Source organism: Manis pentadactyla, chromosome 3 (assembly GCF_030020395.1).
Source record: "Manis pentadactyla isolate mManPen7 chromosome 3, mManPen7.hap1, whole genome shotgun sequence".
Taxonomy (NCBI): Eukaryota; Metazoa; Chordata; class Mammalia; order Pholidota; family Manidae; genus Manis; species Manis pentadactyla.
In genome coordinates, this window is record NC_080021.1 from 178,079,411 (window position 1) to 178,151,499 (window position 72,089).

Sequence of the window (72,089 nt, forward strand, 5' to 3'; positions counted from 1 at the left end):
GGGAGTTCCCTTTGCAACGAGTGTTTATGTAGAAATCTGTCTTTGTAGCAAGACCATGTGGTGGCCAAGTTTTGTTTCTTTAATAGACCTATGTACCACTGTGTGCCTCTCTCCTCTGTAATACAGCTCACGCACAGTAGTGGAATTACTTAAAACACCCCCTTTTGGCACACTCATCTCTCCTCCACACCTTACATGTGGATAGCAAGTGGTGATTTAACAAAGTCTTAGAGGATCTGACATGATCTTTATAAAATAGTTTTGTAGAAGATAGTTTTACAGATGAAGAACTAAGTGCAGAGAGCTTGGGTTACTTGCCCAGATACTCTGCTAATAAGGAGTAATCATTAGATGAAAACCTCAGTTTTCTAACTTGTGATTCAGTGTTCTATCAATAGCTCTAACAATACCATAATTTTGCCTTCATAGTGAGCTTTAAGACATTTTTCTTACCCATGTATGTTTAGACACTTCCACACTGCCTCTCAGTAATGATGTATGTGCATACTGTGTATCATGATTTCAAATTCATTCTAATGAAAACCATTTTTGGATGATGGTGGCATGGAAGACACTGACTAGGACAAGCCAGCACAAGACATTCAACCCATTAAAACCCTCTGAGGAGAATGTATTTCACTCAGTAGAGCTGTCAGCTAACCTAGAGACCTTGCTATGCCTGATCTTATCTCTTGGCACCACCCCTCTGTCCCAGATCTTGGCTCCTTTTCTCAGTTCTGACTCTGGTACGCCCCTCATTGAGATCACTCATGTGGCCTTTGGTAGCAGTTACCTCACTGTCCTGTAATACTGTGATTTGTGGATTTGTATTAATCTCCCCTATTTCCGTTCACTCATGCAGTCCTCTGCCTATATTCTGCTATACACCCATAAACACAAAGACACTCGAGACTATAATTGCAAGACTATGTCTTGCCTTGCTATATCACCCCCTTTGCCTGAACGTGCCTAAAATTTTTGCTACATTTAATTGATCAATGTATTTTTAAATTAGTTATTTGAGTGTCTACTATAAAGTACAACTATGCAATTATAGTTGTATATTTTATGACCCACCATTCTCCTACCTCCGTCTACTCTTATTTTTCTTGTAACACAAATCCTTTCATCAAATCCTGTCAGCCAATAACATTATCTTTTATTTTATAGGACAGTCACCATGAAGTCTCTAAGTTGTTTCGACCTAAGACTTCCAGATATGAATTAGTCTGGGAAAAGAGTGGGAAATCACTATATTTTTATTCCATGGTTCAATTAAACTTTTCTAGGCAGAATATTCTCTATTCTTTAAAAAACTTATTTATTTCTAATTGAGGATAAGAATTTCATTTTCCTAGATCAAACTAGCCCAAGTGAATATTCTTTGTTGTTATGCTCAATTATAAAATGAAAAACCTGGAAGAAAACCAGTTCATTATATAATATAGCCACATGAATGAGGTTATGAAATATCAATTACTGTGTCCTTTGAATCGTGTTTTCAAGATATTTTTTAAGTGGCTTGACAACATTTAATTTTGCCAGAGAACATATTACCTGGGTTATTTCTTTTTTGAAATGTAGATGGATCTGGTAGCTAAGGTGTCTTAGAAGGTGAGTATCACATTGCTATAGGACTAGGGAAACAATCTCTTTGCTCTAAGGCCAAAAATTTTAGATATTGCCAAACAGGGTTGGTTGAGGACAACTTCAAGAGAGAGAGCTAGCACGCATGGCCCCCAGCACTCACATACACTCACATATCAGGTAGAGTGAGATTCTTTTATAAAACATGGATAAGGCACTTAAGGCAAACTTTAAAATGTTTAGCTTATAATTTTCATTAATTACTGTCTCTAATACAGAGTGCTGCTGGGAAATTAAAACATAAGAGCAATGCTTTTTTTGCCTTGTATTTATTGAACAAGAAAAAGAAATGGGAACAGTAAGATACACTAAGGAAGAGTTCCCTGTTCATAATATATTAAAGGCATTATTTTAAATGTGCTTCTTTGCTCATCATGGGCCAGCCCTTTCCCTGAACAGAGAATAAGCACCGCCTACGCTCCTAGAAACATTCTCTGGTTCCCAGTGACAGCCCTCCATGTATCTAGGCCTGCTTTGCCACAGCCTTTCTTTTAAAATAGCTAAATTCATCAGGGATTTTTGGAGGAAAGCACATCATATTGAGACAATTAAGTTTATGATTTCAAAAATAAAATGAAGTAAGGATAAATGTGTTGGCAATAGAAAATGGGTTATTTGGAGTATGAGATTTCTGAGGTTTTTGCCTGAAAGCTACAAACTCTAATTATATTCTGATTTCCACCTAGGAAAATCCATCTTTTCCCTTGTGTTTCACTTACACTCGAAAACAGAAGTATTGTATAGATGGAATAAATACTGAGTTACATGAATTAAAGGCATTATATAATTAACAGCACTTGGGAAATTACAAATATATCTTAACCTTCTCCAAAACTGTTCCTGTGTTCCCCCAAATCACTGACACCAGGCCCTTCTAGGCCAAGTTCTCTTGTACATCTTTACAGTTGTAGCCCGCATCTTCTAAACATCTCGGTCTAGTTTTCCTCCTAGATAAATGACCTAAAATCCTATGACTGATGGTTTTGTCTCTAAGGAAAATAACCATGTTACATATTACTGCAAACTTTTATACCACTTTAGAGTCATAAATTTTTTATCAGAACCTCCAAGTTTTTCTTCTTTACCCAACTGCAATTCTCCCTAGCTTCATAATCTTTTCTGATGCTGCAGAGGAACCTGCCTCCTCCCTCAGCATCCACTTGCCAAGTATTGTTTTCATTTGTTGGTGATATTGCCTTTTGCTTCATCTTCCATGAAAGCTCCTTACAAAGAGAATATACACAGAACCAACAAGCTTCTTTTTTCACAGATCTTGAAGTAGTACAAGTGGGATGAAACCTGAAAGACCTAGATTCAAATCACAATTCTAACATCATACACACATTAAATAGCTTTTCTGAACCTCATTGTCCTCATCTGTAGAATGGGGGTCCCAATAAGTACTCTATAGTGCTGCAGTGACGATTCAATGAGACTGCACCTGTAAAAACATCAATACACTTCCTGGCAACTCATAAGTGACCTCTTAACCCTTCTTTTGCCCTCATTAAGTTTTGAATCAAATATAATTAAGTCTTCTGACTACAGACTTCAGGAGCTAAGTTATCCATGCTTCCTGTAACTCTTAGGAAATTCCTTGTAATATACTATAGTCTCCCCTAATGTCACCTCATTTATACATTTTGTGCAGCTTATCAATCTATTCTAACTGCTGGTTAAGACTCAAGATCCTTCTGGAAGCCGGGAAGTCCAGGGCCCCGGCGCTGACAGGTTTGGTTCCTGCTGAGATCCCTCTTCCAGGATTGCACACAGCCATCTTCTTGCTTCCTCATGTGGCAGAGAGAAAGGGCTCTTTCCTGTCACTTTAATACAAGCACTAATCCCATCATGAGGGCTCTACTCTCATGACCTAATTACCTTTCAAAAGCCCCATATGTCCAAATACCATGACACTGAGGGTTAGGGTTTAAAAAAAAAAAAGACTCAAGATCTTGCTCACTCCCTGCTGAAAAAACTGTAAGAAACATCAATCATGGTTTTTGGGTTTTAAATATCTCTTCTTTTTCTTCTTTTTCTTCTTTTTGAAATGTTTGGTCAATGCAAACATTTCAAACTTGAATTTAGCACTTTTCCCAAGCAAGGCAATCAGTGTCTACCAATACCAATTTGGCATACCCTTGCACAATGTGATAAGAAGCAAAGAATCAGAAATTGTAATAAAGTAGAGGAGGGGGAAAAATTATAATGGAATTCAGGACCAAAATTGAACTGTCCAAATCTATTGTTTCTACATGGGCTTAATTTCACCAGAATTGCTTGCTCAGCTTAACATAAATCCAGGGGGAAAAAGCCACTTTCACATGAAGAGATATGAACTAGAATTTGTAGATACAGCAAGAAAAAAAGTTCATCTCTCATCCATCTACATGAGCAAAATTATTTCACTAAATTTTTTCTGATTCATGGTTTCTACGTTGTGACAGTTTTAGATGGAGACCACAAAAACTAAAAATCTAGTCTTTTGTAGCAGAAGAGAACAAGCAATTTGCTCTTCATATTAACTGAGGTATGAAGATGAAATCATTGGTGCCTCCAAAGATGAAATACTCCTGTGTTTGCAAGTTTGCCCCTGAATACACTGGCCCCCTTAGCCTGGGGTGAAACCAATACATTCAGAAATTTCTCCAGAGAAAGCACGAAATATGCAGATTCTTTCTGATAAGTGCTGTGTGTCCCTCTACTTTAGATCTTAGAGTTCTGAGGTCTGGGAATACAAATGTGATCTAGTGAGCGGGACATTCAAAGGGGGTGCTGCACATTATCCTCACCACAGCCTGCCCTCCATTCTTCCACCCAACTTCTTTAATACTTCAGACTATTTTTTTTAATTTAATAGACTTTTAATTCTACAGTAAATCTTCCTTGAGCTGGAATACATATTCTTAGACTGTGAAAGCCTGCTTCAGACTACAGACAAATTCTCCCAGATGTCAACATCCAGTGGAATTCCCAGTGGAAAAGATGGGGAGATTATTTCCTCACAGAGCAGATATTTCTTTGGAATGTTCTGTAGAAATGCCCTTTGTTACCATGAGCCATGCCTCCTTGGGATTTGGGTTACCAGTTGGGAGTCACCTTATTGAGTTGTAGAAAAGAAGAAGTGTATTTCTTCCCCATCACAGCTCTTCAAAGTCTTGAAGTCTCCTCTTAAGTTTATTTTGTTATTTATTAAACACTTTCATTTCTTATGCCCAAACCATTAAAAAAAAAAGTTGTGTAATTCTGCACAACCACAAAAATATGGCATTGATATCTTTACTAGTACCAAGGAAATCTACTTGTAACCAATAGACAGCTCTAATCTATTCTCCTCTATAAACACTGGTTTCCAGTGCAGCTGAAATGTAGACTCATTTGTAGATGTCCAACAAAAAAATGAATACTAGAAATATTTTCCAAAAGAATCAGCTTTCAGTGGAGCCAAGATGGTGGCCTGAGTAGGACAGTGGGAATTTCCTCCCAAAAACATACATATTTTTGAAAATACAACAGATACAACTATCCCTAAAAGAGAGACGAGAAGACACAGGACAACAGCCAGATACATCCACACCTGCGAGAACCCAGCGCCTGGTGAAAGGGGTAAGATACAAGCAGCAGCCCGGCGGGACCCAAGGCCCCTCACCCCAGCTCCCGGCAGTAAGAGAGGAGTCGGAGCCGGGAGGGAGAGGGAGGCAAGGACTGCTAAACACCCAGCCCTAGCCATCCGCACTAGAGCGCAGACACACAGTGCATGTGTGGGGTGCTGGAAACTAGGGAAGCAGGACAGTAAGACCTGTGAGAGGGTCCTGCAGCCAGAGCCCCTGGGACAAAGAAAAGCGAGTACTTTTTGAAAGAAACTTAAAGGGACAGGGACCCCACAACTGGACAGAAGCATCCCGGGTCACAGTCCAGCAGCTGGAAATTCCACGGAACTCCGGGCACACTAACCCCCTGGGCAACAGCTCTGAGACCCCTCACGGAGGTAAACAGCCAAACAGTCCCCCATCCATTACCCATCCGGGGCCCCGCCATAGCAAGCAGCGGCCTGAGGCTGGCCATGCCCACAGCAAGGGAGCTTCCTCCATACCAGCCGGGCAAGATACAGAGACCCAGTCTAAACGCAATTGCCCAACACAAGCCACTAGGGGTCGCAGTTGTCCCAGTAAAGAAAGGCCAGGAGCTAGTGGAAAGAGTCTTGGCTCTCCCAGCTGACAGACAAGTCAATACCATACCACTGCACCTATCAACATGAAAAGGCAAAAACATTTGATCCAGACAAGACTAACCCAGACAGCTTCGACATCTCCAACATCTTCCCCTGAGAAGGAACCTGGGGAGATAGATTTAACCAATCTTCCTGAAAAAGAATTCAAAACAAAAGTCATAACCATGCTGATGGACTTGCAGAGAAATATGCAAGAACTAAGGAGGGAGAATACAGAAATAAAACCATCTCTGGAAGGACTTCAAAGCAGAATGGAAGAGATGCAAGAGACCATTAATGGACTAGAAAACAGAGAACAGGAACACAGAGAAGCTGATGCAGAGAGAGATAAAAGGATCTCCAGGAATGAAAGAATTTTAAGAGAACTGTGTGACCAATCGAAAAGGAACAATATCCGCATTAGAGGGGTACCAAAAGAAGAAGAGAGAGAGAAAAAGGGATAGAAAGTGTCTTTGAAGAAATAATTGCTGAAAACTTCCCCAAACTAGGGGAGGAAATGGCCTCTCAGACCACAGAGGTACACAGAACTCCCATGACAGGGGATCCAAGGAGGGCAACACCAAGACACATAATAATTAAAATGGCAAAGATCAAAGACAAGCACAGAGTATTAAAAGCAGCCAGAGAGGAAAAAAAAAAGGTCACCTACAAAGGAAAACCCATCAGGCTATCATCAGACTTCTCAACAGAAACCCTACAGGCCAAAAGAGAATGGCATGATATACTCAATGCAATGAAACAGAAGGGCCTTGAACCAAGAATACTGTAAGCCAGCATGATTATCATTTAAATATGAAGGAGGGATTAAACAATTTCCAGACAAGCAAAAGTTGAGGGAATTTGCCTCCCACAAACCACCTCAACAGAGCATCTTACAGGGACTGCTCTAGATGGGAGCACTCCTAAAAAGAGCACAGAACAAAACACCCAACATATGAAGAAGGGAGGAGGAGGAATAAGAAGGGAGAGAAATAAAGAATCATCAGACCGTGTTTATAATAGCTCAACAAGTGAGTTAAGTTAGACAGTAAGATAGTAAAGAAGCTAACCTTGAACCTTTGGTAACCACAAACTTAAAGCCTGCAATGGCAAAAAGTACATACCTTTCAAAAATCACCCTAAATGTAAATGGACTGAATGCACCAATCAAAAGACACAGAGTAATAGAATGGATAAAAAAGCAAGACCCATCCATATGCTGCTTACAAGAGACTCACCTCAAACCCAAAGACATGCACAGACTTAAAGTCAAGGGATGGAAAAAGATATTTCATGCAAACAACAGAGAGAAAAAAGCAGGTGTTGCAATACTAGTATCAGACAAAATAGACTTCAAAATAAAGAAGGACATTACATAATGATAAAGAGCTCAGCCAACAAGAGGATATAACCATTATAAATATATATGCACCCAATACAGGAGCACCAACATATGTGAAACAAATACTAACAGAATTAAAGGAGGAAATATACTGCAATGCATTCATTTTGGGAGACTTTAACACACCACTCACCCCAAAGGACAGATCCACCAGACAGAAAATAAGTAAGGACACAGAGGCACTGAACAACACTCTAGAACAGATGGACCTAATAGACATCTACAGAACTCTACATCCAAAAGCAACAGGATACACATTCTTCTCAAGTGCACATGGAACATTCTCCAGAGTAGACCACATACTAGGCCACAAAAAGAGCCTCAGTAAATTCCTAAAGATTGAAATCCTACCAACCAACTTTTAAGACCAAAAAGGCATAAAACTAGAAATGAATTGTACAAAGAAAGCAAAAAGGCTCACAAACACATGGAGGCTTAACAACATGCTCCTAAATAATCAATGGATCAATGACCAAATTAAAATGGAGATCCAGCAATTTATGGAAACAAATGACAACAACAACACAAAGCCCCAACTTCTGTGGGATACAGCAAAGTAGTCTTAAAAGGAAAGTATATAGCAATCCAGGCATATTTAAAGAAGGAAGAACAATACCAAATGAATGGTCTAATGTCACAATTATCAAAATTGGAAAAAGAAGAACAAATGAGGCCTAAGGTCAGAAGAAGGAGGGACAGAATAAAGATCAGAAAAGAAATAAATAAAATTGAGAAGCATAAAACAATAGCAAAAATCAATGAAACTAAGAGCTGGTTCTTTGAGAAAATAAACAAAATAGATAAGCCTCTAGCCAGACTTATTAAGAGGAAAAGAGAATCAACACACATCAACAGAATCAGAAACGAGAAAGGAAAAATCACGACGGACCCCACAGAAATACAAAGAATAATTAGAGAGTACTATGAAAACCTATATGCTAATCAGCTGGGAAACCTAGGAGAAATGGACAACTTCCTAGAAAAATACAACCTTCCAAGACTGACGCAGAAAGAAACAGAAAATCTAAACAGACCAATTACCAGCAATGAAATTGAAGTGGTAATCAAAAAACTACCAAAGAACAAAACCGCCAGGCCAGATGGATTTACCTCAGAATTTTATCAGACATACACAGAAGACATAATACCCATTCTCCTTAAAGTTTCCAAAAAATAGAAGACGAGGGAATACTCCCCAACTCATCCAATGAAGCCAACATCACCCTAATACCAAAACCAGTCAAAGACCCCAACAAAAAAGAAAACTACAGACCAATATCCCTGATGAACATAGATGCAAAAATACTCAACAAAATATTAGCAAACCAAATTCAAAAATACATCAAAAGGATCATACACCATGACCAAGTAGGATTCATCCCTGGGATGCAAGGATGGTACAACATTCAAAAATTCATCAACATCATCCACCACATCAACAAAAAGAAATACAAAAACCACGTGATCATCTCCATAGATGCTGAAAAAGCATTTGACAAAATTCAACATCCATTCATGATAAAAACTCTCAGCAAAATGGGTATAGAGGGCAAGTACCTCAACATAATAAAGGCCATATATGATAAACCCACAGCCAACATCATACTGAACAACGAGAAGCTGAAAGCTTTTCCTCTGCAATCGGGAACAAGACAGGGATGCCCCCTCTCCCCACTGTTATTCAACATAGTACTGGAGGTCCTAGCCACAGCAATCAGACAAAACAAAGAAATACAAGGAATCCAGATTGGTAAAGAAGAAGTTAAACTGCCACTATTTGCAGATGACATGATACAGTACGTAAAAAACCCTAAAGACTCCACCCCAAAACTACTAGAACTGATATTGGAATACAGCAAAGTTGCAGGATACAAAATTAGCACACAGAAGTCTGTGGCTTTCCTATACACTAACAATAAACTAATAGAAAGAGAAATCAGGAAGACAATTCCATTCACAATAGCATCAAAAAGAATAAAATACCTAGGAATAAACCTAACCAAGGAAGTGAAAGACCTATACCCTGAAAACTATAAGACACTCTTAAGAGAAATTAAAGAGGTCACTAACAAATGGAAACTCATCCCATGCTTCTGGCTAGGAAGAATTAATATCGTCAAAATGGCCATCCTGCCCAAAGCAATATACAGATTCGATGCAATCCCTATCAAATTATCAACAGCATTCTTCAATGAACTGGAACAAATAGTTCAAAAATTCATATGGAAACACCAAAGACCCCAAATAGCTAAAGCAATCCTGAGAAGGAAGAATAAAGTAGGGGGGATCTCGCTCCCCAACTTCAAGCTCTACTACAAAGCCACAGTAATCAAGACAATTTGGTACTGGCACAAGAACAGAGCCACAGACCAATGGAACAGAACAGAGACTTCAAACATTAACCCAAACATATATGGTCAGCTAATATTCAATAAAGGGGCCATGGACATACAATGGGGAAATGACAGTCTCTTCAACAGATGGTGCTGGCAAAACTGGACAGCTACATGTAAAAGAATGAAACTGGATCACTGTCTAACCCCATAGACAAAAGTAAATTCGAAATGGATCAAAGACTTGAATGTAAGTCATGAAACCATAAAACTCTTAGAAAAAAACATAGGCAAAAATCTCTTAGACATAAACATGAGTGACCTCTTCTTGAACATATCTCCTGGGCAAGGGAAACAAAAGCAAAAATGAACAAATGGGACTATATCAAGCTGAAAAGCTTCTGTACAGCAAAGGACACCATCAATAGAACAAAAAGGTACCCTACAGTATGGGAGAATATATTCATAAATGACAGATCCAATAAAGGGTTGACATCCAAAATATATAAAGAACTCACACTCCTCAACAAACAAAAAGCAAATAATCCAATTAAAAAATGGGCAGAGGAGCTGAATAGACAGTTCTCTAAAGAAGAAATTCAGATGGCCAACAGACACATGAAAAGGTGCTCCACATCGCTTGTCATCAGAGAAATGCAAATTAAAACCACAATGAGATATCACTTCACACCAATAAGGATCACCATCATTGAAAAGACAAACAACAACAAATGTTGGCGAGGTTGTGGAGAAAGGGGAACCCTCCTACACTGCTGGTGGGAATGTAAACTAGTTCAACCATTGTGGAAAGCAGTATGGAGGTTCCTCAAAATGCTCAAAATAGACATACCATTTGACCCAGGAATTCCACTTCTAGGAATTTACCCTAAGAATGCAGCACTCCAGTTTGAAAAAGACAGATGCACCCCTATGTCTATCGCTGCACTATTTACAATAGCCAAGATACGGAAGCAACCTAAATGTCCATCAGTAAATGAATGGATAAAGAAGATGTGTACATATACACAATGGAATATTACTCAGCTATAAGAAAAAAACAGATCCTACCATTTGCAACAACATGGATGGAGCTAGAGGGTATTATGCTCAGTGAAATAAGGCAGGTGGAGAAAGACAAGTACCAAATGATTTCACTCATATGTGGAGTATAAGAACAAAAGAAAACTGAAGGAACAAAACAGCAGCAGACTCACAGAACCCAAGAATGGACTAACAGTTACAAAAGGGAAAGGGACTGGGGAGGACGGGTGGGAAGGGAGGGATAAGGGCAGGAAAAAAGAAAGGGGGCATTATGATTAACATGTATAGTGGGGGGGGCATGAGGAGGGCTGTGCAACACACAGAAGACAAGTAGTGATTTTACAGCATCTTACTATGTTGATGGACAGTGACTGTGAACGGGTATGTGGGGGGGACTTGGTGAAGGGGGGAGCCTAGTAAACATAATGTCCTTCAAAAAAAAAAAAAAGTATCAACTTTCAAGGAGGTAAGCTTCATCCATACTGGCAAATGTCCAAAAGGTAAACTTCCTGCCCTTACTTGACATCCAATCTTCAGAATATAAAGCTGTTCTGCTATTCTCTAGGCCAGATAAGTCAATAGGTTAGTAATCATGAGGTGCATTTCTAAATGGGATATACAAAGGGATTCAGTGCTGTTAGAAACCAAGATCTGTCAAAGGTGAACTTAAACCACACAGCTAAGTTAATGGTGTCCCATCAAAAATGATAAATTTTATTGAGTGGCATCAAAGATTCTGAAGCCAGATGTGCTGTGTATTCATGTGATAAAAGAAGATGATGAATGTTTTCTGCATGTATGATACTGAATTTGGTTTTTTGTGAAATATGGAACAATTTTTTCCCTTTGCTTTTGAGTTTATCAAAGTCAAATACCTAATCCATTCTTTAGGTCAAGAAACAGATTTTGAGTTACATTCACTGAATTTTATTTATTTATTTATCTTTATAAATGCCCAGGCTTTTCTTTTCTTACTTCCTAAGTCAAGATAGTCTATAGTCTTACCTCAGTACAGAGGAGATAAAATGGAGATTTCAGATACTGACATGCAGCAAAAAAAAAACAAAGAGAGGGCTTGCTTCTTGAAAACAATTTGGTGCGTTAATTTTCCACAAAGTTCCCATCAGATGTCATCAAATTCAACACACTGTGCAGATGGGAAAGACTGACTATTGAAACAATTAACTATTGTGAGTCATTTCCTCAAACTGCTTTTGTTTTAGCCAATATGTCAAGTGGTGACAGACACTGTTAAATTTCACAAGCTCTCCTGTCTTGGAAACAGCACTGCATAATTGACATAGCTCAGCTTGATCAATCTGCCAAACTAATCATGGGGCCTCTTTCCTTCTACTTTTGAATGCCAAAATCTAAGATATTATGCAGAACCTACTCAACAAGTGGAGCACAAAGTCCATTTTATTCTCTCTGAATACACCCACTTGATCACCTGCTGGCTCTTAGTTTCTCAGTCCCTTTGAATTTATGCTAGAATGGATAACTTTAAATTTTTCAGTTATTCAGTCTCCACTGTCTCAGAAAAATGCCTTCCTGGAGACTGAGTTTTCCTGAAACTCGCCACTTGCTTCAGCTTGGTCTAAGAGTTTATTACTTTACCACCTCGTTTATCACTTACTATTTTAGAAAATTTTTAGATGATCAAAACCCACTTATCCTAATCTAATGAAAACATTTTCTAATTTTAGATGCATAACTTTGCTATTTGTGTACATCATGTCACTTGCATATCTAAGGAAGGGGGAAGAGGGCACATGGTGTTGTCCTATGATAGTCTTAATCTAATCAGGAAAAGAGCTTCCTATGCAGTACAAGCTTCTAACTAACTAACCATTCCTTTATCACTCTTTCATTTATATGGCACAGGAGGTCCCCACCTTCTAGAAGTCAGCTCTCACCATCTCTATAGGGAAGTACAGTGCGTCCCAGAAACTCAGGTAAGCCAGAAGCCAGGCCAACCCCTACTCCCTAAGGCCAGAGAGGAGTTAGGGGATCCAAGCCAGCTGAAACAGTCAGCTCCAAGAAGATGAGGCATTATCAAAAGGAATGACCACTTAAATAATATCTGACAAAGGAGCCAAGACTACACAATGGGGAAAGGAGAGTCTCTTCAATAAATGATGTTGGGAAAACTGGCTAATCACATGCAGAAAAATGAAACTGGATCCCTATCTTACACCACTCACACAAACTAACTCAAAATGTAGTAAACACTTAAACACAGACCTGAAACAGTAAAACCCATAGAAGAAAACACAAGGGAAAATTCCTTGACACTGGTCTTGGCAATGATTTTTTGAATATGACATCAAAAACACAAATAACAGAAGCAAAAACCAACTGAAAGTACATCAAATTCAAAAGCCGCTGCACAGCAAAAGAAATAATCAACAAAATGAAAAGGCAACCTACAAAATGAGATAAGATACTTGCAAACCACATAATGGATAAAGGATTAATACTTAAAACAAATATAGAATTCATACAATAACAATAAACAATCCCATTTTAACATGGGTGGAGGCACTGAACAGACATTTTTCCAAACAGACTCATGAAAAGATGCTCAATATCACTAATCATTACAGAAATTCAAACCAAAACCACAATGAGATATCGCCTCACACCTATTAGAAAGTCTGCCATCAAGATGAGAGATGAGTGCCAGCAGCGATGCAGAGGGAAGGGAGCACCTGTGCACTGTTGGTGGGAATGTAAATTGGTACGGCCACTACGGAAAACAGTATGGATGCTCCTCAAAATACTGAAAGTACAACTACCATACACTGCGGCAATCTCACTTCTGAGTATATATCCAAAAAAAATGAAAACAGGATATCAGAAAAATATCTGCACTCCCATGTTTGTGCATTACTCACTATAGTCAAGATGTGGAAACAACCCAAGTTCCTGTCAATGCATGAATGGATAAAGATGGGGTGTGTATACACACACAAACACACACATATACAGTGGAGTATTATGCAGCCATTAGTAAGAAGGAAATCCTGACATCTGATACAACATGGATATATCTTGAGGGCATTATGCTATGTGAAATAAGGCAGAGAAAGATAAGTACTATATCACTTACATGTGGAATCTAAAAAAGCTGGACTCATAGAAACAGTAGAATGGTGGTTACCAGGGACTGGGGGTTGGGAGAAATGGAGAGATGTTGATCAAAGGGTACAAACTACCAGTTAGGAGATGAGTAAGTTCTGAGGATCCAACACATATAACATTTTGAATATAGTTAATATTGTATTATGTTCTCAAAAGTTGAGAGTAGATCTCAAATGTTCTCACCACAACCAAAAAACACAGAATTATGAGATATGAAGGAGATGTTAGCTAATACTATAGTGGTAATCATACTGCAATATGTAAATGTATCAACACATGCGCACCTTAAACTTACATGATATCATATGTCAATTATATCTCAGTAAATCTGGATAAAATAAACAAAAGGAGTGACCATTCCAGGTAATACAGAGGCAACAACTTATCCAAAATTAGAATATAACAGCTGGTATGCAGAAAGAAAGCAACAATTGGGATTCTGCAAGTTATCAGAAAGACCATCTAAACCCCAGTCAGCAAAATGCACACAACCATAATGCCTGGTCTCACTTCTAATTTGAGACCACCAGCCTCAAATGTCCTCTTAGTATTCCTGGCATTCACACTGCATTTCTCTAGTATGTTTACTCACTACTTTCATAGATGACTTTTCACTCTCCACCTCTTTTGAAACCTCTCCAACATCTCCTTTCCCATCCATTCTGATGACCTTGAGTCTTCTTCATTTAAAAAAAAAAATGAAGTAACCAGAAGAGAAGCTCTGTGGATTTCTACCACTGCATCTCCCTACCTACCAACATCTGCACCCATATAGTGTAGTTGTCCACCTGTGGACAAACCCTTCACACACCTGTCTAAAGCAAATTCTGCCACCTGAGCACTAGATCTCTTGCTTCTCAAGGTTATGGATCCAGCAATTCATCTGCCCTCTTCTATACCATCAAACTCCTCCCTCTACTAGGGTTTTTCCCTTTTCATACAAATGAGATCTGAATTCTCTCATCTTAAGGAAAGGTTACGTACATACAATCTTTCAGAAACTAAAAAAAGTTTTACAGATCACCTAGGCTAGTGTTTCTCAAATGTAAGTCATCATTGGAATCCCCTGGGGAGTTTGAATAAGAATACCAATGTCAGGGCTCCTGCTCCAAGATTCTGATTTAGTTGCTCTGGCATATAACCTGGGCATCAGTATTTTGTGAATTTCATGTGATTCTAACATGCATCCAAGGTCAAGAAACATTGAGTTGACCTAGACTTACCACTAAATGAGGTAAAGAAAGTAACAGAAGTAAAGCAGCTCACCCAAGCCCAGACAGATCATTAGGGCCAAGACAAAAATCCAGCAAAGCCAATTCCCAGTCTTTCTCAAAATCTGGCAACATGTCATACACACAAATATAGTCTTTGGCAAAGAACTATGAAGCCACCGTAAGTAATGAACTTGCTAATTGTTCCTCTCCACAGAGGATATTGACCCTTGAGTCTCCAGTCACAATAAGAAAGGTTAAAACCAGGATGCTGAGAAGGTGAATGTAATAGGGGATGTGAAGATACCTCTGCCATGGTACCCACAGCAGATGTTTCAGAAGTTTTGGGATGGTGAGGGACCTGGGGGAGAGTGCCAAGGAGCAGCATGAGGTGCAGTGTGATAAATGGAGCTGTCTTTTTTCCATTATAGGGACATCGCAAGCTTCAAGAAACAAATCAGAAACCTAGAATGATTAATTGTGTGATCTACAATGAGTCCTGTTGTGTTTGTCTATGAATCCCTTTGCGTTGCAGATCAGACACACCAGGTGCAGAGAAACACCTGGCTATGACGAACCCTCTGAATGTCTTAGTAACCCAGTCCAAAAAAGGTGAACAGTAGTTTTGTTTACAGGTGAACAGTAGGAAGGGAATAGAAGCTGGTGAGGAAACTGATATGGTGGAATAAGAACAAAAGTGTCACTTCCACATCAAGCCAAGCTACTGTCATGTCTCTGGCTTTGCTTCCTCTTTTTCTAGATCTACTTGTCATCAGTGAGGAACAAAATTCTTTAAGAAAGTCATAACTTTATTCTATTTATTCCCACCAACTGATTCAGTTGACCTACCAGTCACCTTTGCATTCTCCCTAAGGAAGTTTCAGTCAGGCATTAGCAGTGAAGAAAACAGCAGTCAAACTCATGGGTAGCTGGTTTCTAATTCCACATTTTACTATCCATGTCTCTTGTACAAGTTGCATAAAGTTTCTATGCTTCTCCATCTACCCTATCTATAAAATAAGGATAATAATACTCACCTTGTAATTCTGTGATGACTAAATGAGACATCATATAAGGTGCCTGAAACAGTAAGTGGTAGCCATTGCTAAACAAGATGGCAAGGGAGATTTATTTTCTTGAAAATATTATAAGCCCTTGAATAATACTGTTTGCATACCAAATGAATATGTCAGTTACACACAGTTGTTGACTTTTCCTTAAAGCCGATGAGGTACACTAGTATTTAGTCACCTAATTTTGTTGAACTGTAGAGGCAGCATAACTTGGTAGAAAGATCTAGATTCAAATACCAGCTCTAGTGTTTACTAATTCCAAGCTGAGATCTACGGTCTAATACCAACTCTACTGTTAACTAATTGCAAGCCTTAACAGAGTTGTTTAATCTCTCTATGCTTCATCTGTTTTTTAAAAAGTATGAAGAAAAATATCTCATTTTCAGAGAATTGCAGGAGAATTCAATGAGATAATACAAATGTCTAATACATTAGAGTATAATAGAGGATAACTGACCTCATATATACTTTACAGTAATATAACTGTTTTCCATTTTTAATGCTGTCTAATTGTTTTCACAAATTCACAACAGAATTCTCCAAATTAGTTTGAATGTTTTGTTTTATCCTATTGCTTAATTCCAGTAAAGCTAGATGACAAGCGACCATCTCAGAATGGCTTAGGGGAAGGGTATCATCTAAAACAGATTATTTTAAAGATAATTTGTTAAAGATTTAAAAAGCAACTTTCAAAAAATATCCAGTGGAGAAAAAACTCTAAAACCTCTTTTAGTCACACCTCAAACACTTGGAAAGAGGAAGTTTTTATTTCATTTATCTTCTATAAGGGTAAACAATCGGGTTTAGATTAATTGGAATCAAGGAGGAGAAAAAAACAGCACAAACCTATGTAAAATAATGTATCTATGAAAAAATGTTTCCAAATATGTGGTAAGAAAATTGCTACATTAGATCTCTCTGCCTCGTCTGGTTTCTGAAAAGCCGAATAAGTTAAATTGGGTTGATTTATTTCCTAAACTGGTCATTTGGATTATGTAACCAGTAATGGGATATCAGTATCTTGAGGAAAAAAGACTCAAAATACACAACATTTTTATGGTCTGCCATGCCTATGCCTAAAATACTCTAAATCTGATATTACCTTAGGCTAGGTCCCTTGGAAGTAGACACTGAGAAACAGATTCTTATGCAAATAGTTTATTAAGGAAGTGCTCCCAGAAAAAGATCAGGTAAGGGAGAGGGAGAGTAAGACAGGAAAGGGAAGAAGGCGAGGCAAGCCTTCCGCATGGAGGGGAGCATGGGCCTGATCCTGCAGAACGCTGCACCGCCAGTTACACCTCAAAGTGGGCCCCCCCAACCTCAAGGGAGCTGGAGCTTTCCGACAGCTCACTCGCCAGTCATTGGCCAGAGAGCCATGCAGGGAGACGAGACATAACATCCCAGACGCTTCCTGATCTCCAGAGCAATCCTCCGAGAGGACTGGAGGTAGAAGCACAAGGACACTGGGAGAAAGGCCACCAACACAGGAAAAGGTGAATTCATGGAGCAGAGAGACGTCAAGTGAAGAATAAAATCAGAAACAGTTCCTCTCAATTATTCCAAAGCAATTTTTTCTTTCATTATATCCCAGTTTTTCTATTACGAACACAAAACATAAAAACAGTTGAGATATGTTATCCCCTAAAAATAGTGTTGCCTCAATCCCACCTAGATTAGGTAAATTAAGCAAGAAGCAGGCTAACGTGTTCACATCAAAATTTTTTTCTATTACAGACACAGTTAATTCAAAGTGTGCATACAGGTAGTTTAATAAGAGGGAATTGCTATATGTTAGTTAAAATTGTGAGACAACAAAAATGTACAAGCATAATAGAGACTACTTATATTTATTTTCTATACACAAACTTTTAAGAATTATATGGTTTTTGTAAATCTTTCTTCCAATGTTTTTGTTTTGATTATATTTATTAAAATGTAATATTATGCCTGTTGAAATCAAAACTAATAAAATTGGGCCTTTGTATGTCTCTTTCTATTTCATTTTTCTACTTAATTCATTTTTATTTTGTCCTATGATATTGTCAGCCCACGACAGATTAAAAAATATAACAAACTTGGTCCAGAACCAATAGTTTGAGAATCATTGCTCTACCCCAGGATGCTTCTCTGGTGCCTGGGGTAGCAAGATTGGCCTCAGAGGCAGAAGCAAAGGGGTTGGAAGAGGCATGCTTGCATTAATAATAATGATACCACAGTAAAAACAGCTCTGTCTGAAACATAGTAACACATGGTTCCAGATAGGATATGAAGTCAGCTTCATAAATTATGAAACCTAAGTCAAGGCTGCATTTGTTCTGTAATAATTTCAACAAGTTTTTCCTCAAGACTGAAACTCAAAACTAAGATGAAAAAGCAGGGGTGCCCTCCTGTGGAGAGATTAACCAATACCAGGCCCAGCTGTGCCCCTTCCCCTAACCCCTGGCTCAAGGGCCTTTTCCCCTGATCAGGGTCTCAGAGTATTTTCCAGAATGTCAATGCTCTTTCTTTCAAACACAGGACTCAAAGATAAGAAAAATGTCCCTGCCTGTCTCATTTTCCTTCCCAGCATAGCTGAATGTGGTGGGACGGGCTTTAAGTCTGCCTCTTTCATTACAGGACCCAAAGATTCCACCTGCTCAGGGCTGGAGGGCGCTCCTCTGTGGAGCTAAACCCTTTTGTTCTCCCCCGCCCACCCAGATGTTTTTCTCCATCTTTCACCTGTCACAGAAGCCGATGAAGCGAGCAGAAACCTGGGGCCAGCCCAGGATTAGCTTCACTGTGTGAAACAAATAGATGGTGTATGGGGAGGGTTTTTAAGTCAAGTGCTGCCACAAAAAGGACTGTTTTGAAGAAATGATGGTTGTAAGGGATTTAGGAAGTGATCTGTCACTTGTTTTCAAGCAACACCACACGAAGCAGGCTAGACACAAGAATGGAATCTCATTTTCAGGGCTCTTTTCCAACCATTCCTGTAGACTTAATTTAATATATAATAGCCATTCATATCCAGAAACATGTCCTTCGTTGAACATGTACACCTCAGCGCCTGCTGTCTATATTCAGTGGACATGAAAAGAAAAATACATAAAGAGATAATCTCCTTTTCAGGATTGAATGATCACTTCATTTGCCTGGATTTCTAATTTTTTCTAAATTTTTAGTAACAATTTAAGGCCATTTACAGAGTACCCTTGTAAGACTTTCAGTTTTAAATGACAGAAATACAACTCAAATAACCTAAGAAAAGAAGATAGGAAACAGGTTGGCTAATACAACATGAGTTCTAGATAAACTTCAGGCCTGACTGGATGCAGGGATTTAAACCATGCCAACTGGTATCTGTCTTTATCTCTCAGCTATACTGCCTTTTATATGTGGCTTTATTTTGAAGACAACCTATCTCCATATGGCAGGGATCATGTCAATCTGCAGTGAAGTATTCACATCTCTGTCCTTAGCATCTTGACCTCAGAAAGCACAAGAGAGTCTTCAACGGTCACTCAAATAGAGCAGCCTCAGACAAACTACTCTAGCCCCAGCTATGTTATATATCAGCTCCCAGAACCACAAAGTATTGTCACAACAGAATGACACAGGGTGGAGGAAGATGGCTCAGGACAGAAGAGACCTATTATTTGGAATAGAACACTGTGGGAAAAATAGCAATATTTCCAGAATCTCTCACCTGGCCTTAGTGCTTCTCCATATCGAGGTGTTTCCAACAGGTGGAGAGAAGTATCCATCTCCATATCAATAGGTAATTATAAGGGGGAGCAGGGCATACCAGGAGCAGAGAGGTTGAGTGGGGTCTTGCAGCCAGGTCATGAGAGAAATAGGTGAGCAGAAGTGAACTGCTTGTAGGCAATAAACGGGTTTCTCCCACTTTATTTCTCCCTTTGACTGTTTTCAGTTTCAAAGGTATTTTGACCCAGGCTGGGAAAATAATTTCCCCCCCGGAGTTACATCTGCTGGTAGTCGGCAGGATATCTGAACCAAAAATCTGTCTTCATGGGTGTGACCCTTGGGCAGACTGCCCCTAGAGATGGTGGGGAGATGCCCAGAACCCCCACTGTGGCTGGTGGGGAGACCCCAGTGGCAGCAGCGGTAGAGGGTGCAGCTTCACCCGGGAGCCGTCTATCTGTGGGGCTTCCAATTGGGGAGCCCCTAGTGAGGAATTGGTTTAGGGTAAAGCACCTCCTAGAGGGGTGGGGCCTTCCCCAGAATTGGGGAAGGGTGGAGACACTGGAAGCTGTGGAATTAGCCCTAGTTGAGATAGAAGACTGCTTAGAGGCCCTGAGTGGCCATGTAGCAGCTGGAATTGTGGCATGTCTGTTTCTCGAGATAGTGAAAATAGTTATCAAAGAGAGAGAGAGACTTTGGTAGGAGAAAGACAGTGCAGCATCGCTTGGAGGAGCTGGGTGATAACCTATGGGATGCCCTTAAGAAAGACAGACAGTTATTGAGAAGACAGATCATGCTCCTGGAAGATACATTAGCAGTGAGGGAAGAGGCAGCAGGAGAAGCCATGTTGCAGGAGGCTGTGGGGGGGGGGGGAGGAAAGAGCGGTGCCTTCAGTTCCAGAGATGGCAGAGGAGTTATCGGGAGAGGATGAGGGGATGTTGCTGAGGCCACCGTCCAAGGCACCAGACTATTCCGTATTAAAGGGTCGCCTGGTTGTAATTAAGACAATAAAAATGCAACAACTGCAGGCTCCTCAGGGGGAGGAGCCACCACCTCCCAAGACTGTGGAGCACTCCATGTTCTGCCCATATGCCCAGGATGAGCAGGTGGACATGAGCATCCAGTTTTGGCAGAAGCTGTCAGAGCCTCTGCCTACAGAGTTTTTGTGTCTCTGGGATATGGGGGTGGAAAACATTGTTATGTCAGGTTCTGAAATGGGTAAACTGGCTTCCCTGCCAACTCATCCTTTCCTCCAGCAGTGGTTGCAAAGTGCCTGTCACATCTCAGGGAATCAGGCATTTCTGGATTGGCTGACAGCAGCCATCAGGGCAGTTTGGCCTAATCAGGGTGATTTACCATACTTACCTACTAGTTAGAAAATGTATGCAGAGCTCCAGCAGGGGTTACAGGAGCTGGGCATGAAAAATATCATCTATAATATGGACCCCCCAAGGCCCCAATGAGGAGTTGTACACCATAGGATTGAGAAATCTGGTGCTCCATACAGTTCCCACATCTCTCTTTGGGTCCCTAGTGACTATTCCTGCCCCCCACATAGGGCAACTCATAAGTGAGGCTACTCATACTTTAGCAAATCTGGGGGAGGTTGAAACAATTAGAGCACAGAAGAAAGTATGGACTATGACTGAAAGGAGAGGTGCAAAGGGCCCCATGGAGGTCTCGAGGACCCAGATAAGGGCTGATTTGATAAGGACCAGGGTAGTGAAAGAAAAACTTGACAGGCAGCCCAATGGGATCTTGTTAGAACTGTGGCACCAATTAAAGCCAGAGCAGCAGTTCCAGGTGCTGAAGTCCAGGACACAGAAGCTGGAGGCAAAGCCCCATGTCCTGCCTATGTCCCTGCAAGACTTCCTGGGAGACAGTACTCAGGCTCCAGGTGTGCCCTCACCCCCAAAGGACAATGATTGGGCATCATGATTCGACTAGCTCTGGCTCTGCTCTTACTCAATACCTTTAAAGCAAGACCCCCACCTTGGGGGATGTGGTGGGGAACGGAGGCCACATGTAGAATTAGCAATTCATTGGTCCCTTGTGAATGTACAATGTGTCCTGGTGCTGGTGGACACAGGAGCTGAATGTTCTCAGACTTATGGCAACCCTGAGCATTTTCCCTGGACCCCTGCTGTGATGGATGGCTGTGGGATAAGGCAATTAGAGTGAAGAAAGCACAAATCACATTGGGGATGGGACAATAGTAAAGGGACTGATAACCACTTTACTATTTTACTGCCCCTATCAGAAGGATATCAGTATACCATGACTTGTATGGACATGGCAACTGGACTGTTGGTTGCTTTTCCTGCACATCATGCAGATCAGCAAACCACCAGGAGGGGCCTAGAACATCTCTTTGCAGCCGTGGCCAGCTGCAGGTGATAAGAGAGCTGTATCAAAGCACCCACTTTACTGGATATGCGTTACAAGATGAGCATAGCAATTAGGAATAAGGTAGAAGTTTCATGTACCATATAACCCTATCAAGGCAGGCATGATAGAGAAGTACAATGGTTTGTTGAAATCTGGACTGAAGTCAGACACCAATATTCTACAGGGCTGGTCAGTTCACTTATGAACAGTGTTACGGTGTTCGAATGAGAAGCCCCGAAAAGGAGCCTTGAGCCCTGTGGACATGCTAACACACATTGCTGCCTCTCCTATACAACTATATGTGCAAACCAAAGATGATTTATTGAAGCCAGGATAGGGCCAGCAGAGCAACATCCTGCTGCCAGTCTCTACTGCATTAAACCCTAGAGACTATGTTGAGGGGACATAGCCCTGGACATTTTGACACATGGATCAATGATGGCTGGCCCTTCTGGTGCCTTGGGGAAAAGACCTGAAACCTGGCCTCGTGTGTGTGTTCCTGCAGTAACAGCAGAGTAGCCCCCAAAGATTATGGTAATGTACCCCAAATACCTGGGAAGTAAGAGCATCTTATGGGGAAGTTTTGTTTTATCTTTATGTCCAGTGCATGTACCTCCCATAGCCCTATATATTGACCCATCTGTAATTCCCAGCAAGGGTGGTGAAAGTCTGGTATACTAGACCAGGACGAGATCCCATTCCTGACACTGTCCTATCACAGGACCACTCTCTTGCATGCATCCGGCCTGATGGACAAGATTTGAATGTGCTGGTGTCATTAAAACATGTATTTTATCTCACTTAAGATTATTTTCTTCTACAGTCCCTGTGGCCCGGACCCACCCCCTGGCTGCAGCTGCTGTGTGATGATTGCTCTCAACTCCCTACCCTCCCTACCCACTCAGCTACTGAGCACCTGTGGAATGGGTGAGCTATGGACTAAATCTGCACAGGACTTTGAACCTAGCTGAATTCTCCAAGTTAAGGAGTATCATGATTTTATTGCTGTTGTTATTGTATGTTATTAGTGTGGTTACAGTGCACCAGTTTTCTTGCACAGGGGCCACTGTGGGAGATGGGTAGTGAGTAGACTGTGAGGCAAGATTTCTGGAGGAGTGGGATGTGGGTAAAATTGCAGTGTTTCCAGAATCTCCCGCCTGGCCTTAGTGCATCTCCATATCAGTAGGTATTTCCAAGGGGTGGAGAGAAGTAGTCCATCTCCATATCAATAGGTAATTACAAGGGGGAGTGAGGGCATACCTGGACTAGAGAGGTTGGGTGGGGTCCCTTTTCGCAGCCAGGTCAGGAGAGACATGGGAGAGCAGAAGTGAACGAATGCTTGTAAACAATAAACAGGTTTCTCCCACTTTATTTCCCCCTTTGACTGATTTCAGTTTCACAGGTATTTTGCCCCAGGCTGGGAAAATATTTTCCCCCAGGAGCTACAGGCACCAAACACTCTTTGCTATATGCCTGGATTGGTCTGAGTGTAAGAGAATCATCTCCTGTCCCTGCATTCATGGTCCCAATCTCTGCATCCAGGGACTAGGTTTGGCTTTTTGACAGTCATGTTAATGCAAGGTCACATTGGCACCCATGGTAACTCACCAATCTCCAATATAATAAATATAAGAAGATCTTGCCTGAATTCTCCTGGAAAAGCAGGGATTAGATGAGCCAAAATATCACACCTGGTACCTCTTGGAGCTGGTAGTACAGGGTGTAATCTATAGGAAAGCAGAGTCTCTGGCTATTTTTAGCATATACTCCATGATTTACCTCATGTATAGCAAAAGTGAAAAAAAGGAAGTTTTCATATTTTATGGAAAAAATTTGGGGTAATATAATAACAATAATAAAAATGATAAAAATGATATATGAATAAATTTTCTTCTAGCTCTGGGTCTGCTCTTACTCAATACCTTTAAAGCAAATAATTTTGCCTTTCTCGTTTAAAAAAAAAAGATAAGAACAAAGGAAAATCAGAAACATCTGTGGGCAAAATTCTTTCTATATCAGGATGTCAAGAGGGTAGTTTTATTTTCCTTTTGTCCTTATTGTAAATAAGGCCCAAAGCTGAGTACAGAGAAAGGCAAGCACTTCACATTTTGAGGAACTGTTCAGCTGTTGGGATCTATCCCTCCTGGGCTACCTGTGAAGCCCTGGGACAGAGCCATCAACTATCACCCACAAACCCACCCTCAGTACAGGGCTGCAGGGTAAGTCAGGCAAGCAGCATGCTGAGTACCAGCTTGCAGTGAGCAGTTCCTTTCTCTCCAGAGTAACATAGGGAAGCACTAGGAAATGTTTGCAAAGATTAGGGGCAGCCCTGTCCCACGCCCATTCTCTGTTCCCTCAGAGGGTGTGGAAGAGCAGTACCCTTACTTGCACATGAAGGAGCCCAGGGGATTGGATAGGTCTGCCCTGGGTGGCACTGGACCAAGTGTATATGGCCAATTAACATACTACAAAACTCATAATTGCTTCTTGTTTTGCATATCTATGAAAATTATGAGTGAAATGGTGATTCCCCCTATTAAAACTCTTAAATGCACACTTCTTTATGTGCACTTGTCTATGAATATCAATAAAAAACACCTGAGAAGGAGATATGATGAGTGCATCCCAAGAGGACATTGGATACCCTCCGGGGGGGCTCTCTGGTGAAAGCAGAGTCCAGGATGAAGCTGAGAACCTCCCCAAGGATACCTTTAAAGCCTAATGATCACCATCACCAGGGGCCACCAGCACTAGATGGAACTCAGTGGAACCACTGGACCAGGGTCCCCTGGGACCAGGATCCCTTCCACTGGCTCCTCAGCAGTTGTATGAAGGGATTTCTACCTCCCTTTGCTCTGACCTGAGCAGATGAGCCAGCACCACAGAGACTGGACAGGCCTCCCGGCTCCTTTCTAAGCAGCCAAGATCACCGCACTGTCCTGTGTTGAGAACAGGAAGAAACTAGCTCAAAAATGAGATCCGTGAACAGGGTGGAAGCTGTAGCACAAGGGCCGGGAAAATCAGAGCAATGGAGGCGGGTGTGGTGTCTGGAGCGGTTTCTGTTCAGACTCTTGGAGCAGCAGGGCTGGACTGAAAGTCCAAAAACTGGACCTTGACTTTAGCCTGACTATGGAAAGCAATCTCCATGGTGGACCTACAGTTTGGCATCATTTTTGGCCAGTGGTGCTCCTCTTCCTGTAGGGTAGCAGTACAAAAGACTGGCCCCAGCCTGGTGTGCCAAGGTTTAGTCCTGCTAGCTACGTGCTCTTGGGCAAGCTGCCCAACCTCTCTAAGACTCAGGTTCCTCACCATAAAATGGAGATTGTAATAGTACCTAACTCAGAGAGTTGATGTGAGAATTAAGTAAGTCAACATGCTTAGAACCATGCATGGCACACAGGAATACTATGTTAGTACCAACTATTATTATCTCTTGCCCAAAATGGTTAATGTCTTATATTTTACTTGTATCCAGTGAGTTTTTAATTTCACCTCCCAAACAGTAGGACTTCCCACCTTCTGCACAGTATCCAGTCATTGTCTTCAGCAGTTCCAGCTAACGGTCCTTACTTCAACCTCCTTCTTCTTGTCAGATATGATCTCTAACTCCCCCTAACTGGCACAGCCCCCATTCTCAGGCTCTTTCTCTGCCTCACTTCATTTTTCTTCACAGCATATTAGAAGTGTCAAGTCCTCGTTGCCTCTCCCAGGTTCTACCCACCGCAGAGGCTGCATCAGCAACATCGCAAGTGATCAAAGCTGTGCAGCTCAATGCCATCCATCAAACCCTCTCCACCCATCCCAGCTCTGTGGAATAATTTGCAGTCATTTTGGTTTTGCAAGAAAGCTAACCATGTTGAATATCTGAAGTGAGATGAAAGAAGAAAGAAAAATGGCTGCAGCTCAGTCCTGAAGTCTAATCAGGAGAAATAAGGGACTCCTGCCAGAGAGGATTTGACATTTCCCAGTGACTTTCTACATAGAAGACACTGCTCAAGGTTGACACTCTTACCCAAGAGGGTCAAATGTGGCTCAGAACTCAAGGATGTACTTGAACTGTGGCTCCTATGCTGTCCTCTCAGAGAATCCCAAACATACCCTGGTCATACATACCCCCACAGTATACACACTCACACACAGTATACACACACATAGCACACACCCCTGCTCCACAGGTGTGCACACACACACACACACACACACACATGTATTTTGCTCATTTTTGAGCCCTTCCAGCCTTTAGTATAATATATTGCCCATCATAATGATAGCCAACATTCATCATCTATCAGACCCTGTCCCAAGCATTTTACAAAAACGATCCTATTTAACCCCTCCAACCATGCTATGAGTAGAACTATAATCACCTCCATTTTACAGAAGAGGATGCTTTCACATGTTTATGTCTCACTTTATTTCTCTTATTTAACCAGCCATCTATAAAGAAGCTGTTATTGACATTTTTTTAGACAAGGAAACTAAGGAGCAAAGAAATAAAATAATTGAATCATCAAGGCTACCCATGTGGTAAGTGTTGCAGATGGATGGATTCAAAACCAGGACTTTGCCACCTATCCTTTCTCTTTTATAAACTGCCTACTTCCCAAAAGTAGCCTGACATAAAAAATACAAAACAATACAATTTAATGATCAAACACAAGAAAAGAGAAGTAGATGTACACAGGTAGGTGGGATCAGTTAGTTGCTACAACTGAGTATTAATTTAACTGTGAATTACTGCAAGCCAACTAGAGCCAAAAGCATCAAAGCTGGCCTTGTCCTTTGGGCTAGCCACAGCAACTAAACTGGGAGACTAACGTTCTCCACCTGGCAGAATCAGCTTTTAGACACCTAAGAATACATGTGCAACATCCTTTTGTGAGATAGTAGGAGGGGTATATTTACGTAAAGTACATGTATCTATGTAAAGTTGCCAGAACTGACATACACATAGAATATAGAGGTGATTTACAAGAACTTGCCCTTATCACAGAGCGCCTCCACTCTGTAGCACATGCCAAGGGCAGAATAGTGGGGAGAGAGAGGTCACAGAGGAAGGAAGCTTTGGAAAAGAAGGCACATTTGCTAAGGCATTCTGCCATCTCATCACATCCACTGAAGAGCGCTGCAAAACAGGTATTAAAGTCACACCATTTTACAGCTGAGAATGCTGAAGTCCAAATAATAAGCAGAGGACCCTGATAGGAGCCTACATCTGTCACCCCATTTCCAAAGAGGGAAAAGGGGAGTGCTCTTCCAGTCCCACCCCTGGCTAGTTGTGTGGCCAGGGGGCGAGTCACAAAAGTACTCCTGACACCTGAGTCATAGTCTATCACCTGGTAAAAGGACCCACAGAGTTGGAGGGAGAGTGAAAATGAAATAATGGGTAGAAAACCTCTTTGAAAAAGGATAAAGCACTTCATAGATTTCAGCCTCATTACTCCCTATTTCATCTTTCACAGCTTAGCTGAGTCATTTCCTCCAGGAAGCCCACCTCACCCACAGTGCTCCTTCTCTTGTACACCTCATTAGAGTCACACTTTTACATTGTGTGCTTAAGGGTGGTCTGCCTGCCTCTACAGTCAGTAGCCGCATGAAGGTAAAAGCCACTTTGTATTGCTCAGCATTATTGTACTTCCAGTGCTTAGCACCATGTCTGGCACTTAGTAGGCACAGAGTAAGTATTTGTGGATTAAATGCATCAGCATACTATTATTAATATAAAATACATTTATATAATCATAACATATGCAATATATATAAATTATATAATTTAAATAAATTTAGAATTTCAAAAAGAAAAACTAACACCCTATTTATTACCTAGAAGCCACACTTCTAGTCAATCTAACCATCTAGAACTTGGAGATAAAAAAGAAAAAAATGTCTTCTGTGTGGAAAATGACTATCATAAAGTCCACACACTTGACTCCTGAGCAGAGGTAGATCCACCCTCAAGCCATCATTCTGACAATCGGGTGTAAAACAAAGCAGGACGTGACAGCAGCTGGGACTCCTGACAGCTGCTGAAGTGACAGCCAGCCGTGGCAGGAAGAGGCAGAGTGTAAAAGCACAGGCTGGCTCTCCCAGCACAGCAGTCCTGAGGCATTCAGTGTGGGGACCCTGTCCCACAGCCCCAGCACCCTGGAGACACCCTGTGGCCACACAGAGCAGTCGCCGAGGCTCAGGTATGGGCACTGAGTCTGCGCTGAAGGAAGGCACTGTGTCTGGTGTGAGGCACCCAAGGTGTAGGCACAGAGACATGGCCAGAGATCCCAGCAATGTCTGTATCTGCTATAGTGAAAATGAAACCTGTTTCAACTGTAAATAAACTTCCCTAAAGTGGAAAAGATATGACATCCCATGGCTGCTTTGTATAACTGAGGTATTGGTGAATACATGCTTTTCATCAGGCATAGGTTAGGACCAACTCTATGTTTATACCCCCTCTCACAGAAGTTTCCAGACCTCCTACTAAGGTCTTATAAGTGATTCCCCAAAACAAACCTCAAAGCATCACAATATTTTCTTATACAAGTGACATAATTATATATGAGTGACATAATTATATATTCAGTCTCCATCTCTCCTTACCAGATGGGGAAACATGGGACCTAACGTCAACTTACAATGTGTCAAGGAAGGAAGAATATAGAGGACAGAGGAGAGGGACAAGTTGATAAAGATAAAATTATAATCATTTGCAGACTTAAATAAAGTTCCTAATTGGTCCAAGGCAAGAATATCTCCGTAAAAACCAAGGTAGAAGAGAAGTTTGCCTTGATAGTTAGGATTCATGAATCCCCTCATACTTACTAGATGTCTAGCCTTAGGCAGTCACTTATTCTATGTTTGTAATATGGGAAAATGACAGACACCACCGCACAGGGTTTAGAGGAAGCTCAAACAGCTCATATGTGTATAGGACAATAGCTAACAATAGGAAGAGCTATTTAAGTGCAAGCTATTGCTCTTGTTAGTATCATTACTATTGTTATTAAGCTCTTACTCTCTATCATGTACTAAGCAAAATGACAGCTAGAGCAGAGAAGGAGGCAGACATGGGAGGACAGAGGATAAACAGACAAACAAGCAAAGACAATAATTATAGCTTTAGGTAAGAGAGAAAAGGCAATAAACAGGTTGCTATGGTATAGAAAATGGTGAGAGGCTACCTTAGCTAGAATGTTTGGGAAAAGTCTCTGAAGAATTAATATTTCAGATGAGAAGTCAATCGTTCTAAGGCTAGGAGGAAACTTGCTCCAGGCATAAGAACCAGTAAATGCCTTGGAGCACAGAGGAAGGAACAGGGCATGTTCTAGGAACTGTAGGGGTCTGGTGTGACTAGAGCTGAGTAAGGCAAAGGAAGAATCAAGTCTGAAAAGGCTGGAAAGTGGGCTAAGGAGGACGGAATGATTGCCTGAAGCTAAAGACTGCATTCCAGTACTGACGCACCCCAACTAAGTCACATGCCCTGAGGAGCACAGCTGAGAGGATGAGAGGTGCCCCCTCCCAACCAACCAGCCCCCCTTCCGCCCTCTAGCTCCCTCCTTCCCTCCTTCCTTCTCTTACTCTCTCCCCATTTTACGTTCTGTGAATGTGACAATACCCATAACATAGGACCATACCCAGGAGTAATTATCATGCTATTAACCTTCTCTCTAAGTTTCTTAAATAAATAATGCACTCTTAAAGGTAAATGGAATGTTTATGACCATTCCGTGAATATCATATTAAATTCTAACAAGGAGAAGAGGTTAGGGAAAAGAACCAACATTTATCCAGCCCCTTCTATGTTCTAGACACTTAATAGATATGTTAAATCATTTCATTCTCACAGCAAGGGAACTATCTCCATTCTGTAAGAAAAGATATTGAGCTTAAATTAAGTAACTTGCCCAAGGTGGCCCACTAATGGAAGAACTTTGATCTGAACTTAGATCTCTAGGCTCCTCCATTCATTCCAGCAACAGCTGTTCATTCAGTATTAAGCACTTCTCATGACATATTTTATTTAGTTAGTTGGTGTCCATTTCCCTTTGACATTTGACATTTTACCTTTCTTGTGACCAGGAGCATGGCAGCTAAGCACTAAAACATTGGCAGAACCAGCTCAGAAAGGCTGATGCTAAATTCATTTGTTGTGAATAATAAAAATTGCCAACAAAGGAGATCTGTAGGAGCCACTTTCCCCAGGACTTCTTTAAAAAAAGTGTTTTACTATGAAAAGAGAAGTTTAGAGCTCTTGAGCATCTTGCAAATAGAAAACTAATTTGCCTTATCAATATGTGTCCACTGTACTTGATCCTTGGGAAAATTTGTAAGCCACTGTATCAGCTTCACTTATATTGTAGTCTTTTATCATATGGATACAAGATATATTTCTTGCTGTCAAAACTAATCAAAGCATCTAAGGAAACCAAAGCAACCTTATTTACTTACTCGGAGATCACAGTCTTCCTGGTATTTTATATATATATATATATATACATATATATATATAAAAGTTGATTTTTGGGGGGGACTGCACATCAAGGCACTTAAATTAAGAACAGTATATCTTAATTTCAAATGTTGGTTGATATCCTTTAAATGTTTGCTTTTTGAAAAAATGAATTCAAGTCTAAAGCTGGCAATAATGGGCACTGTATTATTAACAATTTAAATCAAAGTTTAATGCTTTTGACATCACAAAGACACAGATCCCACATTACAATAACCTTTGGCAAATGAATAGTAAACTAGATGTAGGCTTCCGAGACAGTTAATCCTAAAAGGTATGTTACAGATGAGAGTAGTTAAATATAGTGATCATTGATATATGCTCTCATTCCAATATAGGGGAGGGATAGAGGTTGTTTAATTTTAATGTCCCCAGAGGTTGACTTTGCTCATAACATTTATAAATATTGAAAGACAAGAAATGATACAGATGTGAATTCCACAGTAGGTTTTTTTCAGTTGCCCTTGAAAGCGGCTGCCATAAATCTTGGATGAAGCCAAATAAGGCAGATGATTTTGATCTTCAATTCATTCTTTTCTACCCTTCAAAAGGTAAATGATCCTGATGGAATTAGACCCAAGTAGAGTGGCTTTCTTCTGTGATCTGCATAGCCAATGATGCATGTTGCCATCATTAGCCAAGTGGAGCCAGTTCCCCCGTGTGGCTGTGCGTGTGTGGTCGGGCTTGAACAGCAGTGTGGTGACTGAGACACTTTAAACACTGAGCTCAGAAACCTTCCATTTCCCTTTCCCTGCCCCCCCTCTTTTTACCCCTTCAGTGTCAGCTCAGCAGAAAGCCAAAGTGTGAACTGAATGTTTGAGAATCACACACAAAGCTCTGCCACCAGTTCCTGGGTTGGTATTTGAAAGTCTCAGCAAAAGATTTTTTCAGTCTGACTCTGAAAAGGGTACTACAAAAAGTTGTAGGAGAAGCAGGATTTAAGGCAGTCCAAGGTCTTCCTTACAGAAAATACTGGGGCCTTTCCTGCTGAAACATGTAAATCGGACAAATCCTTTTCCATACCTATAGTTAAACACAATGTCATTTTTGTAAGTCCCACTCAGTCATACAGAAGACATCAGATCCTGTCATTAGGGATAGCAATAAATGTATTTGTGTGGGTTTGCAACTCTGCTTCAGACCGCAAGGCAAACCCAGTTAAAACAACCACAGAGAGAATCATCTATCTTCATAAATTCAGTTGCAAACAGAAATTCATCATGTTTACTGTCTTTAAGAAAGGAGCGAGTCTTGTAATAAAATGTTCTCTGGTCCAGATTCTTTGTATTTATAGGGTCCTTTTCTTTCTGCCTTTCACAGAGCATAGCATATTCTAAGCCATGAGCTGTGCCTTCATTAACATAACATAATAAATAAGTTATATGTCTTGAAATGAAGAACGTGCTTGGAGAGGGTGAGGAAGGGGTGTCTCTTCCCTGGTAAGTGACATTCTTGAAAAGCTTCATGTATAAGAAACTGCAGAGCTGAGCATTTTGAACCAAAAGACAAAAAAGACAAAGGGCTTTTGTAAAGATACACTCCACCCTTGCCACCTTCCTCACTCCAAAATTGCAGAGAATTGTTGTGGGAATTGGTTCATTCATTCAACAAATGTTTACAGAGCACTACTATGTGCCAAGCATTGCAAAAATCAGAATAAAAAAATAATGAAAATGACTCAGGAACAATTTTTTTTGTTTTACTTTGAAACATTTCACTACTGCATGCACATGCACTCATACACTTCCACAATATTAAGCTAATCACTTTTCTAAAAGAAATAACACAGCATGGTCCTTTTAGGCCCACTGTAGTCTTTTTCTCCCTCTTCCCTGGGCCATAGAAAAGTAATAGCTAATGTTGCAAGCCAATCTATGAGCCAGAGAAGATCAAGGGCTGGACGAATATCTCTGAGCCATAGTAGTCTTTGAACACTTTTATGGCCCATTTGTCAGAAGCTTTGAGGGGTGTCCCTTAGCTTTGTCCTTTAAATTGTGTGATTCCATCAATTCCTGCTAGCGCCCTAGAAAATTTATATTACTTCACTTTATTGCCAAGCTTTAAATGATTTTCTAGGAGGAGGAGTATTTTTGAACTCAGCTTCTTTCATTTCTATTTTTTGCACAGATTTCAAATGGGGAAAATACCAAATTCTGAAAATTAGTGGGACAGATAAGGACTATGGAGTTAAACTGCCTGGGTTTGAATTCTGTCTCTATCTTTTATTAGCTCTGAGACCTTGAGAAAGTTACTTAACCTAAGATAGCCCACTTTCTTTACCTGTAAATTGCCATGTCAATCCCTACCTCACAGAGTTATGATGAAGATTAAATGATACAAAACTTATAAAACACTTGGACAAATGCCTAGCACACAGTAAGTACACAATAAAAAAAACTATAATTACAGAAGGGTAAATTTAAATTTATTTCCCAGTAGGAAAAAAAAAACCCTTGGATTATTTTGCAACATTCAGAAAAGACTCATAAACACTGGGAACAATGGACAGATTAAGAACAAGATTGACAAATAAATCTCATTTCATTGTATGATAGGGTTGATAAACAGAGGGTCCAGAAAGCCCCATGATTATCATATTTCTAGAGTTCACCCAGTGGTTTGGTGTGGTCTCTGACAATTAGGGTAACCACAATACTCTTCAGCCAAATTAGAATACTTTTGAGAATGAAAGGAGGTGTTCTTTAACTAGATCTAAACAAAGGTGTAAACCAGAATTTAAGCGGGTAAGTAAACCAGGACATTCCTGGGCAAAGCAGTCCAGATGCTCATCCTGTCTATAACAAGGTAATAAGGTGGTTGAGTCACTCATGTCTAGTTAAACAACAGGAGCCCAAAGGAGATGATCTGTAAAATCCTCCAGGGCTCTGTCCTCCCACCTATCTCTTTAGCATTTTTATCAATGACCTGGATAAAGATAAAGACAGCATATTAATCAAGTTTATAGATAGCATAGCCTGGGACAGAATAGCTAATATGAGAGATGTCAGAATGCAGGTTTAAAATGATCTTTAAACTGGAACATTAAAGCAAAGCCAAATCAATAAAATTTTTAAAGAATAATGCAAAGTCCTACTTTCAGATGCAAATCAATCAATTGCACAAATGGGATGCATAAAAGGCTTGCAAACTTTGTGTGAATAAAAAAAGAAAATGCCTAGAGGTTTTGGTTGACCAAAGCATAACATGAACATTTAAGAGGCTGTCGAGTTAGAGTACACTTGCCCTTACCAGAAAGCTATATTAGAACCAATAGACTAAAATAACAAGCAATGCAATCAAGACCAATGTCAAGGCAGCTATTCATGCACTGAGGAAACTTGACTAGATGATCTTTAGGGTCTCTTCAAAACTAAATTTATTTAGGGTCATTTTCAAAACTACGAATTTCTGTATCTCATTCACACTACATCCCCACTGCTGGGCATCCAAAACATGCAGATCTAACATTGGCTGAATCTTAGGAGCCCATGAAAACCATGCTTTAGTATCTTTTCTCCCTATTTTAAGTATGTACCCTCCTTCTGGGCAGTTCATCACTCCCTCCTATTTGTTCCCAAAGCATTTTGTACTTGTGTCTCTCTCTTAGCCCTTATCACACAGCATGGTAGAGGTTTGTTTCTAATCTGCCTTCTACCACCAGAATAAGGGTTCCCCAAAAGGCAGAGCCTGGCTCCTATGGGAGCCTAATTGTTTAAAGAATAAATGGTCGGATATAAGAACAGGTAAATGAATGGACAAACATAAATCTATACTCTCCTATCTTTCTTGGAGGAATCTGCCATCACTATTAGAAAAAGCCTTTTGCAGGAAAAGAAAAAGAAAACTGTTTGAGGGGAATCAGGCAGCCTCTACTTAAAACGTCCTCTGAACCTGATATAATTCAATCTAAGTGTCCTCTATGGAATCAGAAGTTCAATTCTCTCACAAATTACAAACTAATGCAACTATTTCCCCTCTGTATAGAATCTCTTTTACCAAGTGAAACAAATGCATGGTGATAGGAAAGCTCATATTTCTGCTGTATTGCTTTTTAGAATTTAAAGCAATGATGACCACACACACACTTTCCTTGGAATCTGGAAAGGGTCACACACACGCTCCCCAGTGAGTTAGTTATTGTAGTTGTAAAAACCCAGTCCTCTGCAGCCTACAGTAACACTGATTTAAGGCCCAATTCTCTGAGCACACAATATAAATCCTTCCAGCCAAATGTCCACTGATCTGGAACTAGAATCCACAAGACAATCATCCTCAAAGAATCTTATAGTGCAACTAATGTAATGCAATAAATTTAAAAGACCAGCTTGCTTTTCCCTTCTTCTGCCACAGTGGGAAAAAAACAACTGCAAAAAGACATGAAGCAAGAATATTGCAAAATGGAGCTGGATTGGTAATATTTGTATTTTTTTAATTCCACTAATTTAGATATCTGAATTTCATTTTGTTTTCCCCAGTTGTCTTTCAGAAGTGTTATAAAAGTACACAAGTTGCTAAGACATCCATTATGATGTATAGAACTATAACAATATCTGATAATATCAACTATCTATCAGAGCACCATTTATTGAGTTTGGCTGCCATGACAAAACTGCTAAGCTTTTCCTGTGCCTGACTGAAAAGGATAGATCTGATTCCAGTTCCCCACCATTCTAGCTAGAATTTGAACTGAGCATCAGTGCCGTCCTTTTTCCACCTAATCTTTCCTTCTTTTTTCTTTTTTTGGTTCTTTCTTTCCTTTCTTTTCTTTTCTTTCCTTTTTTTCATTTCTTAAATTCTGGCCAAGAAAAAAAGAGAAGTGCTTTAATCCTTCACTTAACTTTAAGTAAAATGCTCAGTGATTGCAGGCAAACAATAAGTCATAAAATAGACACAATGATTCAGGCAATAATCTACGGGCACATATATCATCCTGCAATTGTACATTAATCATTACATTTAAAGATGGGGCAAGAGGAATGACATTTTTGCAATTGTGTCTATTGCAACTCAGTGACATTCAAGTATTTTTAATCTGGGCCATTTCTGCAAACAGAAATGACTGTATGTTAATCTATAAACATTTCAAACCATACCTTGTGCAAGATGAAAGCAGCACCAGAAGAGTAGAACTGTTTCTGCATACAAACAGTTCTTTTTAACAGTCAAGAAAATGACAGGAATAATGTCCCTCTCCAAAAAGATTTGATACTAAAAATAAAAATGATCCATAATGAAACCCAAAGTCAGCCATCTGCAAACATAATCTTGTCCAAGCTACTTAACCTCTCCAGACCTCAATCTACTTAATCTGTTAAATGTGAATAACGGGGTCAACCCCATAGCAGCTAATATGCATGGCACATACTGGGCACTCAAAATATAGTCCCAATTATTGTTGTCTTAAGTTTTTATCTCAGATGTGCCTTTTGCTTTTGATTTGCTTACCGAGGTTTCCGATTCAGCAAGCACAGCAGTAGTGGTAACATGCCAAAAGCCCCTTCGTACCTGGAAAGGTGAGTCTAGGTAACAGCCCCTACACATCCTCACTAAGGCACCTTTGTCTTTCCACTGTGGAATCTAAGGCTGGATGTGAACATCTGCAGTAGCTGTAAGCCTAGTAAACAAAATGTAGCTCCTCCCCACAGAAAGTTTGGGATCTACTACTGATCCACTCCATGTCACACGGGTTGTCTATTCTGAAAATAAGATGGAGGAAGTTTTGTAATTCTCACATATCAATAAATGACCAACCTCTTTGCATTATATGGGAAGATTCTATAATTGTGTAGACACGGCCTATTATAAAAATTCTATTAATAGAGGTTTCTTTAAATAGTTCTTTTTGTTGTAAAATACTAAGTCATTGCTCTAATGCCACCTCAGATTATAATGTTTATATTTTCTAAAGTTAGTGAATCCATAAACAGAGCTTCCCCACCATTCTAGCTAGAATCCCAGTTTTGGGGACTATCCCCACCTCTTTGGTAAAATCAGAAGGCTCCTATGACTCCTAATTGTGTGGAACCATATTTGTATCTCCTAGATTTGACCTAAAACAAGTTTGAGTCATCCAAGACAGAAAGCCACCCAGCCACTGATGTGTTGAAGCACAAGCCATATCATTTTTATGTCTCAAACAATCGAAGGGATGGAAAGCACAGCCACACCCAGGTTTTGGAAAACTCTGGGCTACAGGAACTTAATGGTGAACCGAGAGAAGGCCTTGCAGATACTGAAAATAATTATCATTGGGAGAAGTGAGAACTGCCGAGTAGGGCTAAAGAGCAAATGGAAGTGTGTGGTGTTGGGATGAAAGTATGGGTGATTCTAGAGAGAAGATCCAACTATAAAGTGAAAAGAAATGAAATACTGTCTGCCACCTGGTCAGCACAATGCTTGACACTAAGTGCCTAACAACAGTAATGATGATGATGATACTATGCCTCAAAGACTTATGAGGCTCCAAGAACTTCTAAGCATCAGGACTTTATTTTATTTATGTCTGTATCCCTGGGATCCAGCTCAGTGGCTAGGAGATAGAATTAGTATTTATTGAGCTGTATTGACTAGAACTGAACAGAAAATTGACACTGATAAGGAGTTTAGAAAAGGTAAAGTCCAGAAGAAGAAAAACCAAAGAGCTCATGGTAAAACCAAGGTGTGTAAAAAGAATATGGAAACGGTAAACATCAGGCCACAATTGAGGAATGGTTTAAACAAACACTACCCAACAGGTTAACTGAGCATTCCCTCCTTTGAGTTCTACAGTCTACAGTCACCTCAAATCAATATGAAATAAATTATTGTTAAAACACATGGACCTCTTTGATTGCCAAAGTTTAAAAGTAAATTTTCTCAAGTAGGATGAGTCTCAGTAGCTAAATAAGAAGTTTTTAAAAAGAGGGGACTGTGCATTCGGAATGTCCAAAAGAGTCTGTTTCTCTGAGGATGGCAATGGTAACTGGCAAGAAAGGACAGAAAGAATCCTTGCTTTAATCAGTTCTGAATAATCCCTTCCATTACAAACAGTGACACTCGCTGATATTTTTTAAGGCTGATCGTTTCCTAAGCTGTGTGCATATCTCAGCAGCCCAATGAAATAGATGTCATTACTCTCTAATTTATGAATAAACTGGAGCTTAGATGGGTTAAATAATTTCTCACACAGCTAGGAGTAGACAGTCAAGTTTACACTCAGGTCTGCCTAATTCCACAGATGGAGCCTTAGTCATTGTTATTATTCTGCAACATAATGTGTCCATAGATACTAAACATGCTTTAAATTATTTATTGTTTCACAGGCATTGCATTTGAACCAAGATTTTGAATCTGGGACTATAGTTTCCAGAAAGCAATTGTTTTAGAGTATCTGTGAATTTTCTAAAATCGAAAATAAAATGGCATGAGTGTATTGGTATGTACATTTTTCTGGGGAGAGGGAGGTTTATTGTGATAATTCTTAAAGGGGTTTGTGGCCAAAAACATAAGAACGACTCCATGAGACTATGCATTCAAGAACAAAAGAGGCTTATTCTCTCTCATTCTGTTATGAGAATGTCTCTCTGGAAATAAGGTTAGATAAACACTAAGTAGGTATTGGTGAAGGATTTGAATAAACTTAAAACTATTACCACTGTCTTTATATCCCTGAATTTAAAAGTACAGGGGAGGTAGACAAAAATCTCATGGACATAAACATGAGTGACTTCTTCATAAACATATCTCCCCAGGCAAGGGAAACAAAGGCAAAAATGAACAAGTGGGACTATATCAAGCTAAAAAGCTTCTGTACAGCAAAGGACACCATCAATAGAACAAAAAAGCATCCTACAGTATGGGAGAACATATTCATAAATGACAGATCCGATAAAGGATTGACATCCAAAATATATAAAGAGCTCACATGCCTCAACAAACAAAAAGCAAATAATCCAATTAAAAAATGGGCAGAGGAGCTGAATAGACAGTTCTCTAAAGAAGAAATCCAGATGTCCAACAGGCACATGAAAAGATGTTCCACATCACTAATCATCAGAGAAATGCAAATTAAAACCACAATGAGATATTACCTCACACCAATAAGGATCGCCATCATTGAAAAGAAAACAACAACAAATGTTGGTGAGGTTGTGGAGAAAGGGGAACCCTCCTACACTGCTGGTGGGAATGTAAATTAGTTCAACCATTGTGGAAAGCAGTATGGAGGTTCCTCAGAATGCTCAAAATAGAAATACCATTTGACCCAGGAATTCCATTTCTAGGAATTTACCCTAAGAATGCAGCACTCCAGTTTGAAAAAGACAGATGCACCCCTATGTTTATCGCTGCACTGTTTACAATAGCCAAGATATGGAAGCAACCTAAATGTCCATCAGTAGATGAATGGATAAAGAAGATGTGGTACATATACACAATGTAATATTACGCAGCCATAAGAAAAAAACAGATCCTACCATTCGCAACAACATGGATGGAGCTAGAGGGTATTATGCTCCGTGAAATAAGCCAAGCGGAGAAGGACAAGTACCAAATGATTTCACTCATATGTGGAGTATAAGAACAAAGGAAAACTGAAGGAACAAAACAGCAGCAGAATCACAGAACCCAAGAATGGACCAATAGTTACCAAAGGGAAAGGGACTGGGGAGGATGGGTGGGAAGGGAGGGATAAGGGCGGGGAAAAAGAAAGGGGGCCTTACGATTAGCATGTATAGTGCGTGGGGGACATGGGGAGGACTGCGCAACACAGAGAAGACAAGTAGTGATTTTACAGCATCTTACTACACAGATGGACAGTGACTGTGAAGGGGTATGTGGGGGGAACTTGGTGAAGGGGGGTACCTAGTAAACATAATGTTCTTTCTGTAATTGTAGATTAATGATACCAAAAGAAAAAAAGAAAAAAAAAGTACAGGGGAGGATGAGCAAGAAAAAGAGAGAAAGAAAAAAAAATGGTTCAAAATTCTTTTTTCAAAAAAAGAGATACTATTCAAGGAAAGCCAACTTTGTTAGCTGTTTTTAAATTATTGTGAAAATCCTAAGGATGAGAAGAAAGCAGTTCCACTTATTCATTTCAATGCCTATTACCATTTACTCAGAGAACTGTTTAACCACCACAGAGATAAAGAGAGGGAGCCCTCTGGTGCTTCACCAATAGCTTGAACCCCAATCTCTCAGCACAGACCCAAAAGGACAGCTCACAGTTGCTGATAGACAGACCTGCAGGTCCACTGACCAGATCTGTGCAGTTTTTACTGGTGACATGGATTGTGGGCAGGAAGCGCTGTGCCTGGTGATGGCAACAATCCTCTTTGACACCTGCTTTCTTCCAAGGGGCATTCATCTGCCCTAACTGCCCAGCTCACTCTCCGCACAGGTTACCACGGATAGGTAATTAATTATAGAGTTCAATTTTTTCTCCCTGGACTTTTCATCATGTAGATGTAACACTTTCCACATCTTTCTTGCTGGTACTTCTCAAATTTCAATTTCCCTCCAGAAAATTGAAAAGGGTTTCTGCATACACACACACCAGCAATCTCACACAGACACGCATATTCACACATGTGCACACTTGGGGCACAACTGGATTTTGTTCTACTATGTTTGTATCTAGAGAGGATGTTCTTCTGTGCTTTAAAATGCTTGTCCAATCAGCTTCCCAACGGTGCCTTACCTCTCACTTGCTTTAACATTTGTCTCTATAGGAACATTACTTTCCTTTAAGGAATCAGGAGTTTTCTCTGGAGGCACGCAATAAACTGTGTCTTTTTTTTTTTTTCTTAAGATAAGAAAAAGCTAGGCATAAGCATTTTGGTTCTTATTTTATTTGGAATCAAGAGATATTTTTCCCCATTGAAAAAATAAGATAAAGTGCTTTGGCCTTTCCAATCTTATACCAACCCTGAGGTCCTGAGTTCAACCTTTCTCCACAAAGAAAAATGTCAAGGCTGAAATGCACCCAATTTCACCTAATTTCCTGTGCTTCACTCTTCAAGAAGATGGATTGAGATGGCTCACCTCACAAAATGGGCACAACTTACTTGAAAAAATAAGAAATGTTAAGACTGTGGTTTAAGTAACTACACCAATCTGGGGCAGGTTTTAGGTTCTCTGTGCAATTCACACTTTAGAGCTTACCAGGGCCAATTGTGTAATTATACAGAGCACTCTTTCTACGGGCAAGACCCATTGATTCTGAAGTGTACATTTTCTGGCATCCAATAAACTAGGACGATGAGCGAGCAGTGTTTTCTGCTCCTGGAACAATGAAGGGCTAATTAGTTGCATTTGCAGATTAATGACTTTCAACTAGAAAGGGCGAATGCAAAGGGATAAGCCACAACCACAGTGACAGAATGCAAATAAAAGTATTTATAAGGGCAGGAGGAGGGGTGCGGGCCAGGAAGGGCCATCGATTGCTTTTACCCTCAGCACCATGACACATTCCAATGAGGGAGGGCATTCTGCCAGCCTGAAAGCCTTCAACAAAGCTAAGGCATAAACAGTCTGGGAGGAGAGACAGAGGAAGAAATTCTCTACAGAAAGAACAACAGAGATGAAGAAAGCTCTCCCTCGTCTTCCCACTGCCAGCCTTTGCCTTCCCTTTGTCAGCGCAGCCTTCAATTTCAACTTGCTCTCCTTCTGCCCTGTCTCTCACACTCATCTATATAAAGGCTGGCTTGGTAGCTTGCCAGGACACTTCCCAGCAAGTATACAAAATAACATGTTTAAATTCTCTGTTTATTCTCATTTCCTGAAATAACATTATGCCTCTGAGTTTGTCTCATTATTTTTAATCCTATCTCCCACTTAAGTACAGAAGTACTCTTATTCCTTAGACTTTTTATTTAGTCAAAGCAAAGATCTTTCCTCCACGTATAAAATAAAAAGGAAGTGTCAGGTGGGAGTTGCAGCAGGATGTAGATCACTGGTTCCCAGACTTTGGGATGTCGTTAACTAAACATATTTTAAATAAAATTGGAGAGATGATGTAGTATTTGAAAATTTTTATAGCTCCAAGTACTTCACTAAAAAAAAAATATTTATTTACCAAAACAAGCATGGTATAAAAGAAAGGGTGTTTTAAAACCATAAATAAGGAAAGAGGGTCTCAGAAAATAAGACAGATCCTGATTTTGAGGACAATTGATGAAAAATATACTACCACCTCATTCCATTCCTCATTTCTCCGCATATTGCTAGGAAGGCTTTCTGACCAGAGTGCAGAGTCTGAATTGGTATTGAATCCAGGTTAAATTAGGAGCCAGGACACTGATCTGGGAATATAAATGCCACTTCTATGGGCCAGCCCTTCCATATCCAAACGTGATCTCCTGGCAAGGTTATGACCCTCTTACAAATTTTCAGGGAAATCTATCCTTTTCTTGCATTTGTACCTATCAAAACTATCAAACATATTTTTTGTTTGCTGTTTCCCCTCTTTGTCCACACTATCTCCATAATCCAATACAAGGTTTACTATAATAGGCACAAAGCAGATTTTTTTAAGACTAGGTGAACTAAAAAATTCTCATTCTAGCTTCTGCTCTGCCATTTTACAGTCAGGTGACCCCTGGTAAATCATTTAATCAAGCTGTTTCTCACTTCATCAAGCTTGTGTAGGGGATCAAATCAGATGATGAATGTGAAAGAGCTATGTCAACTGTAAAACTCTAGGTAGCTGCAATTTACCAAAAGGAGCAATGGATGAGCAAGAGCCTTTTCTTTCTTCAAGTCACGCTTCTCCACCTAAACAATTCTGTTAGTTGCCTTCTACATACATCTTGTCAGTTATATTTCCCCTTCCAATTAAAATATAACACCAGGGTAGACCTCAAATTTCTAGAAGAGAGTAAAAAGAACACAAGACCTGACAACCTGGCTTCCAGTTCCTGCTCTTGCATCAACTAGCCAGAGCACCCTCTGTTTCTTGGTCAGTAAAATGGAGGACACCAGCTCCAAAATTCTAGTCCATAGGAATGGTTTCACTAGGATGATTATATAGGAAATAAACACCACTCAGCAAAGACTTTACACCTTGCCACTTAATAAACATTCCTGAGCATTTTCAATTTGCTAGGCCCTTCCATATGGTACAAATCACTTTAAATTATTCCAAATAAGATAATTCAGCTATATATTTCTTCTTATTAAAAGAAAATATCTCAAACTACTTTTGAATGTAGTTTCTTTGACCACTTTCTTAAGTGTATTCCTTGAGCCATCTACCAAAGCGCTTTGTTTTGTGACATCTCCACCAGCATTATATTCTTCACAAAGACCTTTATTTCTTGCTAAATTGATTCTATGCATGAGAATAAATAGTTTAAGTGTTTCACATTCAATTCAGCAATGTTGACTAGGTGCTTTGACTGAAAAATTTCACTGGACCAGTTACACAGGCAAGAAAGCCTTTATTCAAAATTATTGTAATAAGGGAGAGAGACTGAACACAACTCCTCTCAAAGGTAGGAGAATTTTTAAAACTGGGGTGAGTTTATGGAAAAGTTATGAAGGACTTCAGTGTGCTCAGTATGACTAGGCCACTGGTGTTTCCTAGTTGTCAATTATCAATATTAGGCTCCTACCTTTCTACAGACACTGGGAGGCAGGGACTCTACCTTTTTTGGTGATTATATTCCAAAGGGATGGCTCTCTGGTCCTTGAGAGAGACATTCCTGGATTATCAAAGATTTATATCTCAAAGGGCAAAGAAAGTATTTACAATTGCAACTTTTCTAAAGTAAATGCTCTAAGAATTCGAAGGTCAGGGGCTAAAATCAGGAAAAAGCTTGTCCAAATTTTAGTCAAGCTGTGGGGAAATTTAAGGCCATCTTAGCCAGTGCCAACAGAGCTAAGATACTTTGTAAAACAGACGTGGTCCACTGCCCTCACGAAGCTTACAGTCTTTTGGGCGGGCGGGGGGTTTCCTTATGACTCACATTGCAAATAAATTCATTGTAGAGATTTGAGTACTTGATCTTCCATATAGATAAATAAATTATACAGTCATCCATTTGCATGGTCCAAATTTCAACTGTCTAATGAGCTAAATGGCTCCCTGCTTAAGCTGGCCAACATCTTCCTCTGGGCCATTCATCTCTCTGGCAATACTGTCTTTTTTCATAATTGTTTCACACTGACAGAGTTTGATGAGAAGACTGGACAGTATCTCAGGCCTAGGTTTAATAAAATTTTTAATGAAGGTATTTTCTTTTCTTCCCCCAATGCAGGTATATACTAACATGAAGACAGGTATAAACCACATATCTGTTTCGTAGTGATAAATCCTAACTTCAGGGTTTTTTCCATTCTACTCAAATCCCTCTGCACCTCTTACTAATCTTCAACCTTTTGAAATGCTTGCTCACCAATACTCCATCAAATTTACGAGTAGCATACTGTTTTAAGTGTCAGCTTCCTTTGGGGTTTTTATTTCTGTCCCTTGCAAACCCAGGTTTTCCTAATCTCAGAATTCTTTGAGTCCTCCTCTCTGACCAAAGCACTCTCAGTGGCACTTTAAAAGCCCCCATCTCCCTTTCATTACATTAATCACATGGTAAATTTAAAAGATGAGTCCAGATAAAGAAGGCTTGTTAACTTTAATGGGTCACTTTTTATATTTGGGTGAAAGGCCTTAAACCCTTGTAAATTAGGCTGGGATTTATGAACCATGACAAACGTGATGACAAATACTGATTTCCTTGTAAATTCCTCCAACACACTATATTGCCATGCATGAGAAATTGGTAGTGCTTCCTTCTGTCAGTATTTACACAGAGGACTTTGGCATTGTCTTGATATGTGGGCAATATACTTAAACCCACGACAGACCTCACAGATTAAGGTAGAGCCATGTATTTCTCTCATTTTACTTCCACTACAAAATAAATCTGATTCTAATACATATGTGCATACATGCAGAGAGAATTAAAAACATACTTTATACCCTGCTTAAAAAAATAAAAGCATACAAACTTGAGATGGATTCAGAGTTTCCCACATAACTGCTCAAATTACTGGGACTCTGTGGTTCTATTTCACAAATTATACCTCCGTGGTAAGATTCCTCTTCAAGAAAACTAAAGAGATCAATCAGCTCCAGCCATAACACCCTTAACCCGGCTGTTAGGCTTTTATAATTTTCTTCCACCAGTGAGTTATTGCTTGACAAGTGTTTAAATATTATACATTGTGAAGTTTAAATAAAGAAATTATTTACACAGGAATATAAAAAAGTATATTGCCAATTATATAGTTCTCTGAACATTTAATCATGCAGCCAAGTGGAAAACCCTTCAGGAAATCTGTCCTTTACCATTTCACCATAATAAAGGGTGCCTCAAGAAATACTCATTTAATCTCTGCAGTCGCATTTCAAGCACCTAATCTCACTTTGCAGTGCACTCTGCCACTTCTTGTCATCCAAACAAAATGCAGGTAAATGATGGAGAAGCTTAGCTTATTCCCTTTAAATATTTACTGGCTAGTCTACTCTTGGTAATACATGCTGTAGTGTTAGACCCAATTTCATCCTCGAGTGGTTGGCAGACAATTTAGACAGGCTTACTGAGAAGTGGAGGATCTTTCCTTGCTTTGCCTTTGAGGGGAAGCCATTCCCTTATCTTAAGTGAATTAGTTTAAGAACTTTTCCCAGCTAGTCCAGCAGATCAACAAATCAGCCAGGCCTGCTGCACTGACACTCACTGAACCCAACTCTTTTAGCTAAGGGGAGAAAAGTCGGACAAGGCTGCCGCTGTGGAACGAGGGTACCCTCTGTCCGCCAGGCCCTAATAGATGTGAGTCCCAATCACACAGGATTCCCTCATTTGTACCAGCTGTACCAAGTGAAGTTGGTACAATTTAGTGGACAGGAAACCAGCTTGATTGAGGTGTCATTGTTTTTCACAATGGGGGATCTGAGCCTGTGTGAAAAGGAGACTGTTTCTTTAACCATGCCTGAGGCTGCCTTTAAAACAGAACCATTTCCCAGGTCAGGTGGGTCGGAGGCAGTGGGCTCTGACTGCAGGTGGCAGCAGAAGCCTTTCTCCCCTCTGCTGGCTGTCAGGGTTTTTATAGTAAGTCAGGAGTTTACAAGTCCCCTTAAAATGTGATTCTCATTCTTAAAAAGAGATAAATCTATATATACTAACATCAAAAGATATCAAAAATGCATAATTAAGTAAAAAGAAGCATCCATTTATATTTTTAAACTACATATGTGTGATGTATATTTTAATATATTTATATGCACATATGAGTATGGGGGGCATATGAGGGTGTGTATTCATCTATACAGAGGAAAACTCTAGACGGATCCACTTTCAACCACGGTCAGTGGTTACCTTGAGGATTAGAATTCAGAAGAAACAGAAAACCAGGAATTTTGTAATGAATTTTGGCACTGTTAGAATTTTCACAAAGAGCATATATTGCTATTACCATTTTTAAGTGTTAATAATAGGGGTCACTTTTTCCTGTTTTTAACTTGTTATCAAACTGGTGAACGTAAGCATTAGGATTCGACGTTAGAGTGCAGATGGGAAAGGCAGAGCCTAATCTGCTCCCTGCTTAAAGACAGCAGATAATCTACTGAAGTAGCTACAGAACAGATTAGAGACATTAACAGGAGCCTCCACAAGGGATTTTTGAGATCTCATTCTGAATCTTTCCCTGAATGGTCTAATCTCATTACAAACCCAGCTCTCCATGCTTTATAGCTAATGAATTAAATGCATTTAGAGCTTGATCTTATCCCTCTCTTTCAAAGCATTTTTTCTTAAATATCCCATGCTTTACTTGGTATAAGCCTATTTGTGGCCTTGTGAAAATATTTAAATGGTGTTTTGCTGAGATTTTTCAAAGATATTTGTGAGTAAGAGAAGCAGATTAAATCCCCCAGTCCTAATTCTGTTTCCAACGTAACAACCCCTCTAGACATCAGAAAGCCCTGCCCTGGCTTTTCTGAAGCAAAGGAAGTCCCATCATTCCATAATTACTCTCTTGTGCAGATTGGCACAATATCAGAGCTAACATAACAGAGTATGTAAAAGATCAGGTTATAATATCTCTGCTGCTGTAAATTGAAATAATAAACTTTGGCAAACATGGAAGACAGCAAATTCAATTTGACAGTCCTCTCAAAGCAGACTAAGGACAACAGAGGAAAACTGACTAAATATGATTAGAATCTATTTTATTAAATTATTACATCATTGGATGAGGCAACATGTAATGCAATTCCCCCAAATCGTTAATTCAGTGTTCACAAAATAATGGTAGAAATCAAATCATGATTATGTTCTACATTCGAAATCACAGATTTTCAAGCTGGAAGGAAATTTTCTAACTTCATTTAGATTCAAGAACTCTTTCTTTAAGCAAATACTTGGGTGAAAGTCCTATATGTAAAACAGAAAAATGGGAGATTGCTCTCTTGGCTGGGAGAGAGAGGATAACTGTGTCCACCTGTACCATTTCTGCATCCCCCTCACCTTCCCAGCCCCTCAGGAGGTGCCTGTGGAGAATTCCTAGGTCTCTACTTGGAGCATCACTGGGAACAGGACCAACCTAGGTCATCACCTTCATTTAAAAGATGTAGATGCTAACCATTAAGACTTCTAGCTAAAAATAGAGTCATGGAAAGGGGAAGAAAGGGAAACCACATTCAGACAAACACGCTTATAGGCAAATCAATAGTAAATTCATCTTCTAAAAGGATTAAGTGATAATAGTTTATTTTTATTGACTATTTGCTACAAGCCAGAAATAGTGTGAAGTACTTTATGAACAAGCATTAGCACATTTGATTTTTACAAAATCCCCATGAGGCAGATACTTTTAGCACCATTAAACAGATGAGCATGTTTAGGAGCAGAGAAGTTCAATGGCCAGCCTAGGGTCACACAGCTAAGAAGCGGCAGAGCTAATTCAAACCCCTATGACCTGGCTTGAGCAGCAGTGTCCCTAGTATTCTGCTCTTCTGTGTTCTCCACCCCTGTTGCCATCACCACATATTTTTTTGCCCCATTGCTTTACTTACAAAATGGCAGGAAGGCAACATTTCACTGGTTTTACCACCTCTGTGGACAAAGCTATGCTCATCTCCTACTGGAACTAATATCCTACTCAATATATATGCACAGACTGCCAAGGCTCCAGTCCCTATTCTAATCAATCCAGCCAACACACAGACTACTAAACTCCTCAAATCCAAAAAATATGACCAAATGAGACAGGATTGCAGACCCTGAAAAATAAGAATAAAAGCCGAACTGGGCTTGACAACCAGGATACGCACCTTCCAAGATCAAGAGAAAGAAAAAAATAGGCCATATCAAGCCAGGGCATTTGAGGACAAAACCAGACCTGGATAAATACAGGATGGGAAGAAACAACCAAGGACCAAGTCGCAAACACTCCTGGAAGCACTCAGAGTAGACAAATTGAGTGTGAGTTAGAACTGAAGTACTGTCATCAGGAAAGAAAGGGAAATGGTCATGGAATGCCCTGGGAAGAGTGTGAGTGACTTGCAAGGACTCCAAAATAAGCCTTCCAATGTGCCATTTATCAGCTAATACCTTATATGTGTTCTACATCCAGTACTGGCCATTCATACTTTTTAAATAATGGAGAGAGAGTAGATGAAGGCCAAATGACACAGCCAAGTTGAGTAGAAAAAGGAAAAAATTCCTGGAGAAAGATTAAAAGATGTAGTGTTATTTAACCTACATGAGATACTGAGAAAATAAAAAGGGGTTAGGGTAGTAGAAGACACCTCAACTGCATAATGCAAGAGAATGCTGACCCATTGCTCTCCATTTAAAAAAAATATTCATTCATTGGTTCACTGAACAAGCATTTGTCCCCTACTATATCCTGGGGATATGAATGTAGAAAATACATCTGATTTGTGCCCTGAAAGAAATTTGCACTCTAGTGGAGAGCCAGACATGTAAATAAATAGTTAACATTTCAGCATGACAGGTACAATCATAGCGGGCACAGGAGGGAGTGACACAAAAGCTATGACCATTTGGTTAGGGGTTTGTGGGGCAGGGGTGGAAGAGGAGGCAATTGAGCAATCTTGAAGGAAGAGTAGGAGATTTTTCAGAAATTCAGAGGGGAAGAACATTCTAGGCAAAGGGTATACTATGCAAAGGCACAAACATCGGAAGTCATCAAGCACATTCAGGGAACTGCAATTAGTACCCCAAAGCTGCACACTGGAATATAAGCAAAGAAAAGCAGGAGATAGGCCAGAGACATAGGCTGGGGCTAGATAATAGCAATGCTTTCATGTCAATTCATAAGCTAGGTTTATAACTAGCTACTCAGAATGTCTTGTTACAAAATAAAAATACATCCTGTCAATTGAAATTGGCTCCCTTAATTGCCATTCTCCACTCTAGATATATTGTCCCTGAGCTGGGACTTTCAGACTTCCTCACACCCTTGCACCTAAAAGATAATGCTTGGATTGGGACCTTCACTCTCTTTTCCAGTTAATTATACAGTAGTGTCCATTTACATACCAAAATGGTTGTTTAAAATGTTCAGTATCAGAGGATCAAAGCCTAATTTGGCTACCCAGAAAATGAACTAAGATACGATATGAAAAAGAACTTCCAACATCAGCACTCTTGGGAAGACTCATACCAGAAGATGATCATCAAAAAACCCCAACAAAGATCCACACACTGCTACAGCTGTAGATGCACTCATCCCACCAGTTCCTGGACTTGCCATGGGAATGAAGAAGGAGATATCTAAGCTGACCTGTGCATACAGTAAAACAACAAATTTGACTGGATCTATACTGTTGGAACTCAACCAAGAATTAGGAGAAGTGCAAATTGTAGCACTCCAAAATCTTACAACTACAGACTATCTACTGTTAAAAGAACATATGGGATGTGAACAGTCCCCAGGAATGGGTGGTTAATTTGTCTGATTTCTCTCAGACTGTTCAAGTTCAGTTGGACAATATCCACCATATCATAGATAAGTTTTCACAAATGCCTAAGGTGCCTAACTGGTTTTCTTGGTTTCACTGGAGATGGCCGGTAATTATAGGTCTGCTTTGGTTATGTAACTGTACTCCTATTATGTTAATGTGTGTGCGCAATTTAATTAGTAGTTTAAAACCTATACATGCTGAAGTTACTCTACAAGAAGATATGTCAAAGAAATAATCAATCTTCCCATGTTTTCTTCCGCCTGCTACTTCTATAGCTTTTCTTCTTCCTTTCAAATACAACCCTTAAATAGAAGTCGTGCCTCATATCGAATTTACCAAGTATCATAATTCTTCCAAGTGGTAAAGATACCTCAAGACAAATGCTGGGCATAGAAGCCACAGGGCATAAATATGCAAAGAAGTAAAAAGCTAACCTTTTCAAACAATAAGGCTTCTCTCTCACTTACCAACTTCACATTTCCCTGTATGGCCCCGGAAGATGACTGGTTAGCCAGAGATGGGTAAGATTCCTCAAGGGAGGAACAACCTGAGACAGGCACAGTCGCAGGGGGGCCATCAGGTGAGAAATTGGGGATCAACAGAGGTGAGGCTTAGAACCTCCTTCCCCCTGTTCTGAGAGAAATCTTCTGCATCCATGGATGTTTTATTGCCCTTGTGTAGCTTGGATTAACACATAGTCTACAGGCACACACCTGATCATCTACATTTGCTCTCTTACAACACTAAACTATGTTTTCTACCTTTATCTTGCATCTACCTACCACTTCAGCATTTTATTAAAAATAATAATAATAAAGAGAGAAATGTGGTATCCACATATAAATCAAGTATAAAAATCAAACGAATATTCATATTTGAACTGATTGTTTATAGTTCATAATGCATGAGCAAAACCAAAAGTTTCTGTGATGACTGCCCTTGTACTGTTCACCATGTAACTTATTCACTATGTAAGAATTTGTTCTCCATGTAAGAACTTGTTCGCTATGCTTTAGAAGATTGGAGACTGACGAAAATTAGGCTTGGGGTGGATTAATGATTGTGCATTGAGCATTGACTCCCCTATACAGAATTTTATTGTCGTTAACAACCATTTGATCAATAAATATGAGAGATGCTCTCTCAAAAAAAAAAAAAAAGTACAGACTTCCAATTGTAAAATAAATAAGTAACCGGGATGTAATGTATAGCATAAGGAATATAGTCAAAATATTGTAACAACTTTGTATGGTGATAGCTGGTAGCTAGAATTATCATGTATATAAATGTTGAATCACTGTGTTGTACACCTGAAACTAATGTAATACTGTGTGTCAACTACCCTTCAATAAAAAATAAATAAATAAAAATAAATTAAAAAATAAAAATGTTCAGTATCACCCCTGCTAACATTTTGGGACTTTTCCATAGGTGAATGGGAACTACTCAAGAGTTTTAAGCAAAGATATCACGTAATCAGAATGACATCAATTTCTTAAAAAGTTCCTTGATTGTCGAAGTAACCAAAAAAGAATGAAGCTTCTCTTCATGAGGATATTTAAGAAGACACACAATATTTTCTATTCTGTAGGTTGAACAATTTCAATGCACTGGTCCTCTAGATGGCTGGATAAGACGACTCCAAAGAGTTTCACTTCATTTAGGAGATGATCCCGCTGTCAAACACTATGGAAGCACTATCTGGGTAAGTCTTGCTCTCACATCTCTAAGGGAGATGAGGAAGGTGGGAGAGCTAGCTGAGGACTGGTCTCTTTGAGTGACAACTTCTATCTCATAAGTGATAAGTGTAGAGGTGCAGTCATTGTAGTGTGGTGAAATTCTTTTCATGCTAGTGTAGCAGGTAACGCCTGGCAGTAGATAACCCCTGGTATTGGCCTCTGCCCCCAGTGCTCTCCAAAGTGTTGCTCTCTCTTCATCAGAGACAGCTGCAAGACTGAAGCATGGTGCTGCCCTAACATTTCAAGTGTAATGAAGGCAAGACAGCAGTAGCTGCCAAGGGGGAGGAAAGAACTCCAAGGTCACCCAGCAAAGCAGGTAACTACAGAGGGATCAGAATCCACATTTCAGTTCTGCATCTCAGCATTTACATTGTATCTTTCCAAATGTAATATATTTCACCTAAATTCAATCACTTCCAAGTAATACAAAAAAATAAATAAAAACAGTTTTTTCTGCTAAAAAATTTTGCATTTCTTGGTCAATCACATGACCTTAGTCCTGAATTTTCCCCTGCTCATTTTTTCTCATCTTTCAATTACCTGCTCATCTACTACTGTGCAAGCTTTTTTCTCCTCATTTACTAAGGGTACCACTTCCTTTTTACTTTTTTTTTCCTCCTAATGCTCACTTAATTAACAGTCAAGCAGCTTTTCATACAAAATCTTCAAGTTTTTCATTTTCTTTTTGATTAGAAGTTTAAAGAAAAAGCTATTAAGTCTCAAAAATTCTTTTTTCCAAGAGTTTTATCTGCTCAGCTATCAGACCATCATATCCTGACCTAGGCCAGTGTGAGCACCAGCCTAAAACACTCTCAGAGACTGGGAGACCTGTGTTCCCTGAGATAATTACTGGATGTTTCAGGGACAGAGTCCTCTGTGGCCATGCTGTGGCCAACTGAGCTTGATTGCAGGTAACATACTGGAACAATCTTCAGCAAATGACCTACTCATTTCATCCCTTATTATAGTGCTGCCCTCAAGAGTTAAAAGAACTTTAATTCATTCATTCAGCAATCCTTTATTGAGTGCCTACTAGATTCCAGGCCTGGAACAAGGTACTATAATAATATGGTGAGCAGAAGAAGATGTGGTCCTCCACCTAAAGGAGTTTACAGTCTATAGCAGCAGTTCTTAACCTTGGTTGTGTATTGGAATTACCTTAAGTGTTTTGACAATACCCACTGGGCAGCAACCCCAGACCAATTAATTAAACTGAAACTTCCCAAGGTGGGGCCCATACAAATAATCAAAGAGATATAAAACTACAATATGAATAAAGGGTGTAAAGAATTAGTAACTCTTTGAGAAGCCTTTAATGCCATTCATTTAAAAACACAAGCAAGATTTGCTGAGCACCTGCAGTTTGTCAGAAGCCACAGGGGTAACATAACAATGGGTCATAGCCTAAAGAAACATTGGTCATCCCAGCCATCCTTCTAATGGGTCAGAACTGAGCACTAGGGGATTTCTGGCCATTCCCACCAGCTCCGGTGAATGAACCCACATGACTTGCACCAGGCAGGCATGTTCACCACAGGGCACAAGCTAAACTGAGAGCCTGAGCCTCCTAAACACCCTCAGAATATCTGAACAATGCCACTTGATTGAAATTCAGGATTTAGAGGAATAGAAGGAAGTGGTAAAATATAATATTCTGGACTGACAAAGATGTCCAGGAAGAGGAAACAGTAATTTGATCCACTAGGTCTGTTTGCAGATTTCAAAAGAAAAATAAATTCTGTAAGGCTCTAAGCAAGATTTGCTAAGGAATATGTGTAGAATCCTTATACAATGAGCTTCTTTAAATAAACAAACAGTATTCTGGCTTTACAGAAGTTTCTAGATACTGGAGAGGTGAGTTAAAAACAAAAGAGGTGTTGAGTCAGCTCCACCATTACTGCCTAGATGGGCCTCCCAGATTTGAATACCCTCTTGCTCTTATTTGTTTGAAGCACTGTCCTCAAAAGAATGTAATTTTTTCATGTTTCATTTTGTGGCTTTTTTTCCACTGTATCAACTAGAACTATACCTTAGAAAGTGCTTATTTGTTCATTATATTCTTCTGTTCATTTTTTCATCATGACTCTGAATTTAAGCTGAAAACCCGATTTCATACAGGTCACTACAGCGATCACCTAATTGTCACAAAGCAGATAATGTTCAATTTTAAGGGTCAATGATACATGGATATACATGTATCTTTAATGAGAAATTATTTTTTAAAAAGCTTCTCCATCCAATTTTTAATTATGCAATGATGGTATCATATGTATATTTTTAAACATGTACTCAAAAATGCTCTAGGAAGCAAACGGGCTGAGAATTTGCCATGCTTCCTAAGATCCCAAGAAGAGAGTAACAAATATTATATTTGATTCCAAAGGGGAAGAGAGCTTCATTTTTAATAAGTACAGAAGACTTGAATTTAATTTAAACAGAGCACAAAACCGACACTGTGAACTTACCAGCTTTGTTCTAATGCCACATCATTTGTTTTCCCCTTGAAGGAAGACTCTAAGTCTGATTGTCTGAGGACTGGCACAAAGTGGAACCCAGATGCTTTGCAAGATCATACTGCTAGGCAAGACTCACCACTCACACAAATCCTCCTCTAATATAATATTTAATGAACAAATGTGAAAACTGGAAGGAAAATAAGATTAATCTGTAAGGTTAGTACCTAAAGCTCATGCTGTGATGTCCTGTACTAAAGATATAACCTTGACACAAAACTTCCTAGGAATTAGCCAAGTCCATATTGATACTGGTAGAATTTCCAGGCTAATTAAGCCTGTGTGTTCTGCTGAAGAGCTCAAAGAATTCTCCGGCCATGTCACTTAAAGTGTCCCTACCTCGCAATCTCAATGCTCAGTCTTGCCATCATAAAACAACCCAACTCAATGCTATTCATTATAACATGAATTCAGCTAGACCATGAGCCAAATTATATCTTGCAAAATAGAATTGTATGAACTGTATGTGCTGTGGTTAACATTTACCACAAATAGCAAGCCAATTTTCCAATCTTTATTTTATAACAGGGTTCTAGTCTAATGATTTTAAATTTGCCACAAAAAACATTTATTCCTCAGGCCACCTTTTGTAAAGCAATATCTGAAACAATGGATACGGAATTTGTTTAAAACAAGGGCCTGTTTAGGATTACATAAAAGATGGTACCTCCCAAGTTAAAACTACAAAAAGCATATCAATTTACAGGACAAACTACAGCTATTAAGCTAATGTCAATAATATTACACATAAAATTTTCCTGTGTTTTTCCTTCCACTTTTTTTTCTGAGGACATGGTTTTCATAACTTAAACATGTGTGGTCATGTGACCTAAACTTAAATCTAAAGTTTTCCTTCCTTTCTAGGCATCACTATTTCATTCAAAATACAAGATCAAAATTCCTAAGACCATTTTTTTTCAAAGAACAAGGAGCTCACCAGTCTGATCCAGCAACCACAACCCTTGAAAATCCAAGTCATGGAAATGAGATTGGGTTAGTTTAGGGTGCAGTGCCTGCAAAAACAAACATGCCTTTAGCTCTTCCCATTCCCCAGTTTGTCTCAATATTTGTCTTGCAAGAAAACAAATAAAACAAAAAACTTACAGCAGACTTAATTAAGCAAACCTCTTCATGGAAATTCTGACTCAATGATACTTTCATAAATTCAAACTAAAATTAAAACAAAATAATGTGCTTTAAGATGGAGGATTTTTAATTTAATTATATGTTAAAACAAATAAAAATATAACAACACAGTTGGACCTTTATGGATGTTTAGAGTCAACCAGCCAAGCCTATTTATCTAAAGGTATATATTTTAAAAGTCTTCAAACTAAAAGAATCAAAATAATTCCAGTCAGCATTTCTTAGGCAGTATTAGAACACATCACAAAACAATAACCTTTATCTCCTGGGATCACTGAGAATGCTTTCTTCCTCCAAGTAAATTCCACTTTTCCAAACCCTAGGAAGGTCTTATACAGCACGAGCAACCTTCCCTAAAGTGATTTTTCACTGAGACAGCTAGTTAGAAAGATGCTGTAACACTAACCCTCAGGAAGGGAAGTCATTGAGTATAGACTGGGAGGCATAAAACTTCCCTCTTAAGAGTAGAGTCAAGGTCTAGATATTAGAATGTTGCACAAAAATAATCAACATATATACTCTGAGTACTCTGTTCTTTTGAGAAACAGTAACTAAAAGAAAGGGAAAATGAACGTGCTCAAGATTTTGCACATGAAAGCAAAAGTGGAGAGAGAGTCAAAAGGATAATAATTTCTACATGCCAGGCATTTTACCCAATATGTTAGATACCTTATGCCTGTCTCTCCAGGTTCATTATTCACCTTTTCCAGCCTGCTTAGTGACCCAGGAAGCTAACCCACATGGAGTTCATCAGTGGGTACCCCTGCCCTCTGACTTCCAGCTGGATTCAGCCAAAGGAAGTTAAGGTCAGGAGATGACAGGCAGGAAGAGAGTGCTGGTAGGAAGCTGGGGGGAGGAAATGGAAATAATTAAGTGAGTAGGGACCAAATAAGAAAGATAGAAAGAGCTGAGAAAATGGAGACAGCAAATCAGAAAGAGGAATTAAACGTTTTGCTTAAATCCAAGGGAGGCAATAAAGAAAAGGATGAGAAACCCAGGAGATGGGCTTAGCTCTCCTCGTAAGGCAAGGCCTGGGCAGACAGAAGAACTGCTTGGTCCATGCTGCACAAGGGACAGAACTCTGCGTGTAAATTCATGTGCCTGAATGCCATCTGATAGGTACATTCTCAAAGGATTGGGTTGAAGTGTCTCCATTTTCAATGCAGGGTCTTTATCAGTCTTTGAGAGCTGTTGTAGATATGGTCTAAGAAGCCTTGTTATCGGCCACAGTTGCAGAGAAGTGTTTCTCTTTCTCTACTTCCAGGTAAAGAGAGAGCAGGAATAAATGGTTCATGAATACAATGCCATGCCACGCTTCAAATATTTCATTTTAATACAACCTATTGAGAGAAAAGATGAAGGAATTGGTAGGTCATGATGTCCTGAAACATTTAAATGTTTTGATATGACTGAAGACAAATCCATACTCCCTATACAAATATAAATCTGTACTGCCTGACTTCTTCCATTCATCCAAAACCATTCTTATTATTTGAAAGCATTCATCAAATTCTACCTCATGAAGGAAAACATCGAGCACAAAGGACTATTACATATTCCCAACATACTCCCCCAAACTTGAATGATAAGCAATTGTGATCCCCCCCCATGTGCATATGAAGCCTAGCAAATGAGAACATTAAACAATGACAGGAAGAAAACAAACCCAAAGCTAAAATTATCAGCAGAACCGATTAGCATACGTACAAGGCACACTTGTACAGATGCAGGATGCTTTCTTTAGAATGAATGTTCTCAGAGCCGTGATTCTTAATCATTTTTGGAGTTGTAACATCTTATCATCATTTATTTGCATTTTATGATCATCACCAACCTCCTCCCAGAAGTATATTTTTTAATGAGAGGAAATAATTTTATTCTCAAGCATTTGCTTTTATTTTTACTCTCCTTGACAATCACCATAGAGGATCCTACCCATTGATACAGTTATCAGTGGCTAGGAAACCAGAGGCTCCTGCTCTTTGCCTTTTTTCTTTCCTATGGTGGATATTTAAAAATATCCACGGCCACAGCAGAGTGAGTGTGAACAGAAGGAAGAAAGCTGGAGCAAGAACACTTACTCCAAGAAATCCTCAAAGTCTGGATAGGACATTTTGAAGATTTTATTAGATGATTTCCTAAAATATTTTATTAGAAACTCCATGTATGGACTGAAATGCAGGCCATGAGGCAGAGGAATTGAACACCTCCGAGGGAAAGCAGGCAATTTTAAACAGGTTTCAGAGCTGGAAGGGACCTTTTCTATTGCACAGGAATAAGTCATCCATAAATGTAACTTGAGACTACATACAATTTGGTATTTCTTCCAATTAATTTTTAATTTTCATTAATGCTCATGACTCTTTTGCCAGGTGCATAGCCACAAGATATTAAATTTGCACCTACCTAACAAAAATGCTGAAAGAAGAAATATCTAGTCCTAGATCATGAAATAACCAAACACCCATTTCCCTGACAGTCTCTAGCCTGCTTCCCAGAGACTCTTTCCTTTCAGTAGTAGACAGACAGGTCTCCAAAGGGGCCAAGTGAGGGGGTGGCATCAGTGCACAACACTGATGAAACCAACCGCGAGATCCGCACTGGAGCAAGAAAGTGAACCCGAGAGGCCTGTCCACACAGCAACCCACAGGCTGGCATATCACAACCCAAAATTGAGAAACACTTGTCTACCTGCTGCCAAAATTAGGGATCTGTTTGGCCCATTTAGGAGTAGAAACCTATGAAGGGAGAAAAGGCCCTTTGATTTGCCTGATTGTTTGCACAGACTGGGTCCCCAGTCTAGTCCAAACTGTTGACTTTGTCATTCCAAATAAGTTAAGATAAATTCCAGTTTTTATCTACATAATTACTTATGCAACCAACACTTCTGCTTCTCTCCTGGGGGAAAAAAATCCAAATTCTTTAAAAATAAACTTGATGCTTAAAATACAAAAACAAGACAAGGCTTTATAATATCATTGCGAAGCAAATGCTTCAATTCCATTCAGAGGAAATGTCATCACTGCATATCATATTCCAGTTGAAGCCTACATCAGTCTAGTCAGCATGATGCCACCAAGACAAAGAGCAAGGGTGGGCCAAAAGGCAGAGACAAAACCTCAAGCCAAATATAATGAAAAAGGGAATAACCTTACAGCTAAACAGTTTACTTTTCAAAGGCAGCACAAGGGCAAAATGTTTTGTGCAAAGAGAAAATTAGTTTCCAAAGTGTATGCATTCTACAAAGAGCCAAGTTAATTATTCAAAGCAGAGGCCCATGAATTCCCACAATTTAGTCATTCTCTTCTGACACATTCAGGCCCAGCGAGCTGCTTCTTATCACTAAGACTTTGATAATTGGCTTAGACATATCAAATAAACTTTCTGGAGAATTCAGTCGTAAGCAGGTATGACATCCTAATAGGGGTTTTATTAGGCCTTTCTCTGTGCAGTAATGTATTAGCAATCACTGTGACATTTTCTGCTCTGGGGGATTTTGGCCTTGCTCATTTCTTACACTTGCTAGAAAATAAATTTATTCACGGTAGTGATCTAATCCAATACACTACTCTGTTTACCCTGGTTTCTAAAGGAACAGGCCTCTCAGAATTAATGAAAAGTGACATATACATCATAGAAGAAAATGCACTGTCTTCAGCCAGGCATAACTGAATAGCAAGAATCCCTTCTGATTCTACAAACTTGGGAATTGAGTCAGTACAGCTTTGGTGTCCCTTTCCCTGATCACACTTTTGCCTCCTTTTCCAGCTGAGTTAAAAAAAAAAAAAAAAAAAACAGCCAATAACGTGTGGATTTAATGTTTCCTCTTTAGCAGCAATTGCAGTTTAAGAAAATTGCCCTGAGAAAATATCTATTGGCTGTATCTGGTTACACTGTAATTTGCTCCTTTGCATTTGATATTCCTGATAACCACCAAAAAAAAAAAAGAAGTCTTAGTACTGTATATTTACATACTGAAGTGGAGTTATTATTTAGTTGGTGATCAGTGTGGAATAAAAATGGAGCCTACCTGCCAGCAAGGGGCGAGCAGGGCAGAATGGATGATAAAACACAGCTTCTTTCTACATTCTTTCATTCTCTTCATTCACGTGAGAACATTACTAATGAGAAGACACGAAGCACAATCAAAGTATCAGTAATTTGGTCAGAGTGAATAACATGCTGAGATAATATTAATGTACTTTTATCAAATAACAGACACATCATCAGAGGTCATCTATGTGAAATCTCTGTAATTTAATGCTAGATGTTTTATCACCAACTCCCACTTTCCACGTTAATGAGGACAAAGTTGATAAGGGAAAACACACAGGAAATCTGAGGAACTCATTTGAATCATTGGTTTTCTCTCTCCTCCCTTATCTAAACTCTTTTTGGCCTGATATATGTTCCAATTCAGAAACATTAGCAAATCCTCCTAAAAACACCTCCTCTACCTTCTGGATGATGCCTAAAAAGTGCTAGTTAAGCATTTAACATGAAGCTTTGTTCAATGTTAACATTCAAGTATTTCTGTGAAAGATGTTCCATCAAAGTTTGATCAGTTATTTACGTCTTCGTGCAGACTGTCCAGTGCCTACCATTCCCAAACCCTGACTCAGTAGCTTAGCAGAGAAAACAAGAAGCTGTATTTACACAAACCTTATAAATGATTCTGAAATGCTCTGAAGTTTGAGAACCACTACCTCAGTGTGAATGAGCTGTAAAGCTTTCATGAGAACAGGCTTTGAGGAAAGAAGTGAACTGAATGTAACTGATGACTTGCCATGAACCATGACAGGCAATAAATACATGCTATTTGATGTCAGCTTAATCTCTTCTTTGAAGCTTTTATTATTCCCATTTTACAGATGAGAAACTTAATCTCAAAAACATTTAATAACCAACCAGTGATTACATGGCTAGGAGGGCTAGCATTAGAATCCATATATTAACTAATAGAAACTATGGTTATATAATATCCCCAGGCTTTCAGAGGTGAAAGGAATAGTGATGATACCATCTTATTGACCATACCCTCTGGGCTAGCACTGTGTTAGGCATTTATGGCCTTACTGAATTCTTACAACTACCCTTTGAGATAAATAATATTAATTTCATTTTATGTATGAGGAAACTAAATCTTAAGGAAGTTATATAACTTGTGAAAGTACACATAGTATACTATGTATGTACCATGTAAGAGGAGAAGCTGAAATTCACATCCAAAGGCTGTGTTCATTCCCATAGACACTGCCTTGAGATCCCTTAGCATCTGACGGGTGAAAACAGTATCCATAGTAGTTAGAATGATGCCCCCCCTGAGATGTCTGCATACCTAATCTTCAGATACTGTGCATATGTTAGGTTTCATGGCAAAGGATCATTAAGGGTAAAGGTTGAAATTAAGGTTGCTCATTAGTTGACCTTGAGATAGGAGATTATCCTGGATCATCCAATGGGCCCAATGTAATCATAAGTGGCAGAGGGAGGCAGGAAAGAGAACCAGGCAGAGAAGAGTATGAGAACTCTACCTGCTGCTGCTGCCTTTGAATGTGGCCATGAGCCAAGGAACACAACCTCTAAAAGCTGAAAGAGACAAACTGATTCTCCTCGAGAGCCTCTAGAAGAAATGCAGCCCTGCAGGCACCTTGACTTTAGCACAGTGAGACTGATTTCGGATTTCTGACTTCCAGAACTGTAAGATAGAAAATCTTAAATGTTTTAAGCCACTAAAGTCTGTAGTAATTTGTTAAATGACAGCAATAGGAAACCAATGCAAAATCCCACCAAGTAAGAGAAACTGTGGAGACTAGCTTCACAGTGGTGCTATGGTTAGCCCTGCCAGATTTAACTGAGTGACTGATGCATATATCATGGTCGCCATCTGGGGCAGACACCTTTGACTACCTTCTGAACAACCATTCCTCCCCTTCTCCCTTGCTCTACAGAACCTCAATGCAGGTTGGCTCCAAGGCAGCCAGGTGCTTCAGGAGAGGTGGCCACTCCCAAGGCTCAGGGGACGCCTCAGTTAATCTTAACTAATAGTGTTACTTCTGTTCCTCTTACCAGGGAGTGGTTGGGAATATGGAATGCAAAACAATCATGGACATGAGGCAGGAGGCAGGAGGCAAAGTCTGACAGGAAGCTTCTAGAAAAGTTTTCCTTACTCTTCAGAAGGTCCATGAGGAAAGACTCCTTTATGGCTTTCAGATACTGTTTGTTCTTGAAGTTGCTGTAGAAAGCTGGCACACCTGAGGAGGCCTGACAACAAAAGTCAACACATTAAGTGACTGCCGGTAAAACTGCAAATGTTTCCAGAATCTCTCACCTGGCCTCAGTGCATCTCCATATCAATAGGTGTGTCCAAGGGGTGGAGAGAGGTAGTAATCTCCATATCAATAGTTACTGTAAAGATGAGGGACAGCATATCTAGACTGGAGAGGTTGGGTGGGGCCTCTTCTGCAGCCTGGTTGCAGGAGACGCAGGACAACTGCTTGTATGCTTGTAGGCAATAAATGGGTTTCTCCCACTTTGTTTCTTCCTTTGACTGATTTCAGTTTCAAAGTTACTTTACTCTGGGACTCTCCTCCCCTCCGGCCCCCCAGAGATACAGTTGCAGAGCAGAAAAATGCAAAGAATCTGGGTTTTTGATGATGTCATTAAGCCACTGAATTAGTGAACCCTGGAACTTACCTAATTCTAAATTTCTTTTCTGTGAGGTAATAAATGGCTTATTATTTAAGTCAGTTGAGTTGGAATTATCTATTACTGACAACAAAAAGCATCCCAAATGAGACAGTGGAAAGTAAATTAGTCATCAGTCTTTGTGTAACATTTACTCCATGATTTGGTCCTTGTTCCTATCCTGGCCAGCTGTGACTTCAAGCTGTTCCCAAAGGACTGGAACATTACAGCTGACCTTCTTAAAAGGTGGTGCATCGGGGAATTTAGACTATTTAATTCTTGAGTTAGAACTTTGTCTCCTAAGATTTCTCACTCTTAAGGGTTTTGATTCATTCAGTAATTGTGGAAGCAAATTTTCATTACAGTTCATATCTACTAGAGGTAAGAATGAAATTTGGGTGCCATTTTATCAGGGAACCAAGAATATACAAATCTTACCCACTTGCTCTTACGTTGTGAGGTTATGTGTGCTAAAGCATCAGTGGTAAAGGAATGCAGAGTTACACTCCTTTATTCATTGGGCTTGGGCTCCAGTCCCCAATATAAAACTCTGGTAAACTATTCAGGAACCTCTGGGCTTGGGTACAGGGGACTCTCCAAAGTTGAATCTCACTTCCAGCCTTCCATTTAGGAAAAAAAAAAGAGTTCGTTCCCTGGTACACACAAGTGGGAGAAAAGAGGTAAATACTGCATGGCCTGGGCTTCTGCCAGCAGGAGTAAGCCTAGCCATCTTGCTCTGAAGCCACATAACAGGTGAAAAAGAAGAGAGTCACTCCTACTTGCATGATCTCTTAATTCAGAGAGACCCACTGGCCTCATCAATGTCATGAAATCTGAACAATAAAAATAGCAACTCCTTGGGGGGTGGAGCCAAGATGGTGGCGTGAGTAGGAGAGTGGTAATCTCCTCCCAAAAACATATATATTTTTGAAAATACAACAAATACAACTAATCCTAAAAGAGAGATGAGAAGACACAGGACTACAGCCAGACTACATCCACACCTGCGAGAACCCAGCGCCTGGTGAAAGGGGTAAGTTACAAGCCCCGGCCCGGCGGGAACCGAGTGCCCCTCACCCCAGCTCCTGGTGAGAGGAGAGGAGTCAGAGCGGGGAGGGAGAGGGAGCCCAGGAGTGCTAACCACCCAGCCCTAGCCATCCACACCAGAGCAGACACAGTGCATGCGTGGGGTGATGGAAACTAGGGAAACAGGGCAGCAAGATCTTTGAGCAGGTCCCGAAGCCGGCACCCCTGTGACAAAGAAAAGCAAGTGCTTTTTGAAAGTCTTAAAGGGACAGGGATGCCACAGCTGGAAGGAAGCATCCCGGGTCACAGTCCAGCAGCTGGAAATTCCAGGGAACACTGGGCGCACTAACCCCCTGGGCAACAGCTCTGAGACACCTCACAGAGGTAAACAGCCAAACAGCCCCCCATCCATTACCCCTCCAGGGCCCCGCCATAGCAGAGCAGCAGCCTGAGGTTGGTCACGCCCACAGCAAGGGAGCTTCCTCCATACCAGCCAGGCAAGATAGAGACCCAGTCTACATGCAACTGCCCAACACAAGCCACTAGGGGTCGCAGTTGTCCCAGTAAAGAAAGGCCAGGAGCAAGTGGAAAGCCTTGGCGCTCCCAGCTGACAGACAAGTCAATAGCTCACCATTGCACCAATCAACATGAAAAGGCAAAAAAAATTTGATCCAGACAAGACTAACCCAGACAGCTTCGACATCTTCTACATCTTCCCCTGAGAAGGAACCTGGGGAGATAGATTTAACCAGTCTTCCTGAAAAAGAATTCAAAACAAAAGTCATAACCATGCTGATGGACTTGCAGAGAAATATGCAAGAACTAAGGAGGGAGAATACAGAAATAAAACAAGCTCTGGAAGGACTTCAAAACAGAATGGACGAGATGCAAGAGACCATTAATGGACTAGAAAACAGAGAACAGGAATGCAGAGAAGCCGATGCAGAGAGAGATAAAAGGATCTCCAGGAATGAAAGAATTTTAAGAGAACTCAGTGACCAACATAAAGGGAACAATATCCGCATTATAGGGGTACCAGAAGAAGAAGAGAGAGAAAAAGGGATAGACAGTGTCTTTGAAGAAATAATTGCGGAAAACTTCCCCAAACTAGGGGAGGAAATGGCCTCTCAGACCACAGAGGTACACAGAACTCCCATGACAAGGGATCCAAGGAGGGCAACACCAAGACACATAATAATTAAAATGGCAAAGATCAAAGACAAGGACAAAGTATTAAAGGCAGCCAGAGAGAAAAAAAAGGTCACCTACAAAGGAAAACCCATCAGGCTATCATCAGACTTCTCAGCAGAAACTCTACAGGCCAGAAGAGAATGGCATGATATACTTAATGCAATGAAACAGAAGGGCCTTGAACCAAGATTACTGTATCCAGCATGATTATCATTTAAATATGAAGGAGGGATTAAACAATTCCCAGACAAGCAAAAGTTGAGGGAATTTGCCTCCCACAAACCACCTCTACAGGGCAACTTACAGGGACTGCTCTAGATGGGAGCACTCCTAAAAAGAGCACAGAACAAAAAACCCAACATATGAAGAAGGGAGGAGGAGGAATAAGAAGGGAGAGAAATAAAGAATCATCAGACCGTGTTTATAATAGCTCAATAAGCGAGTTAAGTTAGACAGTAAGATAGTAAAGAAGCTAACCCTAAACCTTTGGTAACCACAAACTTAAAGCCTGCAATGGCAATAAGTACATACCTTTCAAAAATCATCCTAAATGTAAATGGACTGAATGCACCAATCAAAAGACATAGAGTAATAGAATGGATAAAAAAGCAAGACCCATCCATATGCTGCTTACAAGAGACTCACCTCAAACCCAAAGACATGCACAGACTTAAAGTCAAGGGATGGAAAAAGATATTTCATGCAAACAACAGAGAGAAAAAGCATGTGTTGCAATACTAGTATCAGACAAACTAGACTTCAAAATAAAGAAAGTAACAAAAGATAAAGAAGGACATTATTACATAATGATAAAGGGCTCAGTCCAACAAGAGGATATAACCATTATAAATATATATATATGCACCCAATACAGGAGCACCAACATATGTGAAAAAAATACTAACAGAATTAAAGGAGGAAATAGAATGCAATGCATTCGTTCCAGGAGACTTCAACAAACCACTCACTCCAAAGGACAGATCCACCAGACAGAAAATAAGTAAGGACACAGAGGCACTGAACAACACACTAGAACTGAAGGGCCCCCACCAGTAAGATGGCGAACTTCCAGCTTCTCTTCCAGGTCCTCAGTTCCTGACGGCACCACCTAAAGACCAATCACCTCTCTCCCCACTCCCAATCCCAGCACCTAGCCAATAGCCACCAGCCCTGTAGAAGTAACACCACAATCACCCCATGTCCCTTCCTATATAACCCAGCACCTTTCCCCAATAAAGCGTAATTCTCCGGTGAATTGCTGCTGTGTGTCACTCCTTTCCTTTCATTGGTGCCAAAACCTGGGAGATGGGACACCCCAACTGGGCCCCATCTTCCCCCTGACACCAGCAGCAGCTTGCCCTCGTCCTCTTTTTCCGGCGCTGGCTCCTCACACTCACCACTCCTCTTTGGCCTTTAGGTAAGTTTTCCCCCGGAGTGGGCCGCTCTTCCCCGAGCTATCGCAGTGCCATTGACTGTGATCGTCCAGCAAGGCCCTGACGCTCGGGGACAAAGAAGGAACTCTCCCCGCCTCAGGCCTTCACAGCTGCTGAAGACCCTCAGGCCCCCCTCCAACAGCCATAAATTGCTGCCTCTGGCCTTTATGGCTGCTGCAGACCCTCAGGCCCCCCTTCCAACAGCCATAAACCCCGCCTCAGGCCTTCACAGCTGCGACAGACCCTCAGGCCCCTCCTCCAACAGCCATAAACGAGGTGACTCCTTTGTGGATGAGAACGCTCCCTTTTCCCCCTTCCTCCTTCCGTTCTGCCTGCTGAAATCCATTCCATCCGCCGAAAATTCCTAGTACTAGGTACCTCGTGACTCCGGCACTCTGCCTTCTTAGAGAAGTCTGGGTGATGACCCACACTTCCTAAGAAACCAACTCGTATACGAGTTTCCGCAGACCACCAAGGATCATCGGGGATGCCCTTTGTCTCCTTGCAGTCTGCTCCCAGTCCGAGGATCTCCGTTCGTCTTCCCCTGTTTGTCTCCTTCTCTGTCCTTTAGCCATGGAAGCCTCCTCATCCCTCCCTGGAAGTTCACCTCTTGAATGCCTGCTCAAGTATCTAGCCACCCTCTCCCTGACGCCTGATATAAAACCAAAACTTCTCCGTAAATACTGCTCCCAAGATTGGCCGACATACCCCCTAGACAATAACAACCAATGGCCCGCAGGGGGAACTCTTGATCCTCACATCACTCCCGATCTCTTTAACTACTGCCAGCGCCTGAAAAAATGGAAGGAGATTCCCTATACCGAAGCTTTCCCCCTCCTCCTCCCGCCTCCCTTGCCACCGCCGCCGCCTCCTTCCCCCGCCTCCCCCCAAGTTCTCCTAGCCTGCAAGCCGTCTCCCCCGCAAAAGCCTCCCATTCACTCCCTTCCCCCTCCTCTCCTACAACAACCCCTCCCCCTTCCTCCACCACCATCTCCTCCCCCACCTCACCCCCCTTGCAGTTCAAGCTTGAGCCTTTCAGCCCCCCTCTAAGTTCCAAGGGCCTCCTCTGTCTTTGCCCCCATCACCTGTTTCTCCCCCACAGACTGAGCCAGAACCCTTCAGTCCTCCTCAGACTCGGTCCCGAGGGCCTCCCAAAATTATCGCACCCCTCCGGGAAGTAGCAGGATCCGAAGGCATCGTGCGCGTTCATGTCCCTTTCTCCTTAAGAGATTTAGCCCAACTTGAGAAACGCCTACGTTCCTTTTCCACTGATCCCACAACATATATCAGAGAGTTTCAATGGACCCTCCAGTCATACAGCCTCACACATCATGACATTTTCATGCTCCTGGCCAATACCCTCCTTCCTGAAGAGCACAGACGAGTTTGAGACTTCACCCAAATGCACGCCACCTAAACCCACAGGACTGACCCCACCTATCCCCCTGGCCCCACCGCTGTCCCCAGACAAGACCCACACTGAGATTATAATACCACCGTGAGTCTCCGCTCTCGAGATATCTTCGCCTGCTGCTTAATAGCAAGTCTGAAAAAAGCAACTCGTAAATAATCAATTTTCAAAAGCTCCCTTTGAGTTCTTAGACAGACTCACTCAAGCCCTATTACAGTTACCAGCCTGGACCCAGAAATGCCTGACGGGAGACATGTCCTTATGACATACTTCCTAGCTCAAAGCTACCCTGACATTAAAGCTAAACTCAAAAAGTTAGAACAGGGCCCCGCTACCCCACAGACTGAGATCCTAACAGTGGCCTTTAAAGTCTTCCATAACCGGGAGGAGGAGAAAGAACGCCGTAAACAAAAGGCTGATCAGGCCAATTTCCAAATGTTAGCCCAGCTGATAAAACCACAACCTGGGCGCCCCTCTACAAACAAGCCCCCCCCAGGAGCTTGCTTCAAGTGCGGACAAGAAGGACATTGGTCAAGGGCGTGCCCCTCCCCCAGATCTCCTACCACCCCATGCCCCAGATGCCACAAGGGCCACTGGGGGTCTGATTGCCCAGCCACCTGAAGGGGAGGCTGGACGAACAACCCCCATCCTAAGCCAGCCGTAGTGGGGCTGGCAGAAGAAGATTGACGGGGCCCAGGAGCTTCTCACCCGACCAATTCCATCACCAAACAGGAGCCCAGGGTTACTTTAATAGTAGACGGTCGCCCCATCTCCTTCCTCCTAGATACAGGAGCCACCTTCTCAGTCTTGCGGGACTACTGGGGCCCTACCACGCCTGCCATTACTCCTATAGTCGGGGTAGGAGGTAAACAGATTTTCCCATTAAAACCTCCCCCCCTTTTAAGCACAATCCAAGACAATCCCACACCTTTCTCCCACTCCTTCCTGGTTATGCCCCAGTGTCCCATCCCCTTACTAAGACGGGACATCCTTTCTCTCCTCCATATTTCCATAACTATATCCCACAGCCCCCAGTACTCCCTTTCTAATGGCCCTCATAGCTGACGACCCCCCTCTACCCAATGAAAGCTCCAGTTCTGCCCTCATACACCCTGTAAATCCCAAAGTTTGGGACATTACAAGCCCCTCCGTGGCTCTATGTCCTCCTGCTTTTATCAAATTACGTGACCCCTCTCAGTATATCTGTCAGGCCCAATACCCCCTAACCACTTAAGCCTTCATAGGCCTCCAACCCATCATTCAAGATCTTTTTAACAAAAATTACCTCAGACCCACTCACTCCCCGTTTAATACCCCCCATATTAGCAGTTAAAAAAAAACCAACAGATCTTTCCGCCTTGTCCAAGAACTTCACCTCATCAACATGGCCATCGTCCCTATCCATCCCTTAGTCCCAAATCCATACACCCTTTTATCGCTGCCCTGCCTTAGCCTCCCGAGACCCCTCCTCCCAAGATTTTTTCGCCTCCACCTGGACGGACCCATACACAAGACATTCTGAACAACTCACTTGGACAGTTTTGCCACAAAGCTTCCAAGTCCACCTTATTACAATACGTGGGATGATATTCTACTCTGCAGTCCCTCGTAAGAACAGTCTGAACTTGACACTGCCTCCCTACTTAACCTTCTAGCTTCCAGAGGTTACCAGGTATCCCCTGTCAAAGCTCAAATCTCTTCCCCTTCTGTCACTTACCTCCGATTTCTTCTATCTCAACAAAGAAAGTCCATTACCTTAGACAGAAAACAGCTCCTCTCTGACCTGCCTGTTCCCAAAACCAAGACAGAAATCCTTTCCTTTCTAGGCCTGGCTAAGTATTTTAGAGCATGGATCCCTAACTTCTCCCTGTTGGCAAGACCCCTATACGACCTCAGCAAGGGCCCCCCTGAAGAACCATCATCCTTCTCACCCGGACACTCCTTCATTAAGCTCCGTCGAGCCCTTGTGGAAGCCCCAGCTCAACATCTTCCTGATTTGTCGAAGCCCTTCTCATTATACATTCATGAGAGGTCCAGTCAAGCTCTAGGAGTCCTAGGCCAATATTATGGCCCATCCTTTGCCCCAGTAGCTTATCTTTCCAAGCAATTAGACCCCACAGTTCGGGGATAAGCCCCCTGCCTATGGGCATTAGCCGCTGGACAGCTCTTGCAGAAAGAAGCTCATAAACTGACATTCGGGGCACCCCTTACCATTCTGTCCCCACATCACCTAAAAGATCTCTTAACCTACAAAAGTTTACAGACTCTCCCTCCCTCCAGACTCCTGACCTTACTGTCCTCTTTCCTCCAAAATCCCGTTCACCCCCTTTGCCATCCATACCCGAATCATGACTTTTTCCTCCTTTACTGCTCTCTTGCTTTTTCTCCTCATTCCTATTGTCTTCCCTGCCACCCCAGCCTCCTTTGTATGGTGATTCAAAGTAAGACAGACTTACACACAGCATCAAACAAAAGTTACTGCCCTCATTGCCACATCAGTCTGCCCTCTGAAAGGCTGCTCTGAGCCTTTATACCTCCACTTTCCTCCCTCCACCGAAGTGTTCACTAGCAGCTACCTTTATTCTCCCTACCTCTGCTTCCTCTATGGCCAAAGACAAGCCTATTGCAGGCGATAGCAAGACACCTACAGGGGATGTCCCTACTGGTCTTGCGCCATTCACTACGTGAGTAACTCCCAGTACCCACAGTATTACTCCTCCAACCGTTTCATGAAATACCCCAATGGCTCATTCTCCTTATCAATCCCAGATCCCTGGGACTCTCAATGGGCCACCGGGGTCACAGCCTCAGTTTTCTATGGGGGGTCCTTGACCCCCCATGGTACCCTTCATATCTCTCAAGAGTATGTTCCCTCTCACTCCCAGATCTCTCAAGTTGCATCAGATATCGGACATTCTGAAAAAGTTGTTATCCAAACTCTTGACTGCACTTCTTCATCTTCTTATTCCTCCTACTCTTAGTTACAGCTTATTCAAGACACCACCATCTTTCTCAACCACACCCTCAACACCGCCAATTGTTTCTTGTGCGCATCACAACAGCGCCCATTGCTGGCCGCCGCACCCCTTAATATTTCCAACTACTCCTTCCATGCAGAAGGACAACCCCTCCGCCCCCTGGCAGACATACCCCTATAGGAACCAGAATACGCAGATAATCTCACCATCCACCACTGTGTAGGCCCAGCTCCAACCCCCTCCAGCACACTTCACTGCCTCTCTATCTACACCCCTACCTCTGGCTCTAAGACTTTCACTCAACCAGGACACTTCTTTTGGTGTAATGGCAGTCTTTTCAACTCACTGCCTCCCAACTCCGATATACCCTGCATTCTCGTCACCCTAATCCCACAGTTTACACTTTACAGCATGGCAGAATTTCTTAAGCTCCAACCTCCCTTGCCCTCGCGCACAAAAAGGGCTCCTTTCCTTCCCATCATGGTCAGTATTTCTTTGACCACCTCAGTCATTGAGGCAGGGTTTTCGGGAAGAGGCTTGAGTCACTTTCTATGGGCAATTAGAAATCTCAACGACAAACTTGAGGGAGCCCTGACATCCACTGCTGATTCCCTAGTCTCTCTCCAAAGACAGGTCACTTCGCTAGCTAAGGTCACCCTTCAAAACCAGCAGGCCTTAGATCTGCTTACAGCCGAAAAGAGCGGCACCTGCGTCTTCCTTCGAGAGGAGTGCTGCTATTACATCAATGAATCCGGCATTGTAGAAACTGACATTACCAAACTCACCGACCTTGCCTCCAGCCTCCACTCTGCTTCCAATTCCAACCCATTCTCTTCAATACTAACAAACCCCCTCCTTACCTGTCTCTGGCCCATTGCAGGCTCCATAATAATCATTCTTCTCACCTATCTCTTCTTACCCTGTATAATAAAGTTCATCAAATCCCAAGTTGAAAAAATCTCTAATCAAACTTTCAACCAGATTTTACTGAGGAACTACCAGCTTTTAGCCACAGAAGATCCCTCACCCTCACGTGACCTCCTCACCACACGCTGAGATGGACCCCTCTCTCTGCTGGAAACTGTTCCTGGAAACAATGGCCACAGACACCTGGCTCCTGGCACCCATATCCTCTTGGCACCATTGGAATCAACAAGTCCTCAACCTATAGTTACAAAGAACCTTCATTGATTTCCAACCTGAAGAAGTCCACATCTACTCGTCCTTACTGCAGGGAATCCTATCAACCCTTTCCCCCCAATCCTCAAGCCCTCACTCCCTTCTCCGCCCCTGTTCAGCAGGAAGCAGTCAGAAAGAAAGCAACGTCCACAACCCCATAGAGGAGAAAGGGGGGAATGAAGGGCCCCAACAGTAAGATGGCAAACTTCCGGCTTCTCTTCCGGGTCCTCAGTTCCCGACGGCGCCACCTAAAGACCAATCACCTCTCTCCCCACTCCCACTTCCAGCACCTAGCCAATAGCCACCAGCCCCACAGAAGTAACACCACAATCACCCCATGCCCCTTCCTATATAACCCAGCACCTTTCCCCAGTAAAGCGGAATTCTCCAGTGATTGCTGCTGTGTGTCGCTCCTTTCCTTTCAAGAACAGATGGACCTAATAGACATCTACAGAACTCTACATCCAAAAGCAGCAGGATACACATTCTTCTCAAGTGCACATGGAACATTCTCCAGAATAGACCACATACTAGGCCACAAAAAGAGCCTCAGTAAATTCCAAAAGATTGAAATCCTACCAAACAACTTTTCAGACCACAAAGGCATAAAACTAGAAATAAACTGTACAAAGAAAGCAAAAAGGCTCACAAACATATGGAGGCTTAAAAACACGCTCCTAAATAATCAATGGATCAATGACCAAATCAAAATGGAGATCCAGCAATATATGGAAACAAATGACAACAACACAAAGCCCCAACTTCTGTGGGACACAGCAAAAGCAGTCTTAAGAGGAAAGTATATAGCAATCCAAGCATATTTAAAGAAGGAAGAACAATACCAAATGAATGGTCTACTGTCACAATTATCGAAATTGGAAAAAGAAGAACAAATGAAGCCTAAATTCAGCAGAAGGAGGGACATAATAAAGATCAGAGAAGAAATAAATAAAATTGAGAAGAATAAAACAATAGCAAAAATCAATGAAACCAAGAGCTGGTTCTTCAAGAAAATAAACAAAATAGATAAGCCTCTAGCCAGACTTATTAAGAGGAAAAGAGAGTCAATACAAATCAACAGAATCAGAAACAAGAAAGAAAAAATCAAGACGGACCCCGCAGAAATACAAAGAATTATTAGAGAATACTATGAAAACCTATAAGCTAACAAGCTGGAAAACCTAGGAGAAATGGA